We start from the raw sequence: 72,089 nt of genomic DNA on the forward strand, positions 1-72,089 counted from the left end.
ATTTTTATTTTATTTAGTTATTAATGAATAATCTTTTTTATTCTTTAGATTTAGTGTATAACAATTAAATAAAATGAAAATTAAGCATTTGTTTAAAATATCTGTTTTTATCTTGATGTTTTGATAACAACAAAATTCCAATTATATTTTCACTATAGTCGCGCCTGAAGTATGGTAAAAAATCGGTTTCAATATTAAAAGTCCTTTACTTAAAAAAGAAACTAAAGTTAAAGATGACTCAAGTGAGGATATGAACATTTTAAAAGTACTTTGACATAATTTATTATTTCAGTTCCAGAAGAACTAATCAAGTACTTGAAATATGAAATAAACAGATATCGATAAATTATGTCATGAATGAAATGCGATGGAATCAAAATTAAGATAACCAAAATAAAGTCAATATTAACATTGTCTTTGGATAAAATATAACGCTAAATATGATAAATGATAACGAGGATCATGAATCAAAGTCTACCAAAGATTGTAGACAAAGTGATAATTGGCCAAAATGAATATATTCACTTGAAGGAGATTTAAACTCACTTTACAAGTGACTCGATTTTGGACCTGTAGTCTGAACACCTCAATGTAACATCCCTAATTCTCTAAACATGAAAAAAAGTGAAGTGAGACCTAATTCTATCTTAAGAATTCTTAAGATAGGGAGGTTAAGTGGATTGTTGGAATCCAAAGATATTGGTTAGAATTGAACCAAATGGAAATTTAGTGATTATTGCATATTTGGAGGATATTATGGTCAATTCACCCATTAAATGAGAAATAAGGATTTGTTTGGTTACACATTATTTTTCCTTTTGATAAGAAAACCAGAATTTGGAGGAGAAATAGAGAGAAATGTGAAAGGAAAGAAAGAAGGAAGGAGCTCAAGAATCTTTCATCAAGAATTTTGCATGTGTAAGGTTTCAGCAAAGTTTGGAGGAAGAACTATGATCAAGAGCATCATCATCACCCCTTTCACCATTAAAGTCAGAACTTATCTTCATCATCATCTTCATCAAATTCAGAATCATCTCTTCATCTCAGAATTCTTGATCAAGGTGAGTTCCATTAGTTAGGAACTTGGGGTAGGAATTGGGATTTATGCATGATTAAGGGTTTAGATAGTGATCAATACCTTGCATGTTGATTTAATCGGTCAAATATATGTTCTTTTGATGCAATTGTATGATATGGACTGTTAATATATGATGGGATTCGTATTTGAATTGTTGGGGAACCTATGGATGAGTTAGAACTCTTTTGGGACTGGTTTTATGCAAGAAAAATGTGATTTTTGCTTTTGGTTCAGTAGGCAATCGATTGCAGGGGTCAAGCAATTGATTGCACTATGAAAAATTGGCATTCTGCGCTTCTGGTTCAGTGAGCAATTGATTGCACACCAGTGCAAATCGATTGCACCTGACAGAAAATCATCTCTTTACTGTTTCGACCATAATTGAAGTTCCGTAACTCGGAATTGGGCGCCGTGGGAGACATTGGAAAGCTAATGGAAATGCTATGAGATGCATAAGCTTCCACAATATTATCATACACTTGAGTATCAACCAAATCCATTTGAAAGTTCTTGTACCTTGATTAGTAAAGATAAGGCTTGGATAATTAACTTGTTAATCATTCTAAAGGCCTTCGTGATCAAATGTTCCTTTAAGTGGTTTTGTAGGCATCATAAAATGAGCGGTGATGGAAATCAAAGCTAGCCATGTTCACCAAAATGTTGAGGTTTTATAGCTTGTGAAGCTAACCATGTGAACCAAGAGGCGAGGATGTCCTACAACTTGGTATAACTTGTGTACATCGATCAACAAAGTATGATTATGGTAAATTGGACCTTAGGATACCTAGACTAAGAATCATGGTCGGATGCTAGCCTAATATTCCTTTTCCTATCAAGAGACTACTTTCGAAATCCTAAAATCTAATGGTGTAGTAAGTATGGGACGAGGGGTTAGAGAACAGACATAAGGATAGTAACTGCGAATAGGCATGTTACATATATGTTGGCTATTTCTTGTGAAGTAATTCCAAGGATGCCCCTGGGCCACATATATTGCAGGCATTCCTCGAGTGTGTGATCTCAGGAATGGGCCGTGCTCCGTAGTTCAGGAGCTATTCTTCGGGGATAAACTCCCAGAGATGTGGGCCACACCTTCTCCTTTTCTCATCTCCTTAAGGGTGAATTTCTATGTGAGATTCGGGCCCTAGGATATTGGAGGAGTTGAATCGTGAGATGCGATTCAATGTCGATTCCATGGTTCTCTATAGTCACATGATTTACTTACCATGTAGATTGAAAAGGTATGATTTGGGGTCTTTTTTCGAGAGCAGATAGACAGGTAAACCCGGAAGACCAGACCTTGAGGGTAGCTCTCGACAGAAGGTTGGCAGGTAAATCCGGAAGACCTATTCTGGAGGAAACACCTAATATCCGAACATGTGATATGTTCTCAGAATATCTAATCGGGTGGTCAGTGGACATTCAATCGTGGTGCTACGAGTTGGCATGCTTTCCTGTACTGGATAATGAGGAAACCTTAGGAACTGACATTGATCTGTAGTTGATGTATGTACCATGTAGAGCCGAGAGGACCCATAAGATAGGGGAACTCACTGAGATTTAGTAATCTCACCCCATTCATCTTATTATTTTTTCAGGTATCGTGCAAGATCAAGTTTTGCTAGATGCATGGATCAAGAGCTTTTGATCGGATGCCGTGAAGACTGTGCCTGATCTTTTCTTCTGCTGTGTATTATTATCATTGTGTAGATATATTCATTGTATCCATCTTCAAGATGATTTTGAAATGTATACATCTTATGTTATTATTCCTGACTTTTGTATGTACTCAGTACCAGTTATTAGTATTCTGCTGATATGATTCTAGACACATATTGGTAGGGAATTACACTCAAGGTATGAAATCAATGGGATATAAATGAGTTTTTGTGAAAAAGCAAAATATAAGAATAGTGTAAAGTTTGATTTGTTGCTCCATAACTTTCACAAAGACCTAAGATTGGTTTTGATGAAACATATACAACTGTAGTGGATTCAATTAATTTTTTAATATTTTATTAGCCTTGTAGTACATAAAGGGCTTAACATGAACATGATGTATCATCTTATTTATACGGCTCACTTGATAGTGACATTTACATGAAACTCCCTAAAGGGTTTAATATATCAGAAACACATAATTCCGAATCTCGAAAAAACTACTTCATAAAATTGAACAAATCTCTCTATGGGTTGAAAAATTCTAGACGCATGTGGTATAATTGTCTTAGTGAATATTTGCTTAGAGAAGGATATACAAATAACTCCATTTGTTCTTGTATTAGTTGGTGAAGCAAGATTAAACACTTTCATCATATTTTAAAAAATATATAAACTCTTTCTTTACATTTTTCATTTTTTTAATTTCTTTTGATAGTTTTAGGTGATTTGAACTTCAACCTGGCAAAGCATAGGAATATTGTCCAAGAGAAGGAATATTCTTTTATTGAATTTTGCAGATGAATGCAGAAGCTGAAAAAGGGTCCATTTAAATTGGTTTTGGGACATATTATTTGTGCTAAAGCTGCAGACAAGCTAGAAGAACCATCTTCAATATTATGTTGACATCTTTTCTTATGTTTAAGATAGATGACAATACCTATATCAATCATCTTATACTATAGATTGTAGCTAAGTTTCCTAATACTTTAAACCCCAAATGTTTTGGTGATCACGAGTGCCACATTAAAATATATGTCCCTAAACTTAGACCGAACTAAACTAACATCACTTAGCTTCATCGAACACCCTTATGGAAGCTTATGAATGCATTGCTTCTTTTGTTCTAGTTTTGACAATTTTAAGCTCTTAACAGTAACTCTAGAGAATATTTGGATCACTTGTTATTTGAATTAAAGGAGGAGAAATGACAAGAGTTCAAATTTTATGTTGTTCATTAAGATTCTTAGAGAAAATTTGACATTGGAAAAGCAGACAACAATAGCTTGTTTATTGTTTTTCAAGATCTGTAGCATTATCGTTAGAAGTTTTATTCAGCTTCGAATTTTGAATGGCTTTGTTTTTGAATTGGCATGTGAAAAAAGCAACGAAGATATTAGTGAAAGAAAAAGCATTTGTCCAGAACTTGTTACTCTATCATTTTCATTTTCATTTTCTACATTTCCATTCCATTTTATCTCCTTCCATTTATCTATATGCAACATAAAAATTGATCAAAGCAAGTGTTGTTCAGACACTTACTGTCGTTTCATTCTTTTGTTTTTCTACTGATGGTTTATAAAGGTTGTTAGCGCAACAATCGGGGGAGGGTCGAGCGAGGAGCATTGTTATTTTCTAGGACATTCCACTTGAACAACACACCTCAACAATCGAGAGAGGGTTGTCCACCTAAAACCTTAAGATGATAGGTGTGTGAGTTCTTTTCTAACTTCTACACTTGTATCCGTTGACTCTCTTTAACTACAAGTAAACCGGTCCCTTTCTCGAACCATAGGCTCACGATACCATTTGTTAGCACAACAATCAAGAGAGAGTTGAGCGAGGAGCATTGTTATTTTCCGGGACATTCCGCTTGAGCAACACACCTTTGTGGGAGACACATCACTTCTCCACCTAAAACCTTAAGGTGATATAGGTATGTGGATTCTCTCACTTATAAAGTGTTCATTCTTCCATTTTCTAACTAATGTAAGACTTCTTCTTACTTGATTTTCGACAAAGGTAATAGTATATAATACTATCTAACATGTTTCTTTTGCTACTAGCCAACATTAACATGCTAATCTCATGAGAAATTTGGATTTGTTTTATTCATTTTATTAGTAGAGTCTATAATGAAGCTGCGAAGCTATTCATATTTTTTCTTAGGCTGCAAACACTATTGGGTCATTTTCCTAGGTGGAATTCCCCTACCTTGTGGTTCGGCCCTTATTTTCGGTTGGATTGCTCTCTTATTAGAAAATATCAATTAAAATTTTTTTTTTTATAATTTAAAAAATTCCTTTCTTAGATAACTAAGTTCTATAGACAATTTGTTATGATGAAGAAACAAAGTTTGTTAGTAGCATGGTTTTAGGATTGACATAATTTTGCTAAAATATGGTTTATTACAAAGACGTTATGAAAGATATTCTAACATGTTGCTCAGGTTCATTGAAGAAAGATGTTCTGACAGATGTTGTAACATATTGTATTAGAACATCAGCACAGACTGTTTTAAATCTTGACTGATTTGATTTGATTATGTGATAATTTCTTTTGGATATATCTTAATAATTTTCGCATGGCCAAGAAGATTTAATCTGAAAAAAGTTTTATATCTCCAGCTGTATACAAATTGCCAAAATTGGATGATAAGACAATTTAGAAAAGTTGATATTGTTGTTCCAATATTTAAGGAGATTTATATGCACAATTGGTGCATCACATAACTTATGGATCAAGAAATATCTGGATGCAGATTTTGAAGCCCATGGAATGCAGAGGTGTATTTAAAGAGAAGATCAAACCTAATGTAATAATAACTTTCAATAATTTGTCAGTCACTCATAGATCTTTTGATACTATGTGGTAGACTGATTGTTACTCGACTGTTAGCCAAGTTATTATTCTCACTCTTGAAGTTTTTAAACAAGAGAGTTGAGTCTTTGTATTAGTTGTGTAATCTTCTTGTTTGGTTGCTCTTGATACAGTCACTAGAATTGGGACTGTTAGATATCACGGCGGTGATTGGAATTGAGATGTCGATTTCTCATATCTAGATGTCGATTTCTAGGTAGAAGTTGCACGGGATAGTGATTAGGAGAGAAGTTTTAAATTGGGACTGCTTAAGCTTTGAACTATTACTATTATAGTGGATTTCCTTCCTGACCCCCAAAGTAGGTGATATTGCACCCAACAGGGTTAACAATTCTCTGTGTTATTTATCTTTCTGTAATTTTAATTAAGTATCAATCACAGCTTGATAAATTTGTTCAGTTGGTCAATAGATGTTGTAACATTTTTCTGGACATTCTTATGATGTTAGCATATCAGTATTAACATGTTTTACCTGTACCTGAAATTTCAAAATTGATAACGAAAATGAAATTTCTTAGTGCACGCCAATTGATTGATGAAATGGTTGTGAGAGAAATGTATAAATAAGAAGAAAAGGAAGAACATGATTAATATGAAGAAAATCGATAAATTTATGGAGGTTTAAAACCCCCGCAATCTAAATTGTTTTTCTGCCTTTGAGTAATGTGGCTTGAAACTTGGTGTGCCACGTAAGTCTCCGTTAATAGAAACTAATGGGAGGGACTAATTTTAAGGACGGAAAAGTTGGCAAGGACCAATATTTAAAGAATTTTTTTTAGAGAAATTAAAATGAAAAGTTCGAATAAAGACCTATGATATATTTAACAATTATACTAAATATATTTGGAATCTGAAAACACTTCATTTTTTTTATTGAAAAACACTTCCTTTTTTACTATACAGAATATCTTCATAAATATATATATTTACAATCATTTGGATGTGATAAATATTGAATTTAAATCTAGTTTTACTCATTTGATTGTTTATTTTGAATTGAAAAGGTTTCACAATTAAGTCATTTTTTTATTTAAATATAAATTTTGAATATATATATATATATATATATATATATATATATATATATATATATATATATATATATATATATATATATATATATATATATATATATATATATATATATATATATATATATATATATATATATATATATATATATATATATATATATAAAAGACCTACATTTATGGTTAGTGGCTTGTAAGTTTAAGACTCACCCTGTTTATTTTTCTAAAATGTCTAATAATTTTGGTTTAGTTGGTTGATACAAAGTTGTAAATGTAACATATGTTGTCTAAATTTGATTTAATCAAAATATAAAATTATATAACGTGCAATTGTTCGTGCAAACTGTTATGGTCGGTTAAAAGGAATACATAGTTTGGCACAACAATTATATACTTATGATGGTTAATGTATAGTAATTAATAAGTATATTAATGTGGGCAATGATTGATGTCAAAGACGTTTATTATCTGATTGGACTTATTATCAGTATTTGATCATTGCGTGAGAGTACAACTTACAGTTAATTTTTGCAATCAAACATTGAGAATTAATGGTTGTTTGATATCTTGTTTGAATATTTTATTTTACAAGTAAAGATGTATGTCTATATAATAATGTATTGACATGTTAGGAATGATGTAGTATGAGTGTAAATTTTTCAAGTTTTTATTTGATTGCACTCAGATAAACATTTGACGAATGTAAGAATTTATCGTTTATAAACATTAATTCTCAAGGTTTGATTATTGAAAATAAATACTACTAATAATTGATCTTGTTGTCTAAAGACTTAATATCAGTTATGCATTCGGTATTTGGGTGAGTGAATTTTTCTCCATTCTATTGTTCTCTTTTAAGGTAACTCTAACTTACAATCATAAAGTATGACATTTCTAATATTTTTGTATCATTTAAGATGACATAAATTTTGTCATATATTTTTTGTTTAATCTAAAGTGTTTTTAATTTTTTTTTCAATAAGCAATGGAATTAAAGGGAGCAAAAGGGATGCTCCACCCCAATACAAAGGAGGTTACACAATAAAGCACAAAAGAGGTTGGATATTCCAATCATAAAAATTACATAAAGGCAACTTCTTATAAAAAGAATTAAGCCAACTCCACGAAACAAAAACCATCTCCGACATGCACTCTATGAAGCTAAAGGAATCATTTCTAAAGATGATAGCGTTGCGCTTAATCCACACGGTCCAAATCGTAGCTAACCAAACCACCGCTATAGTGACTCTTCTTGAAGGGCATCTAATCCTTGCACAATTGTAGAAGAACTCTATGAAGTCCTCTAAAGATAAAAACTCCCCAACTCCAAGCCACATAAACACTCTACGCCAAATTCTAAAAGTCACTTCACAATCCGAAAAGAGATACACTAGATTTTTCTCCTCCGAAGAACAAAAAACACATATAGAGTCTCCTACGTCATTCAATATTCCCCGACTCACTAAATTATCTTTAGTTGCAATTCTATTGTGAATAAATCTCCAACAAAAAAACTGAATTTTGGAAGGCACTTTTAAATTCCAAAGATGAGCAAGAGCCCTAACCTTATCAACATTCAACGGCGGACCCGAGAGCTTTCCTTTGAAGAAATCGTAACAAGACTTAACCGAGAAAATACCTTCCGCATCCAACCTCCAATTGAAAGAATCTACCTCATCCTTGATTAGGAGTTTACAGTTAAGATCAACACGGAACGCTTGGAAAGCTCGCTGCACCTCAATGCTGACAGGTACAGCCGCTGCCAGATGGGAGTCACCCATGTCCTGCACAGCCAAGGTGATCCTTATACCCGCATCACCAAGAATGACATTCTCCAAACCGGGACCAATATCTTCCACTGCCACTGCTAAGACAGCGCTGCCAGATGCGAAGAGATCGGAAACATTCCACTGCCAGCGGTCAAAAATGAAAAAACCTGCAGAAGAAACTGTTTGCAAATGATTGAAGGCCATGGAAAATAGACTAGGATAGCATTTAATTAGAGATTGCTTCCCAATCCAGTCCGCATACCACATAGGAGTTGAATCTCCATTACCCACTTTGACTTGAATAGCACTAGTGAAATTTTCCAAAAGGAGATTTTCATAGTTATCCGACATAATTAAATCTCTCCACCACATAGAGTCTTTTTTATCCACCACCGATAGATCTCCTTCCAAAACCTTAAGCTTAATGTTACCATAACGCGCTACTAAAAGATCTCGCCAAACCGCGCCTTTATCCGTAAGAATACGCCATTTCCATTTACTTAACAAAGCCACATTCAAGATTTCCATATTTTTGACACCCAAACCACCCTCTTCCCGGGATTTACAAATGGTATCCCAACACACCCAATTAATGGGTCGTTTTAGCTCACCTCCTCCCCAAAGGAACTTGCGTTGAATAGGGCACACCTCGTTTAAAATCTTCTTAGGAGCCTTGTAAAAAGAAAGAGTATAAATCTGGAGCGCATTAATAACCGAGTTAATGAGAACAACCCTCCCCGCCATACTAAGATTTGCACCTTTCCAAACTGATAATCTCTTTTTAAACGTTAAGATGAAATCCCTCCACATAGATAGCTTCCTAGGATTATCGCCAACCCTCACACCGAGAAATTTGAAAGGTAAAGACCATACTTTACAAGAAAGGAAGCATGTTGTGGCTTCCATGAACCAATCACCCGCATGAACCCGAAACAAATTACTCTTATGAAAATTGATCCATCTGTAAACCGGACATCATCTCAAAGCCTCTAAAAATAGCCTTTAAGCTCCACAAATTTGCCAAATCACACTCGGCAAAAATCAAAGTGTCATCCGCGAATTGTAACAAATCCACCTCCTTCACATCATTGACTTTAAAACCACGGAACTCTCCTACTTCTTTACTTTTATTCATTAAGGCCGTGAAGACTTCCATCACAAGAACAAACACAAAGGGAGACAAAGTGTTTTTAATGCAATAACAAAACAAACAAACTCTCATTGAAGATATAATATTTCAATAAAAATAAATAAATAAATAATAAAATATCTTTATTTTTTTGTAATAATTTACTTTTGTTAAGGTGTTGTGATTTTTTTAACTATTGGGGAATTTTTTCGAAAATTCAATGTCTAATATTCTCTTAGCACATTTAAGTTAAAGTCGAAAATCCTTATTTAATAATATTATTTTATAAAGCATGCAATAAAGAAAAGACCAAAGCAAGAGAAAAATATTTAATATTTTTAAAAGTTAAGAAACAAAATTATGAAAATACTATATAGATTGATAAATATTCTATAATGTTGAAATACACATTAGTATATAGTGAACAAATTCGGTAAATATTAATATATTTGATGGTTTTTGTTACTGGCTTATATATTTACATAAAAGACAACTTGGTGAATCATTGTTAGGATTATTTTTTTTAATTTTTAATTTTATTTTAAAACAATATAATTTTTTATGAGTTACTTTTATGAAACTCAAGGTCCTTACCACCATGATGGTCACCTTATTAAACCTTGCGAGGTAATCTTGCAAGGACATAAAATGAACCTGGCGCCCATGGAATATATAGGATGGTCGTCGAGACCTTTCAACGTTTTCTCTCTAAGAGTCGGTGGATCATCTTTCTTGACAGGTGTTGTTAGGTAGTCATCGATTGTTTAGGGAGGTTCGTTTACCACATAAGCCCAGTGTCATTGAACTTTGTAGAAAAGATCTTACATTTCAAGGAATCACTATCACATATAAACACCATCTGAGTGTTGATGGTTGCGATATGCTCTTGTGGGCCGGTCTTTCTATCAAAACTCTTCTACAACGACCTACATCTCTGTTATGGGTTCATCATCCTAATGCTCATGGTGGTGTTGCCCTGTCTCACCATTGTGGAAGGGTTATTTGGGCAACTGGAGTTTCAAATGAATACGTTGTTTGAGTAATTTTTATCGGTCCTCTTGGTGAGTGACAATTGTAATTGTGGTAAGTACAATAGTTTAAACTCTACTAACAATATGGAGAGCAAAAGAGATTTTTTGGATTCTTATTATGTAGAAAGTAATGCGTTTTCCAACCATGTAGTTGGGATATTTACAGGCATGTCCATTTGGTAAAGAACTTGCTAAGTAATTGGTTCTAGTAGCCACCTACTTGGCTAGATCATGAGAATAAAAGAAACCAGACTCCCCCTCATTAGGGGTCATGGTTTTATTCCTGGACATGTGGTGTTGCAATTACCTTTTGTTGCACATATGTTAACACCTATTTATGTGCTTGGGTTGAACCAATCGATCCATATCCAAGGCGCATTAAGCTGAATTAGGTGGGCTCACATACTCGCCATGTGATGCCCGCTTTTGAACTAAACCTTTGTTGTTGTTAGTCCAAGACTCGGCATGTTATGGGCCAGCCTCTTCGATACCAAGCATGGTTATTCGAGTTGTGTGATGCCTTACTTCTAAAGATAACACCTCTAAGTTTTACAAGTTTAACATTTTAGTCTAAGAATGAAAATATGAGTGATAGTTGTACTAACAAGAAGTGATAATTATACTAGCAAGAGGACGATAGCACAAATTTTTTATTTCAACAAAAGAAATATCACTCTGTTAAAAACAAACAAAAAACAACAACAATAACAACATTAACAACAACAGTATGACAACAACAACAACAACAATATGACAATAACAACAAAAACAACCAACTCTTATTCCACTAGGGTACATGGATCAATTTCTGCTATAAAAAACAAACAAAAAACAGAAGGAAAAATACCACATGCAACAAGCAGGTACACATGCATGCATGTTTTTATTATTCAAACTTAAAGACAAGAAGACTAAAACATTAAAGCTCAAATTGGAACTGGATCCACAAGCACAATTTTGATGCATGACTTCATCAATCCTTCTGAATGTGTGTAGTTATCTTTATCTTTGTAAAAAACATCCATAAAACGTGAAAGGTTGATAGCACGAGTCAAAAAAGGCATTGGAACTTCAGTTGGCTTAAGACATTCCTTATTTATATCTTTCCAAGTATTTGCAATTCTCTCTCTACATTCTTCAATAGCATCTTCCCTAGACATCTCATTTTGCTTCATAATGCAATCCAACAATGAACAAACATGTCCTCTTTTTTGTTCAAACTGAAAAACCAACATGAAAAAAATGTAATGCAACTACTTATTATATGAAAAAAAACTGTTGTTACCCTTTATTTATTTATTTGAATATAAGATACCTCACTAGATACAATTTCATCCATTATCCTACAGAGAGTAGCAACATCATCCACCATTTTTGGCTTATTTGATACCCATTTGAAGATGTTCTCTGTGGCTATGTCACCCATGCCAATATAAGAACATGTTACTAGTAATGATTGACCGGATGATATTTTTGAAATGTTTAAGTACTCCTCTATTGGTGGCACATAGTTATTGTTGAACCATCTTGCTTCAGTCATAAATGCACTAACTACTGTTTAGAACTGCCATAAGCACACAATATCATAAAATTATATTTTACACCATACTTAAAAATTGGATGTTAAAATTAGAAATAATTTGTTCAAGATTTATTATTAACAAGTATATAAAAGAAATCACATATTCATACTTCTTTTACGTAATATTTGAGGGTAAAGAATCTCCCTTCTTTAGTCATGTCTTGTTTTATTTCTTCAAAAGTCTTCAAGACAGTTGTATAAATTAATTTCATATAGTCCGGAAGATCATCCAAACTCTTGATATCCCACCTGAAAAACTCTTTTCTTTAATACTCAAGAAATATATTTTTCTTATTCATGGAAAGAAAATGTGATGACCGATGAAAATAAGTTTGTATTAATAAACCTCTCAATTGCCTTCGAAAAAACTTCTAGTTCATCAATAGTTCCATATGCATCATAAATATCATCAATTATTGATATTATGGCAATTAATTTCGTCGTCATTTTCCTTGCTTGAGAATATTGGGGTTCATAATATACTGTTAAAATCCAAAAGCAACATTCAACAATCCTATCTCGTGCAAAAGAGAATTTTTTGGAAACATCCATTTCAATCCACCACCTGTTTAAAATATTTAAAAAAAAAAAAAAGCAATAATTAATATTAAGTACAGGGACTAGTCTTTAATTTTTTATTTTTTATTTACAAAAAGAGTGTATGATCGAAGTCCTTACTTGCAAATGTTACCAAATTCTTTTTGATGTAAGGTTTGAAGCATATTAAAATCTAGTTTTGCCAAAGTGAGTAAAATTTCACTATGTAAAGGATTTTGTTCATAGATGGAAATGTAGCGCCGTGCCTCTAGTCTAGGCAAATTCTTGTGGAGAGCCTGCTTTAAGGTATATTTGACTTGTGATGCAAGAGAAGGGTTTAGTTGGGTAACAATGGACTCTAAATTGGTGGAAGTGAAATTCAGTGCTTCTTCTAAAATATCCTCTCCATGAATCATCATATGTGATGCTTCATATAAACTTAACAACCCTTCAACATCGGTAACAAGTTTTTTACTAAAATTTCCTTCTTCGTCCTTGAGCTTGATGAACACATCTGGCGTGATTATAGAAAATAATTAACGACAATTAGAATCAATAGATAAAAATCATAAATAAATTTGAGTCATACATACTTGATGAAACACGAAATCCTTGTTGCCTCATTATTAAGTTTTCATAAGAGAACCCATGTCCTTCGTTGCGCTCTGTCAGGCGGCGGCCTCCGTGTAGTCTCGGTGGTTTCCCAAGTAATCTTGGTTAGGGTTCGACTTCTCTTTTCCGTCTTCGGTTTAAATTCCTTATCTTAGGGTAAGGGACCTTGTCGGAAAGGGATTTTGTTCGCGCTCTAATCTAGGGTTTTCTCGGTGAAACCCCGTGACTAGCTTCTTCAAATTCTTTTCTTCAGTTTTACTGGGTTCTCTGGGGTTTCTTTTCGTTTTTCCTTGATTTTTCTGGGTTGTGCGGTAAATAGATAGTGGATGCAGTCAGGTGGGTGGACAAGGGTTTCTCACGTCAAGCATTCAACACTGAGATGGGATACTTTCCCATTTGGAGGGAGGAATCGGAACAGGGAGGCAATGAACAAGGAAGTTACTTCGATGTACTTTTCAGAGTTTCCAGAATCGGCATCTGCGAAAGACATTTTTGAACTGTTTGGATGCAATGGGAGAGTGGTGGAGGTCACTATATCTCCAAGGAGAAACAGTTTAGGTAAGAGATTTGGATTTGCGAGGTTTATTGATGTATTGGATGGTAGGTTGTTAGCTGTTCGTTTAGACAACATAGTTATGGCTGGGAAGAAAATCCATGTGAACTTGCCAAGATATCAGAAGGGGAAGCCTAAAACAGGGTATCAGGCAGGAGGATTGGAACACAGATGGCTGAATAAGAAAAAAGACGGGAAGGAAGGTGCAGGGGGAGTTAGTGTTAGACCTGGGGAGTGCAGGGACGGCTGTTCGTATGCGGAAGTGGTGGGGAAGGCCATGGGGAGTGCTGGGATGGAGGTGGAGAAACGCAGTGAGTTATTCTATCAACCTCAAGAGAGCAGGAGGGATAGGCTTGCGAAGGCGTACGTGGGTAAAGTCTGTATCCCGGGCTCGGCTTATAACATTCAAAACCAATTTGACATGGAGGGCGTATTTGCGGTTAAAGTATCCCCGTTAGGTGGTAATCTGTGTTTGCTCGAGGAGATGGATGAGGGTTTTATTGAAGATTTAATCGCAGATGGTGAAAGCTGGTGGAGAACCTGGTTTTCGGAGGTGAAGAAATGGGAGGAAGGTATGGTGGATGGTAATAGAAATATGTGGATCAGAATCTATGGGCTTCCGGTTATTGTCTGGCATTCTGAGTTTTTTGTAGCGCTGGCTGAAAAATGGGGAAGCTTCATATGCATAGACGAGAACACGGCTAAAGGAGATAAGTTCGACGTAACAAGGATGTTAATCAACGTCCCTATTTCGTTTAAGGTTCCTGATTCCATGGTGATTAATGTAGGGGGAAGTCGGTTCAGCATCTTTCTTCGTGAAGACGCGATGGGACAGATTATGATTAACTCAAAATCTTCGAGGGCAGAATCGTCTAGCTGTGAATCTACTGTACCAGATGGAAGATGGATGGAAGACGACGATTCTGATCAATTGCAATCAGAAGATAATATAGCCATCTTAAGCACTTCGGAAGCGAGCAAATTGAACGGAGGTGTGGTCACAAAGTCAGATAGTGATGGTGCCACTGAGGAGAAGCTGATACGTAGGCGAAACGATGTGGCTGTTTCTGGGAGGACAGGGGAGGGAGTATCATTGGAAAACGGAATTTTCGAAACGTCTGTCGCGGGGAAAAATCGTTGTCTTTTTTGTGATGAGACACCTGATGCCTTCTTTGGGCTCGAGTGCTCAAAAAATGATTTTTCTTTTGTACGGACCAAACTTTTTATTGTTTCCAAAAGAGGAAAAGGAAAAAAGTTGCAATAACCTAAAAAGTGGGGGAGAGATCTTGGGTAAGAGGGTTGGTTATACGAAGGGAAGGTATTAGCACCCAACGTATCTATAGTACTCTATAGGTTTCTTTGCTTTTTTCATTCCATGTTATGGTGAGGTTCTTGTGAAATAGGTGGGACCTAAGGTGTTTGTTTGATTATGCTCGCAAAGATCATCGCGATCCTCTGCATACATATCCCTTAGAGGGAATCAGAGCATCTGTAGCTCGGGGTCTACGGGTGCTAAGGTTTGAATGGTTTTTTTTTTGTTTTATTTTGCTCGCCAAGGATCGACCTTGTGCCTACGTATTCTCAAAGGGATGTTGAGAAAGTCAGAGCAATCGTAGTTCCCACTTATGCTAGTGGAAGCAAAGGATAAGAGACAAATGTCATCTAAATGTTCGATGTATCTAATCTATATCATCACATACATCTGTTTGATTTTTGTTTGAAAATCTTTTCATTATAAGCCCTGGGCCATGCCACTTAGGGTGCTTAGAATGACAAAGATGTTTTTGTTGTTTAACCAGCCTTGTGGCGAAAACTTTTAATGAAGTCAGCCTTGTGACAAAAAGTTTTAATTAATCAGCCAGCCTCGTGGCAAAAGTTTCAATGAAGTCAGCCTTGTGACAAAAACTTTGATTAATCAGCCAGTATGGTGGCAAAACGGTTTGATTGATTAGCCAGCCTTGTGGCAAAAAAAAGTTTGATTTGATTGATTGATTGTTTGTGATGATATAGAAGAGATACTCCTATCATAGAGATGATAAATGTCTAATCTCCTAGGTTTTTGATTTGGATATTGGGGATGCTTATAAGAAGCCCGTGGGTCCTTGTACGAAGCCCAAGAGGAGGCTATCCGAGGGTCCTTGCATTGTAAGCCCAAGAGGAGGCTATGGGAGGGACAATCCAGGGTCCTTGCATTGTAAGCCCAAGAGGAGGCTATGGGAGGGACACTCGTTTGTACAAAGCCCAAGGGGAGGCATGGTATAGTTGGTCTGAGCTCTTAGAGCGATTTCACCGGGAAACCATACTCTATGTCCTAACCTAAACTAGTGGAGATTCTTTACACGAAGCCCAATAGGAGGCTATGGGGAACCTAGTGTTATACTAAGTTGAACAAGCATATATATAACACAATCACAAATATGAACAAGTACGAACAAACATGAACAAGTACATGAACAGATATGAACAGTTATACATATATATGACAGAGTGTGTGTGTATATAATGGAGTTTATGAAGGAAATATACCTGTAAGCATGATCCATTTGTATACACAGGGCTCGGGACTCACACTCGGGAAGAGGTCCATTTGAATTTATTCAAAGCTATGTAAACAGGTATTCACAAAAGGGCTTGGGACTTATACCTACATGGAGGCCCATGGTATATTTTTGGGAAGATTTAAAGAAACCTTCATTTTTGGTTTGTTATTCAAAGTTAAAAATCAAACTGATTGAGATATGTACAAAAAGGTGTATGTACAATGAAATACCTAATTTCATGTACTGGAATGGGTATGTACAAAAGGGGCTTGGGACTTATACCTACGTGGAGGCCCGTGTTTTATTTACAAAACATGGTTGATTGTTTATTTACAGGACGCGAGGTTTCGCTTTTGAAAAACTGTTTGAAGATTTGTTTGAAAAGTTTATTCTGTTTGAAGAAAAACTGTACAAAAAAGAAAAGAAATGGGACTTACACTCTCTAATATTCGAGAGGCCCCTGTTTTATTTTCATAAAACAGGGTGGGTGGTTTTGAAAAAAAGATGTGAGATTTATTGTTTTGAAAAAAAAACAGTTTGAAAAAGTATTGTTTTGAAAAAGTTTTCTGTACAAAGAAAAACTGTAAAAGGAAAAAAGAGTGGGTCTTATACTCTCTAATATTCGAGAGGCCCCACTTCATTTTGAAAATCATTTGATCAATTAAAAGAGTTTAATCAAAAGTTTCAAAAAGAAATGGTTTATCGTTTTTTGAGAAGAAATGCGATCGCTCGTTTTAAAACGATTTGAATTTTGAAAGGAGTCAAATTAATCAAGATAAACAAAAAGATCGTCTTCAATTAACACTTAGATGATTAGGGTTTATTAAAAAAAATATTTACAAGTGATTAACTTTGAAAATCAAATGAAAAACAATATTTTAAAGTATTAAAAAACACTTAAAACATGTCATTTTAAACCTATATAAAAATGTATTAAATAAATCTTTTTTGATGATTTTTTTTGGTATTCATAAAATATGTATATTAAACAAAGAGTATGCAAAAAATGAAGTGAAAATAATGAATTTTGATTGGTTAAATTAATTGGTGAAGTTGTGAAGAAAATGAAGAAAAATAGTGATAAAAAATTGGTTTTGTCTTCCAAAGGGCTTGAACCCACGCACCCTTGCTCACTAACCAAAACAACAACCAACTGAGCTGCGCGTGCAGCTTGTTTATGATACGCGTTCAACACATTATATTTTAAAACAATTATTTGAATTCTTTGAACGAAAATCTGGCGCCAAGAACACACCCTAACTGAAATTCAAAAATCTTCAAAACTGTGTTGTTTTGATTGATCAAAGGGTCTATCTCACTCGGTTTTGGACGAGGATCATGATGATGCCCTTCAATTTCATTTATTTTTGCTCTAAGGTTAATAATTTTCACATGAACATGAAGAACCCTAAAACTGAATTTGATCGTGAAATGATGTATGTGCAAGTTATGATGCAATTGATTGAGGGTTAATGATCCCCATGTGTGCAGAAACAAGATGGTATATCAATATTTCATTTATGATGCGTGCATGATAGAGTTTGAAGTTCATGAGACTTACCTTCAAAAACGGCTAAAGTGGAGATTGAATTCTTCAGTAGAGGTGTTACAGAAGTTGTTGCTCAATCTGAACAGCTTCAATGATGATTATAGAACATGTCTGGATGCTTGGAACCATCTGAATTCATCTGTGCTAAGCTGTGGTACCCGATCTGCATAACCTTGGAGTGTGAATCGAATTTGAAGATTATGAGGTTACAGATCATATGTGAGTGCTTGGATAGCTCATATGTGATGTATATGAGGTGTTGGAAGTGTTAGTTTGGACAGATATAGCTTGGTATGGATTTTGGCATGATAAGGCTCTCTTTATGCAAACATGGGGGTTGAAGAGTGATTATGAGATTTAGGTGTTTTTGGGGTGTGTGAGTGGATCAAACACATCATATATGACATTTAGAAGTTGTGGGAAGCATCACTTTGTTCAGAACTTGCAAGGTTTGGAGGTTGAGTTTTCTACCTCACTTTGAAACACATGACTTGTAATTCAAGAAAGAAGAGAGAAAACCTATAATTGTGAGGTTTTGGTGTGAATTGAAGAGTGATTTGAACCTCTATTTATAGGCCAAAGTTTCTGAATGAAGAGCTCTTGCAAGTTGATCAAGAATGATGACTTGGCTTAAGAGATAAAATGGCATCTTTTGCATTTAATGCATATGGTTAAAAGTAACTAAACCATGGTTATTTTCCAAGCTTCTTATCTCTTTCCATTCTGATCTCAAACCAGAAAATATCTATCAATTATTGCATTGGTGTGTCATCACTTGGATCATTGGCCATATAGTTAGGGGTGGCAAAACGGGCCGGGGCCCGCCGGGCCGCCCGCGCACCCGCCAAAAATTGGCGGGTTGGGTTGGGATTTTAGACTCGCCGCTCGCCAAAGCCCGCCCCGCAAAAACCCGCCGCCCGCCATACCCGCCCCGCCAAAGCCCGTCGCTCGCCAAAACCCGCTCCTCCTCCAAAACTCACTCTTTTTTTAGTTAATTCTAGTAATTGCAATTCTTGATGGTTTATTTTATACATTTATTTATAAATATATGTAATATTTTTTAGAGTAAATTTGTTAAAAAATTACTTTTATAAAAAATTGTTTTAAAAAATAAGTGAAAAGTTTAATTAAAAGGTAAAAAAAGTATATTAATTTATTAAAAAAATATAAATAAAAATAGGCGGGTAAGCCCGCCGCCCGCCATCTTGGCGGGGCGGGCATGATTTTGATGCCCATTTTACTTGGCGAGCATGCCCTCCCCGCTCGTTTTTTGGCGGGCATAAGGCGGGGCGGGCGGCGGGCGGGGCGGGCGGCCCGTTTTGCCACCCCTACATATAGTATAGAAACTTAGTGAAAATGGCTTGAAATTTCAAGTGAAAAGTTCACTAATGTCAAAATTCAAAACCATAGCTATGCTCCATATTTTTTCATGCTCTTGGACATTTTGGAAAGCTCATGTTACACACTTCAAAACCCTAGTTGAAAGTTTCTTCAAGACCTTTAAGGAAATGGGTGAAAAAGATCCATGAACTTTGGAGAAAATGAAGTTTTAAGTGAAATTTTCAAAAAGTACCAACTTTGAAGCACCATATCTCTTAAATGGTTGATCTTATGGAAAAAATTTATATGTGTCAAAGTTGTTTATTGGATCAAAATCTACAACTTTCATGTTGGAAGTTTTTTTCAGTTTGTAGGTGAAATTTTGAGTTATTCCCTTCCAAAGTTTGGAAAAAACCATGAAAAACACTTAGAAAAATTTTCTAAGTATGAAAGTCAAACTTTTGACTTTTTGATTCTTGATTGATTTTCTTGATTTTCCTTGATCAAATGACTTCTCATATCATATATTGATGATTCAAAACTTCAAAAGTCATGGTTGACCAAAATTCCCCAAAAGTCAATGGTGATCTTGTACAGTTGACTTTTTCAGACGAATCGCGTTTCTGGAGATTTCAAATGAAACAGGCTATCCTCACCAAATGAATAGTATGAATGGACCATATTGAAGCATTAGAGGATATTGAGCCATGGTTTGAGTTGTGGCACCATGTCCTGATTAAAAAATCAGTGGTTCAGTGAATTAGGTCAAAAACCCTAATTGTCGACCTGATGAAATTGATGCCTGTAGGTCTTGGATTGAGATGTAATTTCCATTGTATATTGTCATAGGGATTATTTGAAGATGATTGAAACCTTTGATTGACTCCCTGGGGATTTTTAGGGTTTCCCAAATGTGATCCCTGATTTCAGTCCCTGATAGTTCAAAAACCCTGATCTGAGGATTTGTCTGATCAATCTTTGTGTAGGAGATGTTCTGAGCCAATGGATTAGGTTAAAATAATGCACTTGAGGTCTTGAGGTCATGTCCCAAGTCATTAGGTCAAATTCTGAGCAAAAGTCAGGAGTATGCTATCTTCAGTCAAAACCCTAATTCAGTCGATTCAAAGCTGTTGAGTTTGTTGAAATGAATCTCTGAGGACCAAATGTTGATTGTTGATGAAGATGATTCATTTGAAATTAAGGGAGAACAAAACCCTAATTGATTGTTACTTGTATTGATGAGTGATTTCTTGATTAAATCCTGCTGAGTCACAAGTAACAAACACAAGCTATGCAATTTGTTAGAGATGCAAATGATGCATATGCAAATGATATGAGGTGGTATCTTAGGTCAAAAATTGGGGTATGACAGATGCCCCTATTTAAGTTTCTTCAACCTGAGATATGAAGATTGAAAATCTTCGTTTTGATAGGGTGGAAGAGACTTAAATATCAGAAGACGCGAATTTTGGACCTAAGATACCAAAATTGCGAGTGATGCAAGGATATCTCTACCGAGGGAATATCAAGAACTGACTCCACTGGGGAAAAGAGATCGGGAAGGATGTCTCAATCCGTTTTAGGAAGAGAATCCGTTTTTGTTCTTTTTGGGAAAGCAAGTGTATGCTTCACCGGGGAATGATAGCTTTGTAAGAAAAGCTTACCTATCGGCATTATCGACTATCAGCATGGGGATAGACTTGTTTAATAATGCGAAGGTGAAAGGTATGAAACTGTGTTACCGACTACCAGCATGGTGATAGACTTGACAAGGTAAAAAGAGTTTCAAAGGTTTGGTTAATATTACCGACTATCAGCCTTGTGATAGACATGTTGAATAATATAACCAGAACAAAAGGATTACCGACTACCAGCCTTGTGATAGTGGTTTTGAAGACATGATCAATTATCAGCCAAGTGATAAAATGATTCTGGAGACTTTGCTAGGGAAATTACTGGTTATTCAGCCTTGTGAACAGTAATAAGACCCTGATTGTCAAATGGTCTTCATGATTGATTTCCTAGAGAGGAAAAATATTTTGAAAGAGACATAAGCTGCTCAGAAGATGAGGCTATTGCTTATTGTCTGTTTTTCACGACTCTGTTTGAGGAATCGGAATTTGAATCTTTGGTAAAGACAGGGTTCTAACCAAGAATGAATTGGAAAGAAATAGTCAAACAAGACTTTGTACCCATGAGGAATGAACTCAACTGGGGATTCCCTCCTTTATTTTAAGAGGAGAAACTGAAGCAACCTTCTTCCACGAGGAATGATCTCAGTGGGGAACTGGAGAAAGAAGATGTTCTTTCTGCTTATGGGTGACAACCTACTTGGAGAGATGACACGCCCATATTTGTTTTTCTTTCTTTTTTTCTTTTTTTTCTCTTTCTTCTTTTTTCTCTTTTTTTTTTCGAGGATAGATATATCCTGAACAAGTGATTTTAAAGCAATCATTGAAAAATGCAAGAATGCATAAATGATGCAAATATGATGAATGTCATGAATGTAGCATGCATGCTGACGATACTGACAGACAAAGAAGTATATACTGGAGATGGACCAACGTCGCAATACAACCAGATACTTGGCAAATGTTCTTCAAACACGGTGTAGATAACACGGGTGATGAATGGTGTTGCATGTTTTAAACTTCTCTGGGGAAGATAAGCATCTTTACTGAGATGGAAGAGCTTCTTCACTGGAGATTGAAAATCTTCGTCACTAGGGATAAATGACCTTCTTCACTGGGGATAGAAGAGCTTCTTCACTGGGGATAGAAGAGCTTCTTTACTGGGGATAGAAGAGCTTCTTTACCTCGAGGGGTAATTGCTTCAAGAATTCTTTTATGGGACAAGAATACCGTTGTCTCAACAATTTTTCAGGGAGAATCCTTTTGTTCATCCTATGGAGACGACTGTTGATGTTCCTTCCGTTGTTCACAACTCAAAGGAAAGTTTCGCTTTTATTTTGAAAAAGAAAAGTAAAGTAAATTCATTTAAAACTTGTTTTTCTCTTTTTTCAAAAGTGAATAACACAATTAAAGCGTCATTTTGAAAGCTGAAAGAAATTAAAGATTGCAAACAAATGGGCACAAGGCTCAAATTTATTTAATAGGATGGAAATCAGCTAAAGGCGTGATTCCATGGAGTATTTACAAAAGTTGGAAAATGGTAATTATGCGGAAAAGGCTACATTGAAAGCAATAACCACTATTCCCTCTAATAACTTTGAGTTCCAACTGTGCTTGTTGCTTCAGATTGGCGATGATTTGATCGTAGATCCTTTGATGAAAAGACTCCTCAAGTGACGCAGTACGGACTGATGCAGTTACTTTGTCATAAATCCCTAATTTTTGCCTAGATTGCCCTTTCAGGTTTTCAATCTACCAGGATGAATTTTTTTCTGTTTATTGTCTCTAATTTTTGCCTGGACCGCCCTTTCGGGTTTTCAGTCCACCGAGACGCTCATTTTTGCCTAAGTCGCCCTTTGCGGGTTTTCAACTTACCGAGCTGTTCTTTTGTATTTTTTTAGACAAAGTATTTCTTGACTGCATCAGCATTCACAGGATATGGGAGTTCATCACCATCCATTGTTGCAAGAGTCATGGCGCCGCCAGAAAATGTTCTTTTGACAACATACGGGCCTTCGTAATTAGGAGACCATTTGCCCCTAGAATCCGGTTGAAAAGACAAGATCTTTTTAAGCACGAGGTCGCCTTCTCGAAATTCACGAGGTCGAACCTTTTTGTTGAAGGCTTGTTTCATCCTTGCTTGGTACAACTGTCCGTGGCATAGAGCAGTCATACGTTTTTCTTCGATTAAGTTCAACTGATCGTATCTGCTTTGACACCATTCAGCCTCTGATAACTTAGTCTCCATGAGGACTCTCATTGATGGTATTTCAACTTCTACGGGGAGCACAACTTCCATGCCGTATACTAGAGAAAAGGGAGTTGCCCCTGTTGAAGTACGCACTGAAGTACGGTACCCATGTAAAGCAAATGGTAGCATTTCATGCCAGTCTTTGTAAGTGACGACCATTTTCTGGACGATCTTCTTAATGTTCTTGTTAGCGGCTTCAACGGCGCCGTTCATTTTTGGTCTGTAAGGAGAAGAATTATGATGCTCAATCTTGAATTCCTCACACAATTCTTTCATCATTTTATTGTTCAAGTTTGAACCATTGTCAGTAATGATCTTGCTGGGAATACCATATCGGCAAATGATGTTATTCTTGATAAATCTCACAACCACTTGTCTTGTAACATTGGCGTAAGATGCTGCTTCGACCCATTTGGTGAAGTAATCAATTGCTACCAAGATGAAACGATGACCGTTTGAAGCTTTCGGTTCGATCATTCCAATCATGTCGATACCCCACATGGAAAAAGGCCACGGAGATGAGAGAACGTTGAGTAGAGTCGGTGGCACATGGATCTTATCTGCGTAGATCTGGAACTTGTGACATCTCTTCACGTGTTTGTAACAGTCAGATTCCATTGTCAACCAATAGTATCCTGCTCTTAAGATCTTTTTGGACATCGCATGCCCATTTGAATGTGTTCCAAAGGACCCTTCATGCACTTCATGCATTAACATGTCTGCTTCGTGTCTGTCCACGCATCTGAGCAAAACCATGTCGAAGTTTCTTTTGTATAGCACATCTCCGTTCAGGAAGAAACTGCCAGAAAGCCTCCTTAGAGTTTTCTTGTCTTTGTTTGATGCCCCAAGTGGGTACTCTTGAGTTTGAAGGAAGCGTTTGATGTCGTGGAACCACGGTTTATCATCGATGACTGCTTCAGTTGCAAACACATAGGCGGGCCTTTCAAGGCGCGTAATTCTGACTTTAGGCACATCATTCCAGTGATTGACTTTGAACATGGAAGATAGAGTAGCCAAGGCGTCTGCCATTCGATTCTGATCTCGAGGTATATGATGCAATTCAACCTTGTTGAAGAAAGTCAACAGACGTCTTGCATAATCTCTGTAAGGAATTAAGCCAGGGTGGTAAGTTTCCCACTTGTCTTTGATTTGGTTGATCACGAGGGCTGAATCTCCATATATGTCGAGGATCTTAATCCTTAAGTCAATGGCTTCTTCGAGACCCATGATACAAGCTTCATATTCTGCGACGTTGTTGGTGCAATCAAAGAGCAATCTGGCGGAGAACGGGATATGAGTACCCTTGGGAGTGATGATGATTGCCCCAATTCCATTGCCAAAAGCGTTTACTGCTCCATCAAAAATTAGGCCCCATCTTGATCCAGGATCAGGACCTTCTTCAGGTAATGGTTCGTCACAATCTTTCATCTTCAAGTACATGACATCTTCGTCAGGAAAGTCAAACTTGAGAGATTGATATTCCTTAATTGGTTGATGCGCCAAATGATCGGCGAGAATGCTTCCTTTGACCGCTTTTTGAGCACGGTACTCAATGTCATACTCAGATAACAGCATTTGCCATCGGGCAATCCTTCCTGTTAAGGCAGGCTTTTCAAAGACATACTTGATCGGATCCATTTTGGAGATTAACCAAGTAGTATTGTTGATCATGTATTGGCGGAGACGTTTTGAAGCCCAAGCCAAAGCACAACACGTTTTTTCGAGCATGGAGTAACGAGACTCACAGTCTGTGAATTTCTTACTCAAGTAATAGATGGCATGCTCCTTCTTACCGGTTTCATCTTGTTGCCCAAGCATACAACCCATGGATTCTTCCAACACGGTAAGGTACATGATTAGTGGTCTTCCTTCAACCGGAGGAATCAATATTGGTGGTTCTAACAGGTACTCTTTGATACTGTCGAACGCTTTCTGGCAATCTTCAGTCCATACAACCCCTTGATCTTTGCGGAGAAGCTTGAAAATCGGCCCACAAGTAGCAGTCATTTGAGAAATAAATCTGGAGATATAGTTCAATCGTCCGAGAAATCCTCTTACTTGCTTTTCAGTTTTTGGTACAGGCATCTCTTGAATAGCTCTGACTTTGTCGGGATCTACTTCAATACCTCTTTGGCTGACAATGAAACCTAAGAGTTTTCCAGATCTAACCCCGAAAGTACATTTGTTAGGATTCAAGCGAAGCTGATATTTCCTTAGTCGTTGAAACAACTTAAGAAGGTATTCAATATGTTCTTCTTCTGTGCTGGACTTGGCTATCATGTCGTCCACATAAACTTCAATTTCTTTATGCATCATGTCATGAAAGAGAGTAGTCATTGCCCTTTGGTAAGTTGCGCCTGCATTCTTTAATCCAAATGGCATCACTTTGTAGCAAAAGGTACCCCATGGGGTGATGAAAGATGTCTTCTCCATGTCTTCAGGAGCCATCTTGATCTGATTATAACCGGAGAACCCGTCCATAAAGGAAAAGACGTTGAACTTAGCGGTGTTATCAACCAGCATGTCGATATGTGGTAATGGAAAGTCATCTTTTGGACTGGCCTTGTTCAAATCACGGTAGTCAACACACATTCTGACTTTGCCATCTTTTTTCGGAACTGGCACTATGTTGGCCAACCATTGAGGATACTCGGAGGTGACAAGAAAACCTGCGTCGAGTTGCTTTTGAACTTCCACTTTGATCTTGTTAGCCATGTCAGGGTGAGTCCTTCGCAATTTCTGCTTAACCGGCGGACATTCTGGCTTTAATGGCAAGTAATGCTGAACAATATTGGTATCCAACCCGGGCATGTCTTGGTAGGACCAGGCAAACACGTCAACATATTCTTTGAGAAGGTCTGTCAACTTACTCTTGACATCAGTATGAAGCAGCGATCCAATGGTCACTTCTTTTTTGTCTTCTTCAGAACCCAAGTTAATCTTTTCTAAAGGCTCTTTGTGAGGCAGAATGGCTCTTTCCTCGTGCTTAAGTAATCGAGAGATCTCGTCCGGGATCTTCTCTTCTTCCTCTTCTTCGGCTTCGAACACAGGAAACTCAAAGTTGGGAGAGGGCATAGGGTTATTGCATTCAATGGGTTTATCAATAGTTAATCTGCACATGTGATTTATATTTATTTCAGAAAATTTATGAATGCAAGAGTGTATGCAGATTTTTTTGAAAAGTTTTTTTTCTTTATTTTGGTTTTTTAGGATTACCATTTCCAGAAAAAGCAAAAATAAAACATATAATGTAGGGAATTCAAAATGACACTTTATTTATGATTCATTTTTGAAACAAAGCCCTAAACACAAACTCATTTGTCTTGGGCAGGACAAAGAGGGAAACTTTTAAAACAAAGCCCTATACACAAAGTTATTTGGGCGGAATATTTAAAAACAAAGCCCTATAAAACATCTCTCTGCTTTGGGCAAGGCAGGAGGTCAAAATAACAGCGAGGTGATTACTTTGAGCGGCGAACAACATTCGGAACGTTGACAGCTTTCCAGTAGCAACGAACTCCTCTGTGTATTATGTATTCAGGAAAATTCTCCCCAGAATTATCTTCAGCATTGACATTGACCGCTGGTCGAGCAGGATTTGAAGGTCCTGGTTTGTCAACCTTGTTCTTTGTAGAGTTGAAACGGTCTTCTTCTACTTCTTGAAGAGCATAAGATGAGTCACAATCTTCAGAATTTTCAGGATGTATTTCCCATTCTTCAGGATGAAGAGACTCATTGTCAGCGACACTTTTCTAAGTCAGCTGTGGGATCATCTTCCCCTTCATCTTCAAAAATGGCATTTATGTGATAATAACCATCATCAGGATTATCAATCTTGGCAGATGCATTGAATCCGAAATCTTCAGCAGTTTCAGGTTGCTGAGAAAATTGACAGGGCTGATAAACCTCTTCTGGTTGACTATTATATTCAAAGGAATCTCCCCATCCAGTTGGTTGGATATCCTCCATCGCAATCTTGTAACTTTCAGGTGCAGTGTATTTCACCATGTAATCAAATTTTCCACTTGGTTGTCCCAATGTGTCCCAGATTTCTGTAGGAACAGGTTCAGTTTCATCGCCTTTGGATTTCTCTGAAGGAGGATGTGGTTCTTCCTGAGATATGTATCCCGAGTCATTGAGATAACATTTCCATTCTTCTTCAGGATTAGGTAGACCTTCTTCGATACATTCTTCGATAAGGACATTAACCTCTTGAGGAACTGGGTCAAGGAACCCTCCACTAATGAATGTTTCTTTGATCGGACGAAGGGTTTCATCCTTCTTAGTGCAGTTTGAGAATGTTGGTGAACATCCGAGACCCGTTCTAGTTTCATTTTTGGTAGGGATCACAACTTGCCCCCAGCCAGTGGTAGTTCCATCTTTCACTACTTTTACCGCCTCTTTGTAAGAAGAGATCGATGCTTTCTTCTTGGAAGATTCGTTTTCTAAAGAGAGACCTTGTAACTGAGTTCCTTCCACATCATCAGCACTGATAAAAGAGAAATTGGATAAATGGCTCACCATCAAGGCTTGTTCTCCACTTATTGTTACCAATTTTCCATTTGTTACAAACTTTAACTTTTGATGGAGCGTAGAAGTCACTGCCCCTGCTTCATGGATCCATGGTCGTCCTAACAGACAGCTATAAGCAGCCTGAATGTCCATGACCTGGAAAGTGATTTGAAATGTATGTGGACCAATTGTCATGGGAAGGTTGACTTCGCCGATAACAGATTTTCGCGATCCATCAAATGCTTTGACAACTACACCACTGAACTTCATAGGCATTCCTTGGTAAGACAAGCGAGCAAGAGTCGTCTTTGGCATAACATTTAAGGAAGATCCAGTGTCTACCAATACATTGGACAAAGAGTCTGACTGACAGTTCATAGAAATGTGCAGAGCAAGATTGTGATTTCTACCCTCCTCGGGGAGTTCTTCATCACAGAAGCTTAAATTGTTACAAGCTGTTATGTTGGCTATTATCCCATCAAAGTGATCAACAGTCACATCATGATCTACAAAAGCTTGATCCAAAACTCTCATCAGGGCTTCCCTGTGGGCTTCTGAATTCAACAGCAATGAAAGTATTGAGATTTTTGAAGGAGTCTGCATAAGCTGATCCACAATCTTGTATTCACTTCTTTTGATAAGCTTCAAAATTTCATCAAAGTCAGGATTCACATTGGTTCCACTGGATTGACCAACATCAGTGTTTGTATTACTGACAGGAGTTTCCACAGGATTTCCCACCGGAACATTGACAGGATTTTGCCCGGTTGCAGGAGCAACAGGCTGCTTTGAAGGTAGTGGAGTATACACACGTCCACTTCTTGTTACTCGACTCACATCAGCGATGTTCACAACAGATGAAAGAGTAGGTAAAGGAACTTCTTGTCCATTCTTTATCATGGTAGCATTGTAGTTGTATGGAACTGCCTTGTCAGAGTCATAAGGAACGGGTCCAGGTAGACAAATGATCAAAGGAGTAATAGGAACCTTCGGCTTGTTATAAGTAACTTCCATGCGCTCAGGCATGTTGAAATGAGGAACGATGACGTTAACTGTAGGCATTTCCGAGTTGATATCTGAGACTAAAAGCTCATGCGGATAGCATCCTATCATGTTAACTTCATTTTCATTCCTATTTCTGTAGATCTGAATAGTACCATTATCCAACAGTACTTGGAGATCTCTTCTCACAATCGAACATCCATGAGGATCTATACAACATATGCTACAGGAACCATAGTGATGCTGGCGAAAATTCTGCCCTCGACAGAGAGTAGCGTGCATTTGTACCAAATCGGCTCTTGAGTGATTGATATTATAGACTCGATATGGACCAGGACATCCATACACCATGTTTACAACATGCCCTCCATGATTGGGTAGCGGATTTGCTTGCACATTAGGATTCAAATTTCTGAAAGAGAGGAGATTAGATCTTACCAACCTCTGAACTTCATGTTTCAAAGCTATGCAATGCTCGAGATCATGGCCAGGTGCTCCTTGATGATAAGGGCATGAGACCTCAGCTTTGTACCACCATGGGAGTTTCTCCGGTACGGGTGGTGGTGCTTTAGTTTGAACAAGACCTCTTTCAATCAAAGCAGGATACAATTCTGTGTAGGTCATTGGAATCGGATCAAATTGTGGAGCTCTTTGTACACGGTTCTGATTATTGTTAAATTGTTGAACCTGTGGTCGAGGCTGTTGCTGAAACTGCGGAGTAAATCCCGGATTCGGTGTTGTATTAACGGCTGGTGCGATAGCAGCTACCTGTCGTTGACGATTGACATTTCCTCTTGGCTTTCCTTGGGATACCATGTCAACACTTTGTTCTTTCTTCTTTGGGAAACCACTTCCGAACTTTTTGGTTCCGCTTGAAGATCCACCTTCTTTAGTTAGACGTCCAGTTCGGACTCCTTCTTCTAGACGCATCCCCATGTTTACCATTTCGGTGAAATCACTTGGAGCACTAGCAATCATGCGTTCATAGTAAAACGGACTGAGAGTATTCAGGAAGATCTTTGTCATCTCTTTCTCTTTTAACGGTGGATTAATCTGAGCAGCAGTTTCTCTCCATCGTTGGGCATATTCTTTGAAAGCTTCATGATCTTTCTGAGCCATGGATCGAAGCTGATCTCTGTCCGGAGCCATATCCGAGTTATACTTGTATTGTCGGACAAAGGCCTCACCTAGGTCATTGAATGTTCGAATATTAGTGCTATCCAAGCCTGTGTACCACTTCAGTGCGGCACCAGTCAAACTGTCTTGAAAGTAATGGATAAGCAACTGATGATTATCTGCATAAGTAGACATCTTTCTGGCATACATCACAAGATGGCTTTGTGGACAAGAACTTCCTTTGTATTTCTCAAAGTCTGGGACCTTGAATTTAGCTGGTATCTGTACACTGGGAACTAAACATAGCTCTTGGGCATTCTTTCCAAACAAATCTTTGCCGCGAATAGCTTTGACTTCCAACTGAATCTTGTTGAATTGTTCTTGGAGATCTCCCACAAGATTACGCTGATTTGTGATATCACCCTGATCATGATAAATCTCATTATCTCCGTAAGGAACAATGTGAACCATAGGAGTCGGAACCGTCATAGTGGGTTGAGAAAGTGCCATAGTGACTTGAGAAAAAGTTACCCCCTGATTTGGAGTAAACTGTGAACTTTGTGCAGCAGGCGCTTCAGTCGTGGATGTTTGAACCCCAGAGAAATTATGGCGAAATCCTGTACCAAAACTGAAAGGCGTGCCCCAACCTTCTGGCATGGAGAAAGATGGAATACCGAACGCAACTGTAGAAACTGGAGTAGTGACTTCAGATGTTACCATCGCTTGGCTGTTGGGTGGCGGCGGCTGATTTTGTGCGGCCATCAAGGAGTCAACCAGAGTAGTGAGACTTTCCAACTTTTCCTGAAGAGTGGTTACCGTACCACGGAGCTCAATATTCTCTTGTTCAGAGTGTTCCATTACTCTTCTTCTATTCGAACGAGTATCGTATCTGTGATCTGATTGCGAGCGCGGTCGAGAAATTTTGAGACGCGACAGCTTGACGATCTATTGGAGAAAGATCCAAAAGATGAGACTCTATACAACAGGCTCGATATGCAGAATGATGCATGTAAAAAGAAGTTTTATGATTTTTCCAAATATTTTAAAGATTACTTCTTTGCAAACATTTGAACACAAACAAATCCTTTTATTCATCATTTTTTTTATTTATTTTTTATTACAACAATGGGAAATGTTACAACATTGGAGCGTAGCTCCTTACAAAAGCAAATGATAAATAAAATAAAAAGCTAAACAAATCCTAAGCATCTTCATCAGACGAAGAACCAAATGCATTGTGCAGCTTGAGCTTCATGATTTCTTTCCCATAGTGAGCTTTCAATTCGGCCTTTTCAGTCCTCAGCTTGTCAACAATATTCTTCCAATCATCAGGAGTCGGAGCGTTGCTAGTTGAGCCTTCAAGATTCTTCTTGCTTTCTTTGATGTATCTTCTGATTGCGGCATCTTTCTGACGAATCTTCTCATCTTTACTCATGAGCCATCCATCTTGATAATAGAGAGTTTCTTCGTGATCTTTCACTCTTTTCTTCAACTTTCTATTTTCCACATCAATTCTACGAAACTTTTCTTCCCAAGCGTCTTTTTCTACCCTCATCTTGGTCAAAGTGTCTTGGTATTCCTCCATAGCGGGAATGTTGGGTCGTTGAGATACTGCAGGAAACATGGGTTTTTCATAAGCATAAGGCATTTGGAACTCTTTTGCTCTTTTCTTTACCCAGCAAGTGTAGGTGTCCATGGCAATGCAATTTCTTTCCTCACCTTTTTCTTTCCATCGGACGTCGTACCAAGCTCTCGCCATTCTTGCTTTCAACCTTTTAGGATTATCCCCTTCTCGGTAGAAGTAACCTTCCACTGTAGGACCAATGGGTTTAGCTGAATTTGCATACCCGAATTGTCGTCGGGCTAGGACCGGATTGTAGTTAATTCCTCCTTGTGTACCAATGAGGGGTACGTTGGCGAACTCTCCACAACTATCAATGGTTTCTGTACCACAGCGAGCCAAGGTGTACCAACGGATATCATTATTAGTAAGAGACATAAGTCTTCGAGGCCAACGCAAGCCTTCTCGGTTTTCTGTGAAAATAGGAGACTGAGGTAAGTGTGAAACAATCCATTTGAACAACAGAGGTGCACAACAAACAATGATTCCACCGCCTTGGCGATTCCTATGATGGATAGAGAAATACATGTCACCAAGCAAAGTCGGAACAGGATTTCCAATAAGAAAAATCTTTATGGCATTGATATCAACAAAGTTGTCGATATTGGGAAACAGAACTAACCCATAGATGAGCAAGGCTAGTGTAGCTTCAAAAGCTATCATGCTACCAGTTTCGATGAAATCAAAGGCTTTCTTTACCAGGAAGTGTGAAGTTAAACCCGGGAGGTTTCCTTTGGTAGTCCAATTACTTTCTACTTCAGACTTTTTCATGTGAATACTTGCTGCAATGACGTGTGACTTAGGAATGGCTTCCAAACCATTGAAGGGTATCTTGTCAGACACAGGAATACCTAAAAGATTGGCATATTCTTCCAAGGTCGGTACCAACTGGTAGTCTGGAAAGGTAAAACAACGGTAGACGGGATCATAGAACTGAACCAGAGTCTTGAGAAGTCCTTCATCAACATGAGTGTTCAAAATAGGCAAAAGTTTTCCATAACTTTTCCTAAAACTACAAGGATCTTGTACAGAAGATGCTAACTCTATCAGTCTTTCCACATCAGGCGCTTTGAAACCGTACTTTTTGGTATACCTTTTTTCCATAACTTAATCCTATAATGTTTGCAAAGAAAATTCTCTAAATTTTTTTGGAAAAAATCATGTTTTTTTTTTTGGAAAAAGATGGGTTTTTTAATGAATGTATGAATGCATGGATGCATGGATGCCACATATTCAAACATGGTAAAGCAAACATGGTAGTTCAAACATGGTAACACTAACATGGTACTACAAACATGGTACACAAACATGGTAACGCAAACATGGTACGCAAACATGGTACGCATAGGCTCAAAGGTCCAAAGTCACGAGCATGAGGTCAGAGAACCAAAAATGGGATAGTTCTAGTTAATCACCTGCACAACATGTTCTACTGATACGTCAGAGTCTACATTTTTCTTTCGGATATTACCAGCCTTCCACAATTAAACTCATGAGCCAGTAATATTCTCAAGAAAAACTCGTCTGAGTGTGGTTCTCCGCATGACAACTAATCCAAGTCTTCACCTGAATAGTTTCTGCACCACAACCTAATAAGGCCAGGATGGGTTGGGGTTCTACGGTCTCTCAGCTTCTACAGTTCAATGAAAGTAACAATGTCTTCGCTACGAAACATGCTAAACATATATTACCAACAAGGAACCTCCACTGAGCGGAAGGATTCTCAAGTGCGCCTGCACATGACTATACCCTCCACCTAATTTCTTATGTGTACTTAATCCGGGTTAGGATTTGTCCATAATGTATCACTTGTAACAGAACCACGCAAGTAACAGAACCAGAACCACACATATAACAAAAAAATAAAATAGAATTAACCCTTCCTTTGGAAACAATGAAAAGATGGTCCCCAGTGAAGTCGCCATTTTTTCTGTCGCGGGGAAAAATCGTTGTCTTTTTTGTGATGAGACACCTGATGCCTTCTTTGGGCTCGAGTGCTCAAAAAATGATTTTTCTTTTGTACGGACCAAACTTTTTATTGTTTCCAAAAGAGGAAAAGGAAAAAAGTTGCAATAACCTAAAAAGTGGGGGAGAGATCTTGGGTAAGAGGGTTGGTTATACGAAGGGAAGGTATTAGCACCCAACGTATCTATAGTACTCTATAGGTTTCTTTGCTTTTTTCATTCCATGTTATGGTGAGGTTCTTGTGAAATAGGTGGGACCTAAGGTGTTTGTTTGATTATGCTCGCAAAGATCATCGCGGTCCTCTGCATACATATCCCTTAGAGGGAATCAGAGCATCTGTAGCTCGGGGTCTACGGGTGCTAAGGTTTGAATGGTTTTTTTTTTTGTTTTATTTTGCTCGCCAAGGATCGACCTTGTGCCTACGTATTCTCAAAGGGATGTTGAGAAAGTCAGAGCAATCGTAGTTCCCACTTATGCTAGTGGAAGCAAAGGATAAGAGACAAATGTCATCTAAATGTTCGATGTATCTAATCTATATCATCACATACATCTGTTTGATTTTTGTTTGAAAATCTTTTCATTATAAGCCCTGGGCCATGCCACTTAGGGTGCTTAGAATGACAAAGATGTTTTTGTTGTTTAACCAGCCTTGTGGCGAAAACTTTTAATGAAGTCAGCCTTGTGACAAAAAGTTTTAATTAATCAGCCAGCCTCGTGGCAAAAGTTTCAATGAAGTCAGCCTTGTGACAAAAACTTTGATTAATCAGCCAGTATGGTGGCAAAACGGTTTGATTGATTAGCCAGCCTTGTGGCAAAAAAAAGTTTGATTTGATTGATTGATTGTTTGTGATGATATAGAAGAGATACTCCTATCATAGAGATGATAAATGTCTAATCTCCTAGGTTTTTGATTTGGATATTGGGGATGCTTATAAGAAGCCCGTGGGTCCTTGTACGAAGCCCAAGAGGAGGCTATCCGAGGGTCCTTGCATTGTAAGCCCAAGAGGAGGCTATGGGAGGGACAATCCAGGGTCCTTGCATTGTAAGCCCAAGAGGAGGCTATGGGAGGGACACTCGTTTGTACAAAGCCCAAGGGGAGGCATGGTATAGTTGGTCTGAGCTCTTAGAGCGATTTCACCGGGAAACCATACTCTATGTCCTAACCTAAACTAGTGGAGATTCTTTACACGAAGCCCAATAGGAGGCTATGGGGAACCTAGTGTTATACTAAGTTGAACAAGCATATATATAACACAATCACAAATATGAACAAGTACGAACAAACATGAACAAGTACATGAACAGATATGAACAGTTATACATATATATGACAGAGTGTGTGTATATAATGGAGTTTATGAAGGAAATATACCTGTAAGCATGATCCATTTGTATACACAGGGCTCGGGACTCACACTCGGGAAGAGGTCCATTTGAATTTATTCAAAGCTATGTAAACAGGTATTCACAAAAGGGCTTGGGACTTATACCTACATGGAGGCCCATGGTATATTTTTGGGAAGATTTAAAGAAACCTTCATTTTTGGTTTGTTATTCAAAGTTAAAAATCAAACTGATTGAGATATGTACAAAAAGGTGTATGTACAATGAAATACCTAATTTCATGTACTGGAATGGGTATGTACAAAAGGGGCTTGGGACTTATACCTACGTGGAGGCCCGTGTTTTATTTACAAAACATGGTTGATTGTTTATTTACAGGACGCGAGGTTTCGCTTTTGAAAAACTGTTTGAAGATTTGTTTGAAAAGTTTATTCTGTTTGAAGAAAAACTGTACAAAAAAGAAAAGAAATGGGACTTACACTCTCTAATATTCGAGAGGCCCCTGTTTTATTTTCATAAAACAGGGTGGGTGGTTTTGAAAAAAAGATGTGAGATTTATTGTTTTGAAAAAAAAACAGTTTGAAAAAGTATTGTTTTGAAAAAGTTTTCTGTACAAAGAAAAACTGTAAAAGGAAAAAAGAGTGGGTCTTATACTCTCTAATATTCGAGAGGCCCCACTTCATTTTGAAAATCATTTGATCAATTAAAAGAGTTTAATCAAAAGTTTCAAAAAGAAATGGTTTATCGTTTTTTGAGAAGAAATGCGATCGCTCGTTTTAAAACGATTTGAATTTTGAAAGGAGTCAAATTAATCAAGATAAACAAAAAGATCGTCTTCAATTAACACTTAGATGATTAGGGTTTATTCAAAAAAATATTTACAAGTGATTAACTTTGAAAATCAAATGAAAAACAATATTTTAAAGTATTAAAAAACACTTAAAACATGTCATTTTAAACCTATATAAAAATGTATTAAATAAATCTTTTTTGATGATTTTTTTTGGTATTCATAAAATATGTATATTAAACAAAGAGTATGCAAAAAATGAAGTGAAAATAATGAATTTTGATTGGTTAAATTAATTGGTGAAGTTGTGAAGAAAATGAAGAAAAATAGTGATAAAAAATTGGTTTTGTCTTCCAAAGGGCTTGAACCCACGCACCCTTGCTCACTAACCAAAACAACAACCAACTGAGCTGCGCGTGCAGCTTGTTTATGATACGCGTTCAACACATTATATTTTAAAACAATTATTTGAATTCTTTGAACGAAAATCTGGCGCCAAGAACACACCCTAACTGAAATTCAAAAATCTTCAAAACTGTGTTGTTTTGATTGATCAAAGGGTCTATCTCACTCGGTTTTGGACGAGGATCATGATGATGCCCTTCAATTTCATTTATTTTTGCTCTAAGGTTATTAATTTTCACATGAACATGAAGAACCCTAAAACTGAATTTGATCGTGAAATGATGTATGTGCAAGTTATGATGCAATTGATTGAGGGTTAATGATCCCCATGTGTGCAGAAACAAGATGGTATATCAATATTTCATTTATGATGCGTGCATGATAGAGTTTGAAGTTCATGATACTTACCTTCAAAAACGGCTAAAGTGGAGATTGAATTCTTCAGTAGAGGTGTTACAGAAGTTGTTGCTCAATCTGAACAGCTTCAATGATGATTATAGAACATGTCTGGATGCTTGGAACCATCTGAATTCATCTGTGCTAAGTTGTGGTACCCGATCTGCATAACCTTGGAGTGTGAATCGAATTTGAAGATTATGAGGTTACAGATCATATGTGAGTGCTTGGATAGCTCATATGTGATGTATATGAGGTGTTGGAAGTGTTAGTTTGGACAGATATAGCTTGGTATGGATTTTGGCATGATAAGGCTCTCTTTATGCAAACATGGGGGTTGAAGAGTGATTATGAGATTTAGGTGTTTTTGGGGTGTGTGAGTGGATCAAACACATCATATATGACATTTAGAAGTTGTGGGAAGCATCACTTTGTTCAGAACTTGCAAGGTTTGGAGGTTGAGTTTTCTACCTCACTTTGAAACACATGACTTGTAATTCAAGAAAGAAGAGAGAAAACCTATAATTGTGAGGTTTTGGTGTGAATTGAAGAGTGATTTGAACCTCTATTTATAGGCCAAAGTTTCTGAATGAAGAGCTCTTGCAAGTTGATCAAGAATGATGACTTGGCTTAAGAGATAAAATGGCATCTTTTGCATTTAATGCATATGGTTAAAAGTAACTAAACCATGGTTATTTTCCAAGCTTCTTATCTCTTTCCATTCTGATCTCAAACCAGAAAATATCTATCAATTATTGCATTGGTGTGTCATCACTTGGATCATTGGCCATATAGTATAGAAACTTAGTGAAAATGGCTTGAAATTTCAAGTGAAAAGTTCACTAATGTCAAAATTCAAAACCATAGCTATGCTCCATATTTTTTCATGCTCTTGGACATTTTGGAAAGCTCATGTTACACACTTCAAAACCCTAGTTGAAAGTTTCTTCAAGACCTTTAAGGAAATGGGTGAAAAAGATCCATGAACTTTGGAGAAAATGAAGTTTTAAGTGAAATTTTCAAAAAGTACCAACTTTGAAGCACCATATCTCTTAAATGGTTGATCTTATGGAAAAAAATTTATATGTGTCAAAGTTGTTTATTGGATCAAAATCTACAACTTTCATGTTGGAAGTTTTTTTCAGTTTGTAGGTGAAATTTTGAGTTATTCCCTTCCAAAGTTTGGAAAAAACCATGAAAAACACTTAGAAAAATTTTCTAAGTATGAAAGTCAAACTTTTGACTTTTTGATTCTTGATTGATTTTCTTGATTTTCCTTGATCAAATGACTTCTCATATCATATATTGATGATTCAAAACTTCAAAAGTCATGGTTGACCAAGATTCCCCAAAAGTCAATGGTGATCTTGTACAGTTGACTTTTTCAGACGAATCGCGTTTCTGGAGATTTCAAATGAAACAGGCTATCCTCACCAAATGAATAGTATGAATGGACCATATTGAAGCATTAGAGGATATTGAGCCATGGTTTGAGTTGTGGCACCATGTCCTGATTAAAAAATCAGTGGTTCAGTGAATTAGGTCAAAAACCCTAATTGTCGACCTGATGAAATTGATACCTGTAGGTCTTGGATTGAGATGTAATTTCCATTGTATATTGTCATAGGGATTATTTGAAGATGATTGAAACCTTTGATTGACTCCCTGGGGATTTTTAGGGTTTCCCAAATGTGATCCCTGATTTCAGTCCCTGATAGTTCAAAAACCCTGATCTGAGGATTTGTCTGATCAATCTTTGTGTAGGAGATGTTCTGAGCCAATGGATTAGGTTAAAATAATGCACTTGAGGTCTTGAGGTCATGTCCCAAGTCATTAGGTCAAATTCTGAGCAAAAGTCAGGAGTATGCTATCTTTAGTCAAAACCCTAATTCAGTCGATTCAAAGCTGTTGAGTTTGTTGAAATGAATCTCTGAGGACCAAATGTTGATTGTTGATGAAGATGATTCATTTGAAATGAAGGGAGAACAAAACCCTAATTGATTGTTACTTGTATTGATGAGTGATTTCTTGATTAAATCCTGCTGAGTCACAAGTAACAAACACAAGCTATGCAATTTGTTAGAGATGCAAATGATGCATATGCAAATGATATGAGGTGGTATCTTAGGTCAAAAATTGGGGTATGACAACGTCTTTAGCGTTAATTCGGAACAATTCTGAAGTGGGGGGAGGACGTTGTTGGAAGAATAGAACCGGGGACGAAGGGGAGGATTTGACACAGAAGTTATGTTCTTCGACTCACAATGAAGAATTATTTTCTGTTAATAAGGCTGATGAGACTGAGTTTCCTACTGTTGGGTGGTATAGGAGTTTCAATGAAATTAATGGAAGCTTGCTGGGTATTAAAGATAAGGACGCAGGTGATACTCAGGGACACGGCAAAGATACTGCTGGCGGTAACAAATTTAAGGGGGCGGGTGGTTTTGTGCACAGTGAGTCAGTTGGAGTTGATTTTCAGCATGCTGCTGCCGGAAAAGTTTTACGGAGTGGTTCTGTTAATACCCTGTTAACAGGGACCAGAAATGATGTTCTAATTCCGGAGGCTGCAGTCATGAAATCACATAGTGGTGTAGAGAAAATTATTCTCAGTTCTATTAGCAAGAAAGTGAAATTCAAATCTTTACGGGAGTTGGGTTGTAGAAAGAACAAAGGAAGAGGAGGGCGCGGTAATGGAGGAAAGGGAGTTAGCAAGGGTTCTCTTGGAGATTTTACAGTGCCGAAGGTAATAGAAGGAGGGAGCACATCCTTATGTTATGGTTACCAAAATGAGGAATCGGACATTATCAGAAGCAATGTGAGACAATGGAATTTTGTAGATCTAAATGTAGGGGAGAAATTGTGGGAGGCAATAGTGGCGTTGGGGGTGGTCGATGTGGAGGGTCGGAACAAGTTGATTAGTAGGATAGTGAGTTTGGAAAACGGCGGAATTTCTCAACTTCAACAAGGCTTGGATAGGAAGGAAGTAAACAAGGTTACTCGATGATTATTGGATCGTTAAACATTAGAGGGGGAGTGAATGCACTCAAAAGGAGAAGGATTAATGCTTTAATCTCGAGAGGTAAAGCGGACATTTTCTTTGTACAAGAAACTAAAATTTCTATTATGAATGATGAGTTGGCTAAGAGTTTTTGGAGCTCTTCGAAGGTGGAATATTCTTTTTCTAATTCCGTGGGAAGATCGGGGGGGATTATTACTCTATGGAAGAAAGACAGTATGGAGGTGTTAAGTAGCTTTAGAGGAGAGGGATTCTTGGGGATTCATATTATTTGGAAGGGAGACCGTTATTATGTAATTAATGTGTATTCTTCATGTGATTTGAACAAGAAGAAAGAGTTGTGGAAAGCCTTATTGGACTTGAAGGACTCCTTCAAGGACGGTGAATGGATTATAGGTGGTGACTTCAACTCGACGAAGAAAAGTAGTGAAAGGAAAGGGAGGGTTCTTTCGGCTAGTAATAGAGACTCGGAACTTTTTTCGGAATTTATTGATAAAAGTGGGTTGGTGGACATCCCTTGCAAGGGGAAGAGGTTTTCTTGGTTTAGTGGAGACGGAAAATCGATGAGTAGGCTAGATAGGTTTCTCCTATCAAACAAGGTGGTTGAAAGGTGGGGAGTGGTTGGTCAATTGATTGGGGATAGAGATATTTCGGATCATTGTCCGATATGGTTATGTAGAGACAATTGCAATTGGGGCCCTAAACCATTTAGATTCAACAATGAGTGGTTTTCCTTTGATACTTTTATTCCGTTTGTCGAAAAGGAATGGTCTAGTTTGAAGGTGGAAGGAAGAGGTGATTTTGTCTTAAAAGAGAAACTTAGGCTCTTAAAAGACAAGCTTAGAAGGTGGAATAAGGAAGTTTTCGGGAAGTTTGATCTAGATATGGAAGAAGGCGTCAGTGTTTTGAACAAGGTTGACGAAAGGTTGGTATCTTTTTCTAATTTCTCATCTCCATCTTTCGAAGAGAATCTTTTTTTGAGAAAGGAAGCTTGTAGTAGTTTTTGGAGAAATTTGAGGATTAGGGAGAACATGCTCCTTCAAAAGTCTAGATTGTTATGGCTTAAAGAGGGAGATTCGAATAGCGGTTTTTTCCATAATGTCATGAAACAAAGAAGAAGGAGTAATCATCTTGGACCCATCCGAACTCCGGGAGGTATGGTAGACTCGGTTGAAGAAATTAAAGAAGCGGTCTTTAATCACTTTGGGAAAAAGTTTGTGGAGACCGAGGAGGATAGACCGTTGTTGGAAGGTATTCCTTTCAAGTCTATTAGTAGAGAGGAGGCGGAGGGGATCGAAAGACCTTTTATCGAATCGGAGATAAAAGAAGCGGTTTGGGCTTGTGGTAGTAATAAAAGTCCGGGCCCGGATGGGTATTCTTTTCTCTTTTTAAAAAAGTGTTGGCATATTATTAAAGTTGATTTCATCCGGTTTTTGAATTACTTGTTTGAGGGAAGGGGTGTTTCAAAGACGGTCACTTCCTCTTTTTTGACGCTTGTCCCTAAGTCTTCTAGCCCGATCGGGTTGGACGACTATAGACCTATTTGCTTGGTGGGATGTATGTACAAAATGGCGGCGAAGCTTCTAGCGGGAAGGTTGAAAGTTGTCCTAAACTCGATCATTTCTACTTGCCAAAGTGCTTTTGTACCCGGAAGACAACTTCTCGATGGTGTTCTAGTAGCGAACGAGGTGGTGGATTTTGCTAGAAAAGAAGGTAAAAGATGTATGCTTTTCAAAGTGGACTTTGAAAAGGCATATGACAAAGTTAGTTGGCGTTTTTTAAAATATATGCTTAAAAAGATGGGATTCGGGGAGAGGTGGATGAGGTGGATGGACTCTTTGGTGTTCACTAGTAGTATGTCGGTGTTGGTTAACGGGAGTCCCACGAAGGAATTTAGTGTTTCAAGAGGATTGAGGCAAGGAGATCCTCTATCTCCATTCCTTTATGTAATAGTGGCGGAAGGTCTTACGGGATTGATTAGAAAATCTTTTGAAGTGGGAGAGTTTCAAAGATTTGTCTTAAAGGAGTCTTGCTCGGTAGATTTATTACAATTTGCGGACGACACTCTAATAATAGGAGAAGGTAATTGGAAACAAGTTTGGGCTATAAAAGCGACTCTAAGAGCTTTTGAGATTGTTTCGGGTCTTGGTATTAACTATCAAAAAAGTAAATTGATAGGCATTAATACTAATGTGGGGTTTTTTGGAAGCGGCTTCTTTGGTTCTTTCTTGTAAAGTGGAGGAGAGTAATTTCTATTTTCTTGGAATGCCGGTGGGTTACAATCCAAGAAGGGAAGAAACTTGGAAACCGCTTTTGTCTAAGGTGAGGAAAAGGTTGGAAGGGTGGACAAATCGCTTCTTGAATTTGGGAGGTAGAATAACTCTTCTAAAATCTATTCTTAGTTCTTTGGCAATTTTTACTATGTCTTTTTACAAAATGCCAAAAAAGTGGTGAGGAGTTTTAATTCTATTCAAAGCAAATTCTTATGGGGTGGGGTGGAGGAAAAGAGGAGAATTCATTGGGTGAGGTGGAAGGAGGTCACGGTACCGGTAGAAAAAGGAGGTTTAGGAGTTAAAGATATTTATTCTTTTAATATGGCTCTCTTAAACAAATGGAGATGGCGTATTCTTCAAGGGAAAGATTCTTTGTGGTTGGATATCTTGAAGGCTCGGTACGGAGATTTATCTTCTAAGGTTTTTTGCGTTGACAAGGAGGCAAAAGTATCTTCCTCGTGTTCCTTTTGGTGGAAGGATATAATTAAGGTTAGTTCTTCTTTTATAGTGGATCCTATTGTTGAAAATACTAGCTATATTGTTCATGATGGTTTTAAGACACCCTTTTGGGATTCTAAGTGGCTTGGTGGTGTTTCTTTGAGAGATAACTTTCCGGTGTTATATGAGTATTCCCGGTTGAAAAAAGTATCGGTAGCGGCTATGGGAGGGTGGATGGAGGGAAATTGGAAATGGAGTAATTTTGGTATTTCCGATGACATTTTGGAAGCGGAAGATGACGTAGAAGAGGCGGTTAGAATGAAAAATAAAGTGGAGGAGTTTAGCGGTTGGAAAGTGGGCAAAGATTTGGTGGAGTGGAATGGCAACCCGGACAAGACTTTTTCGGTAGCTTCATGCTACGAGTTTTTGGATTTGATTCGGATTCCTTATGGTCCTCCGAATATCCATGATGGAGTTTTTGGTTTGATTTGGAAGTTGGATGTTCCTTTCAAGATCAAAGCTTTCGGTTGGAGATTATTCCGGAATAGACTTCCTACAAAAGACCAATTGGCTCTTAGAGGTATTGCTTTTTCTCTAGATAATTCGTTATGTTCTTTTTGTGGTGCTTGCTCGGAAAATTTGAATCATCTCTTTTTTGAATGTGGGGTGGCGATGAAGATTTGGCGCGATATAGAGGTTTGGGTTGGTAAAGGGGATAGTTACTTTGTAGAGTGCCTTGCTTTTTATATGGATTGGCATTCTTTTTTTAATGTGCATATGGTGAAAGATAGAAAATTGGGTGTAGTTTGGTTAGCTATTACATGGGCTATATGGTTAGTTAGAAATGGTGTTTGTTTCCGGAATGAACCTTGGAACGTCGACAATACGGTGTGGAACATCAAACTTTTGGTGTGGAAGTGGTCCTATTGTGGGAAGATTACTCACCCCAAATATACCGTTTATGAGTTTTGTAAGGATCCGGTGTTTTTCCTCTCATAAGGTAATTTGGTTTGTAATTTTCTTTATCGTTTTGGTTGGGATCCGGTGTATACGGGTTGGAGAACCCCCTTTGTTCTCCCGTTAATATAATTTCTTGCTTTCTAAAAAAAAAAAAAATCCTTGTTGCCTCAAGACCCTAAATAGCACAGCAATAGAGTAGAGGTTGTCTTCAAGAATTATTTCTTCATTTTCAACACAACTCTTGTAAATATTTTGCAAAACTTCATCAATCTCATGTTTAAAATGATAGCTCACACCCAAACGACATATTGAATCAATTAAATTGACTTTTAGCAAGTGATTTTCAGTTTTTGAAAGAAGCATCTTTCTCATTTCATCTTTTAATGTTTCAATTTGTACTCCAGTATTCTTATCAAGTTCCTGCATACATGTGTTTTAGGACATTTATTACGTTTAAGAGTTTATATTAATATTAAATCGTTGTATAATTATTAGACAAAAGAAATATCATTGCTAAAGAATATAGAAGGAAATAAGTGGCAATATATGCATACAATGGATTCAGAAGCATATTGAAGAAAATATTCTCCCCAAACGTTAGGGTGAAAATCAGCAAGGTTTCTTTGCATGTCGGATTTAGAAACAGAAGACATCTTCAAATATTGATATGAATGGAATATGCTTTATCAATATCTAACTCCTTCTTCAACTCTAAGATTTTGGTTGAGAAAAATAAGGATTTTGTATACATATTTATACTAAACAAAAGTGATTTAAACAAAAAAATTATTTTTACTTTTTAAATTAATTTTTTTAAAAGTTAAACACAAATAAAATTAATTTTTTATAAGTATTAGACATCGATTATTTTAAAAATATACTTTTTCTACACACAATAAACTAAAACAATGAACACAAGATTTAGGTGGAAACTCTTAGCATGCAAAAAATAAATGAGTTCAATTAGAAGACATAAGTACTGTACTATTATTTTTTTGTGGCTAATTAATTTTGTCATGTGGAATATACCTATTGGCACTACTAGAAATTTGGCCTACGGCCACGCTAAAATTGTCCACAGCTCAGAAACTGTGACCACATACATGATTTAGCCATGATTATCAAAGCGTAGACGTATGTTACAGAAATATTAAATCCGGAGTGTAAAACTGTGGCCTGTATAGCGGTAGATATTTTAAGCCGCAACTAAGAAACCGAGGCCTATAATTTTCAGTTCAAACTGTGGCCAAAACCCCAAAAAAAAACCCTCCAAAAGTTCCCTCCTTTTTTTTTAGTTTCCCTCTATCTTTTAATATTTTCTTTTCTATTTTTTTAATTAAAAAAAAGAAAAAAAATGAAAGAACAAAGGCATTGAAACGAGCCATATGAACAAAAACACTCACACTATCTGAAAACCCCATCTCCCAAAACTATCTGAAAACTCGTCGCCGTTGCGCCGCTGCTGCCACCTCCATCGCTTACAGGTTAGTTTCTTCATCTTCATCTCACTAACCTCAATCATCTCACGAACCCTAACCCTCTTCATCTCACGAATCTTAACTCTCTTCATCTCACGAACCCTAACCCTCTTCATCTCACGATTCTCTGTTCGTGTTCCTCATCTTCTCTATCGTCTCCTCTGATTTTGTTTGGACCTAATATATATTTTGTTTTGCAGTTGAGGTACCAAAGCTTTTGGAGGCTTCCTCTATTCATCTGCGTACGATTATCTGGGTACGATTCTCTTCTCTGTTCGTGTTCCTCATCTTCCCTCGTCTCCTCTGTTTTGTTTTTTTACTCCATTTCTCTGTTTTAAGGTAACAATTTGTGTTCTTTTAGGCTTCACCACATAAATTTTAATACGTGGTAGTATATCTCATGGAATGTTTTGATTTATATGTATATGATTATATAATGCCGTTGCCGTCTAAAAATGAATTTTATTTTATAAATCAGTAATCATGTTAGTGCTTTTCTTACCTAATTAGTTGTATGTTAGGTATATAATGTATATACAATAATTATTGCAAAGATTCTGTCCCTAGCTTGTGTAGTTTAATTCCATTTATATACAATAATTCTGTCCCTGTCATTTTTTGGTTGCTCAGCACATGTTTTAGTACTGTTAGTGCATTTTTTTGTATGAATTCAGTTTTGAATGTGTTATGTGTTTTGAATGTGTTATGTGTTGTGTTTCAAATATATAGGTTATCAAGCGATGGACAAAGAGTGGACTAAATTACCGTGGTTTAGTCAAGAGTACATCAACGGTGTTACTCGATTTTTAGACTTTGCCTTCACTAATGGAAGACCTCAAGAAGGTGAACTTCTATGCCCTTGTGCTAAGTGTAAAAATATATTGGAAAACAAGGGATATTATTAGGGATCACCTAATAGCCAAAGGTTTTCTAGACGGTTATGACGTTTGGTTGCACCATGGGGAGAAACTACAAAGGTCTATGGAAATTGGTGATGGGATGGAAGATCAAGAGGGATCACATGATGACATTCATGGCTTATTGCATGACATATATGGAGATAGGGCAGAAGCACACGGAGTTCATGAAGAGTGCGGATCGTGAAGAGGTGGTCTTAGACGATGATGGAGAACCTATTGGACCCAATGATCGAACCGTGACAGATTTGAGTTGTTTCCTTGGCACTGTCGCAAGGAATTCAGACTTGTGCCCCTTAGTTTATACTAACTTTAAAGCTTTGAAGAAAGCAAACAAGGACCGTATATGGGAATTTGTCACTGTAAGTGGGAATTTGTCACTGTGTGAATCTAAATATAAGTTGTGTTCCTTATTTACTTGTCACTAATTACCTTTTTTATCGTAGGATAAATTCATTATCCCTGAATATGGAAGTAGAGCGGTTTTCTCTCGCATAAATGATGCTTGGAGGCGTTTCAAGAAAGATCTCAAAAAGAGTTGTTTTTTAAAGTACACTACTATGAGTGAAAGATTGAAGCATCGTCCCCAGACCGTACCTGAAGTTCATTTCAAGCAATTGATATCCTATTGGAAGAACAATAAAATCCAAGTAAGATAACAATTAGCAATTGATCAATGCTGTCCCTAATATTTAATTCTGTAATTTAACATTTGCTGTCCCTAATTTTGCTGTTTCTGAATGTAGAAAATTAGCAAAATCAATGCTGTGAACAAAGCTAAGCAAAAGTATATGCATCGGATGGGCCCAACAAACTTTGCGAGGATTCGTGCAAAACTGGTAGGGTGTTTATACATCCTTCAATTTACAATTATGTATTGGTTGAGTGATTCATATTTTGATGTGTTTATTATCAACCCATGTAGCGTGCTAAGAAAGAGGATGGAAAGGAAGTTAGCCAGGCAGAGATGTTCATTGAGACTCGACAAAGTCGAAAAGGAAAACAACTGGATGAGGAAACTTCAAGTGTAATTGTAAGCCAGGCAGATTATTCCTTTAATCAACATTTGCCTTTAATCATTTATTTTTCTAATGTGAATATTTTTTAATTAGTCTAAGCTTCAAGAATCAGTTCAGAATTCAACTGAATCTGAGACATTTAACTCCTTGTTTGGGAAAGAAAAATCTGGACGAGTTCGTTGCTATGGAAGAACAATAACACCTACCATGCTTAAAAGAAAATAAGAAATTCTGGTTATTAAAAGGCAGCATAATGATGAAGTGGCTGGCATGAAGAGGGAGATGGATGGTATGAAGGCTCTATTTAAGACAATGATGAAGCAACAAAACCCACATATGAGCGACGAGGAGATCTCTAATTTGATGGCAAGTGCTATGGGTTGTTCCATTAGTTCTACTGCTGCTCCTGCTGATCCACATTCGTCTGCATCAACTCATATTCCGCATTGCGAACAGGTATACTCTAAACTACAAAATTGCAGCATATGGCACTGTATAGAAACTGTATAGAAACTGTATAAGAAACTGTATCAAGTGTTTTCTAAAATTAGAAACAGTATTAGAAACTGTATAGGGCACTGAATTAGAAACTCGGTTATCAAGAATTAGTTAGAAACTGTATAGGGCACATTAAGTGCAGGGATCATGGTTGAACAAGCGCAGGGATCACATTAAGAAACTGAATTATCACTGAATTTCTGAAATTGTATGGTTATCATGGATGAACAAGTGCAGGGATCACATTAAGAAACTGAATTATCATTGAATTTCTGAACTGATACTTGAACTGATTCTTGAATTTCTGAACTGGTTATCATGGATGAACAATATGCAGGGATCACATCTTGTTACAGTTTTACTGTTGTACAAATTTTGTTATAGTGTTATTGGTTTTACAGATTTTAAGCATCTTGTTATAGTGTTATTGGTTGGTAAAATTTTTGTGAATGCTAGTAACATTGATGTAATTCATTTTCTGGTGCCAATTAAACTGAAGTTTTGAAGTATCATCATTGGTTTGTACTATGTGGCCCAAATGGCATAAGGGAATCACATTAATCATGTAAAGTTTCATGGATGATTAAAGATTCTATTTGGTTTGATTTTAAGCATCCTATTACTGTTTTACTGTTGTAGCTTATAGTGTTATTGGTTGGTACAAGTTGTGTGAATGCTACTAACATTGATTTGTTTGTTTCAAACACATGTTACTTCAGTAGCAGATTTGTATCATCATTGGTGTTATGCATGTTTATTGGTTAGTACACTTATGAATGTTGAATGATGTTATGTTTATTGTAGGGTGGAGAGGAAGCAGATTGTGATGAAGATATGGAAGAAGCTTGTGATGAACATGAAGATGTGGAAGAAGTTTGTGCTGAAGATGTTGATGAAGATGTTGAGGAAGATGTGGAAGAAGAGCAAGGAGAAGATCAAGAAGAATAGTTGTTTTATGTTATCTTTCTAGCCAGTTATTAGAACTTTTTTTTGGTTATTTTGGGATGACTCTTTTTTGAGCCAAACTTGTGTTTAATATGGTTGTGTTTAACATGGTTGTTTTGAATTTTGAATTTGGGATGACATCAAAACTTGTATCCAACTATTATTAGTGGCACTACAAAAAAAACATACTTTTGACCTTAATGTTAATTTTATTGTTAATTTTATATTGATAGATATATTTATATATATATATATATATATATATATATATATATATATATATATATATAATATATATATATAAAATGACATATTTATGTAATGATACAGAAATAAACCGTGGCTAGATAAATGGGTTAGAATGCATAACATATAACAACGGTTTTAAATAGGTGGTCATAACCAAACCGTGGCTATATCTTGAACTAATACTGTGTCGTAAACGTTAAAATGAAACCGTGGCTTTACAATATAGCCACAGTTATTAAGTCATGGCAAATACAAACCGTGGCCTTAATCAAGCTACCTAAACCGTTGCCTAAAAATGCCACGGTTGTAAAAATGGCGTGGTCTAAACCAAAAAACCGTGGACTTTACTTTTGGCCACGGCCGTATACTCCACCGTTGGATTTCCGTGGCCGAACCGTGGCCTCAGCGTTACGCCACGGTTATTTTGCATAAAGCCTCGGTTTTCTGGGCGTGGTAGGAGGCCTTTTTTTCTGTAGTGTGGTGTCCAGTTGGCATGCTATTTTGTTGAAAAAGAATAAATTTGTTTTTATTCTTGCAGTAAAAGAAACAAAATAAAAGTACAGTAGTTGCTAGTTTATTATAAAAATAAGAACCCTCTCAATAAGAAAATTTAAATAAAAATACTTTTTTTAATAGGCAACAAAATTCACTAACAGAGTATTAAGGATACTCAAATCCGATTATAATAATGAACTTCTTACATACAGTTAAAAGGTGAAGAAAACCACTAAAAAAAGTACAAGAGGATTTGTTATTATAAAAGGATAACCATCTCCAAGACATAAGTTTGATAGAGTTAAAACACTCTTCAAAACTAAAGACTCTCCCTTGAAACAAAATAGAGTTTCTGAATAGGCAAAGGTTCCACTTCGTTGCGAGCTAGATCAAACGAATACCGGCTTGGTAGGAAGCATTATTCACCGAAAGGATATAGCAGGATATTATAAAGATGGTGAATGTGTAAGGAAACCTTATTTCCAATCCAGCTTGCAACCTCTTTCCACATTCAAGAGGAGATGAAGCAAAGGTCGAATAAGTGAGAAACCGATTCATCATCTGTGAAACAAAAGACGCAGAACTTGTCAGATGCCGACACGACGACTCCTCTCTTTGCTTGTTGGTCCCAGGTAGGCAGCTTGTCGATGAGTAAACGCCATCCAAAAATAAGAATTCTTGATGGAGCCTTAATCTTCCACAAGGAAACAAGAGCCATTCTAGTATCGTTGGTCCAAAAGTGACGAGAATCTGCCTTAGAAACGAAATCGTAGCAAGACTTTACCGAGAAGAGGCCATCGATTGCATTCTCCTAAATAAACTCGTCGGAGTCCTCCTATAAATAAAAAGCGTAATTCACCTAAACAAAAAATTCCTCCAAAAGAGGCTAAAGCGCGATATCCATGGAAGCTTCCTCGCCAAAAACCTTTCACTTCCAGTTCTCCCCAGACCGCGACCTTCAAATTTTGAACTCCCACCCAACGGTTGAACCAGAAGGAAGTGGTTTTACCGTTGGGAATCCTGCAAGAAATAAGAGAAGAGAATGGAGAAAAATTGAGCCCGATCGAACTATCTACGAGAAGGAGATCTCTCCACCATATCGAATCTGTTGTGTTGATCGCGTCCGTTGAGCTAGTGAGCAATTGAACCTCTGGGTTATCATATCTGTGGCAAAGAATTCCGCTCCATAGTGCTTCTATATCCTTTAAAATTCTCCATTTCCATTTCAATAAGAGGGATATGTTAAGTAATTCAATGTTTTAGATATCGAGTCCTCCATTGTTCACCGGGCTGCAAATCGTATCCCAATTAACCCAGTGGATGGTTCGATTATTCTCGTTTTCCCTTCATAGAAAATTACTTTGAATTCGTCAGAATTCCTTCAAAAATCTGAGCTGGAGCTTTGTAGAACAACAAGGAGTAGATTGGCAAGGCATTCAACACCACATTTATCATCACGACTCTGCCTCCAATTGAGATATTTTTGTTGTTCCAATTCGACAACATGTTCTGCATTTTTATACCAAACCTTTCCACATAGAAAGTTTTATGGGGCTGTCTCCAATCATGACGCCTAGGAAGTTGCAGGGAAAGTAGTCAATACTGCACGACAAAAAAGATAAAGCGTAAATCATACTCTACTCGCTTAAATTAATTCCGTAAATATTACTCTCTTGGAAGTTAACTCTCAGCCCTGACATTAGGTCAAATCCTCTAAAAATTGATTTCAAACTCCAAAGATTGTTGTTGTCTCCATTACCTAAGATAATGGTGTCGTTGGTGAATTGTAGGATGTGAACTTTTGCCTCATCAATAACATAGAATCCTGAGTAGTCATCATTCTCTGTCGCTCTTTTTACCAATCTGGTTAATCCCTCCATAGCCAAAAACAAAAAAGAAATGGAGATAAGGGATCTCCCTGTCTGAGCCATTTTTCCACCGAGAAGTCCGTCGTGACACCACCGTTTACCCGCACCGACATAGAGCTAGTAAACACACAAGCCTCCATCCATTTGAGCCACCTAACTCCAAACCCCATTTTACGCATAAAAAACCTTGATTAGTTATAGCTAACATAGTCGAACGCCTTTTCAAAGTCAACCTTCAGAGCTAAACAACTACGATTCTCTCTTTTAGCCATTTCAATTATCTCGTTCACCGTCAACACCCCTTCAAAGATATTTCTCTCAGCTATAAATGTTGATTGCTTAATCGAAACTAATAAACCTATCACTTTCTTCAACCTAGAAGCCAATTATTTAGCCAAAATCTTACGTAGACACTCAACAAGACAAATGAGCCGATATTCCGAAAGAGAAAGCGGGTTGCTAACTTTCGGAATAAGAGCTAGAAAAGAAGTCGTTCATCCTTTAATCAATTTGGCCCTAGCATGGAAATCATTGACAAAATGCACCACGTCACCTTTAATGAATTCCCAGCAATTCTGGAGAAAATCAAAATAAAAGCCATCTGGTCCCGCACTCTTTCCTTTGTCGCAACTCCAAACTGCTGCTTTTACCTCACTTTCAAAAAATGGAACTTCCAGCATATCTCTGTCCTGTTCCTTGAGGAAGTTGAAAGGAAAATCTTCGAACAGACCTTGAAAAATTGCTTTCCATGAAGAAATTACCAAAATGCTCTTGAATAGCTTTCTTGATATCCTCCACTGCTTCCACAACTCCGTTAGAAGTTTCAACGGAATTGATGAATTTATGTCTATTTCGAACTTTCATCGCGTTGTGGAAATACGAAGTGTTACGATCGCCCTCCTTCAACCATGTTTTCCTTGAATTTTTCCTCAAGAAACTCTCCTTGATGTCCATATGCTTCCAAAATTCTGAAACTACCTTATGCCTCTCATATGTTAACAAGCCTATGTTGCCTATAATGTTATCAAATAACAGATTATCCATAGCATTCAGATATTCTACACAACCTTCCACTTTCAAGTCAATCCATCCAAACACCTCTTTGTTCCAAATCCTAAGACTTGTTTTAAGAGATTTAAGCTTTTCACTAAGGATGAAATCCTTTATGCCATTAACCACACACTTCTGCCATTCCGTTTTAGCGAACAATAAGAAGTTATCGTGTTTTAACCAACAATTGTTGAAACAAAACAGTTTAGGATCCCATTCAATATTATTGTTACACTTCAGCCAGATAGGGAAATGGTCCGAGATGTCTCTTTTCTTGATCCATTGTCCAAAGATGTTCCAATTACGCACCAAGTTCTCTGATAGTAAGAATCTATCGAGATGACTCATTTTCGTTCCTCCTCCGTTATACCAAGAGAACCTCGACCCAATGGTAGGCATATCAATAAGAACTATCTCTTCAATGAAGCAACTAAAAGCCTCTATTTTGCTATTTCTGGCTACCTACCCCAGACCAATTCTCTCTTCCTTAAGACTAATAGCATTGAAGTCACCACCTACACACCAATCTTCTCCCAAGCATATCTTTCTCGACCATCAGCTCTCTCCAAGTAAACTTCCTTTTTGCAAAAGAGCACAAAGCATACACATTAACGAAATTGTAGCAAACACCATTCCAACAAGCATTCAGACCCACAAAACCTTCTCTTGTGAAACTATGGTTCAGAGGAAGAATATATTTTCCCCAAAGAATTACCATGCCACCTGAAGCTCCTAACGCCCCCTTGAACGACCATTCAACATCTCTATTACCCTATAATTCCACTGCTAAAACTCTATCGAAAAACAATTAATTTAACCTCTTTCAGAAATCATAAATCAAAATTTTCCGGTTGGAATAAGAAGCTAATCCTCTTCCTCTTGATTCTGCTACCGTCCCCACTGATATTTAGACAAAGAATATTCATAAAAACCTATTGGATATCTCCTCCCTCCGCACTTTGCCCTCTTTTTCTCTAAGTTCCATCTCCTCAATCAACTTAATTGAATTTTCCTGGTTATCCTTGCTCACGATCCCTAGACTAGAAAAACATTCCCAAACCAATTTTCCCACTTCCGAATCTATGTTTCCCCAGAACCTCTTGTTGCATTGGAGGAGGTCCGAATCTAAAATAGAATCACAACACATAAATTCTCCGCCTGAGAATCTAACACTATCCGCAGAATTAGTGGAGGAAGAGGGAATGCAATTAGCTGTAGCCACAAGAGGTTTTTTCTTTCTCTGTAAACAGTCAAAGTAAGAAACCCGAGATTCTATCCTTTCTCCCAAATCTTGAACCACTCTCACTTTTTTCCTTCTTTGTTTAGGCCCTTTGATAACTGTAATACGGTGAACTGACTTTTATAATCGATCGAAATGTCGCGGTTAAGCATGAGTCGCCACCGACTTTTATTTTATCCAAACTAAGTCAGAAAGGCAAAAAGAAACAGAAAAAAACCTTTTAAAGAAATCTAATTTCGGGGGGTAATTTATGCAAAGGGAAGGTGTAAAGCACCCTTTGCATCCATGGTTTGCCATGGGCTCTTAATTGCTTTGCTTGCTCGTTTTCAGAAAATGTAGATGAAAGAGGAAAAATGGACTTTAGCTCGTAAATGAGCGTAGCCACCTTTTTTGAAGAATTTTGAGAAAGAATATAGAAAATAGAGCATGGCAAGGCAATTAGGGGCAATTACCTTAAACTCAGATGATAGGTCTCTTTTTAGCCTTTCAGAATGAAAGGGTCTATCCTTGCCATAAGAGGGCAGGAAGCCTTTCGTTTGGAGGTTGAAGGGTCGTCGAAGCATCCTTTGCCATAAGACTGTCCCATGCCATAGAAGGGCAGGTAGTCTAAGGGGAAAGATCAGAATAGGCTTTCGTAGGCAACCAGAAGATACCTCAGCCTTATTCGTGGGCAACTTTCGAGGGTCGAGGTCATGTTAGTGTATTGAAGGCAGCATCATTTTTAGGGTCTCATGACCTTTTATCGAGGCAACATGACTGAGGTATCCTCATATTCGAGGGACTGGCTATTCTGCAAAAACACAAGGCAATCAAGGCAACAGGTAACAGGCAACAAGGCAACAGAGAGGGTTACCCAAAAGCGTGCGTGTGTGCACCAATCACGTGATTATATTCAATTATATTATCTTGTAAATTAGTGAGGCTAATTCAATTTAATGGTTGTCACTCCCTATTTTACTAACCACGCAGATAATATAAGACAAGAACAACAGTAATATGGGGGAGGGAAATTGTAACCAGCGGATCCCTTAATAGGGTTTGACATAAGTAATAATTAAAAACAGAAGAATAAAAGGTTAGAGTTTAGGGTTACCAAAAACGTAGCTTTGGCGGTCGACAAACCCTGAAAAGGCAAGCAAACAAAAATAGGGTGAGTGTATTATCAGTTCAAAAGCAGGTATGGTTAACCCTAATCAAGATAAAATAGTGATAAAGAAAAAGGAAAATGTATAAAGAACTTAGCTTCGATTGATGAAGGTTGACAGTCGGAGGTTGCCTTGAGCATTGACTCTGATCATCTGAGAATTGACAGGGAAATAAAAAGAAGGAATTGAGTGTATGGAAGTTCTTTTAAATTAACAAGGCAAAATAAATGATTAAAAGAATAAAATGAAAAATAACATTATATTAAATATAAAAGAAAAGAAAAAGAAATAATAGAGGAAATTTAATCGGGACTTAGCTTTGTGAAAGGCGTGGCGCGTAGTCGGAGGAAACCCTGTTGCTAACCCTGAAAAAATGCACAAAAAAATATTTTTTCAGTGTAGGAATGATCTCGTAAACCCTGATTAGGCACAAGTTAACCGTGATTAATAGAATAAATAAAATTAGAGTAATTAATTATTGGTTTATAATTAATTAAGTAATTAAACCATTTAAATTAATTAAAACATTTATATCAAATAAAATTATTTAATAATTAAATTAAATAAATGTTTTTTTTTATTTTTAATGTTTTTGAAGAAGTTTTGTTTTAAAAAGATATTAAAAAGAATTATATTAAAATCAAATAAATAAACAATATATGAATAAAAAAAATAAAACAAACAAGTTATATGATTAAAAGTAAAAGAAATTATGAAAAACTCGGTTTTTGATTCAGTGCTGCTGGATTCCGAGAGTCCATGGTGTGCTTGTAGGATCAGGTGCGTTGGATCCGGCATAGGGAAGATCCAATGGCTCTCGCGCGACGACTCATCGTAGTCATTCAGGGCGCTGCAACGCTGAATCTTATGAAAAATCCTTGTAAAAATAAACTGTCATTGAGAGGGTTCGAACCCAGAACATCCTGGTTGCCTAGGAAATGCCTTGCCATCTGTGCCACATGCTTATGTTGTTTATGAAATCTTTCCATTAGTATATAACAAAAAAACAGAGCAAATAAACAACAACAAAAAATTGAAACGCAAACTCAGCGTTCCCAGCCTTCTTCTTCGTCGAAGCAAAACCCATGGCCATGGAAATTCCACCACGAAAACTGCAACAATCAGACAAGAAACACGAGATAATAGCCCCGATTACTTATTTGATGCGTCACGATTCCGATAGAACCCTTGGCTGCGGCCAATTTTGTGTATATTACGAGTTCCCAATTTCAAGTTGACTCTTCAACTCTTTCAACATCATAAGCAAACATCCTATATGGAGCCCTCGATACAAGACTAGTTCCAGAAACTAAATCGATCGGAAACTCAACTTTTCTTTCTGACGGTAAATCACTTACATCTTCAGGAAACACTTATGCAAATGCGCCAACTATCGATAATCCCCCAATCGTTATTTCCTCATGAACATCCAAAGTTGCAAACAACCTAAACAACATCGCACCATCTTGCACAGACTTATTCACTTCCAATATTATCAAGATGGTAAGACAAGTCTATCTCATTCCAATACGATTCCGTCTACTATCAACAAGAGATTAAGGGTGATCAGTTCCTCAATTTGTCAATAGATAGCCGACAACCATAATGGTAGCGTAAACCATCGTTACTTAACTGCAATAGAATCCTTTACGTCACCAAAAGTACCATACTTCATTAACTCCCAAAATCATCTGAACATGCTAACACACACCTTGTGATAACATTAGAGGCAATTCCTTTACACCACTATCAACACTTTTTATTCTTGGAATCATACTCGTCCCTTCGCATTTCTAACTCCGACTTGAACGTTCCAACAACTTCGACAACTTTTCCAATCTCTTGCCAAGGATCCCTTGACAAGGTCTACCGTAATTCGTCGCTTAATAATTATTCTTACGTCAACATCCTACGCAACGGTTACTTAAATTGATAACTTCACAGTCCACTAATAATGCTGAATATGGCAACTTCCTAAATTCCATCTTATAACAATTATCCTTATTCCAAGATGATCCGACTTGTTAAACAAACAAAATCTTAAATCCATGTTACCTTCGAATTCGGAACCAACAAACTTCTACATTGATTGTTCTGTCTCCTTAAGCAATATATTACACCCATAACTTACAACTGAAACATATCCGAGAAGCACAGCTTCTCCCCCACTTCGCTTAAACTAACCCTGCAACAAAACGAACAAGTACCAACAGTGTTTCACACACATGTCGCGTACTAAGGAATAAAACACTGACAGCATTCAACTATCACACAACTCAACTGACTTGACAACTTGGCCGGACGGACCGACCTGCTCTGATACCACTAATGTAACACCCCAAATTCTACCCGAAAATATCATGCGTGAAATCAGAGTATTTTAAAAACTATCAACAAGTATTTGGGACATCACATTTACTTCATATTAACAACTCATAAACAGATACATAGCACTTTAATCTCAGATAAGCACAGAACAACTTATAACAGCTCTTAGACAAACCAACTTCATTTTAATATGCAGCGGAATCATAACATTCAGCTTTATAAACAAATCATCTTATTTAATCGGAAACAAATTCAAACATCATAGTACTTCTCAATATCCAATTTGGAACTCAACAACTAAAACATGAACAACATAGAAACAACAATATAGACAACCCCCCGAGTGCTACGTATCAGAGCGACACACCAACTGGATACGATGAACCTACAAACTTCCATAGTTATACTTGAGTACCTGCCCATTTCCCATGGTAGGGGAAACATCAGCAGAAGGGGTAAGATATCAAACATTATAAAGGAAAGTAGGATAATACATATAGCAAAGATAAAATCATACACAATTCACCACTTCTCAATATAAGCAATTTGCATCACAACAATAATGTTAACTATCAACTATAACAATGTATTCAAGTTTACAAGTATGTCATTCAAGCACATAATAACATATACTTCATAATCACAACGTAAATTAATACAACTATCAACAATGACAAAACATGGTTAATATATTCCACATATATACATATATCATTAATACATATATATATATATATATATATATATATATATATATATATATATATATATATATATATATATATTTGCATTCTCATCATATACGTTTCATTTACATATATCACCAAAATCATGTATCAAACATCACCAAATTTAATTATCACATCTCATGCACACATAACAATCACCTAATCACATAATTACATATATTCAAACATCACATAACTCCAATGTAACTCAATGCAAGACATGTGACTCTATGCATGTGGTACCCAATATGGACCCAAAGTTCCACCGCTTCCGATTCATATAGAATCTAGCCACGCTTCAGATCCGGACAAGACCAAAGCCACCAAATGTAAACATATAGTTTACCGCTTTCCGATTCACTCTAGAATCCAAGCCACGCTTGTGTTTCAAAGCAATTCCACCTATGTTTCAAGGCACACTATGATATGAATGTATGTACAATCTCACAAATATATGCAATTAAGATCATCTCTACCATCTTAACTTTCCACATATCACAATAATTCAACTCTATGAATTATCCACCAATTGTACACAACATTCACAACACACACACATCATTCACATATGAGAGGCCAATTAATCAATTACGACTCACACAATCCAATTAACACTAGTGATCATACTATCTCATGTTAATTCTCATTTTTGTCAATTATACATGAACACGCATTTTCAACATCAAGCAATTAATCATTAGAATTAATGCTAATCAACTAACCATAAAGAATCAATATCAAAACAACATCATTGGCATGACAATATATATTTCTCAACATACATATTCAAGCCAAAACACAATTACAAACAATTTCTCAAAATACCGTAATTTACCGATAAACCGAATAATTGGTCCAAGTCCAAGTATATTCCAATCACATAGACTTATTGGAATCAATTCAACTAATAATTTAACTATCCAATTAATAATTAAACTATATTAATTTCAATTCAACTATTATATTTCTATTCCATTATTTTCCAATTCTATAACAAAACCCATTATTTCACTATCAATGGTTTACTCACAACAAACATAACAATCTAATACACATAGATTATCAATTGCACACAACTTATCACATTTATATCATCACATTCCAACAAATCATCAAATACCCAAAATTGCAACATAGAAGAACATGGATATCAAAGTATAGAATTAAACCCACTATAACATACTATCATACAACCCTTTAGCATGAAAGAACCCCACCCTTACCTTGGCAAATATGAACTCTTTCACCATAGCTCTAAGCTTTTCTCCAAAATAAATCCTTCAAACATAATTTGGAGACACACCTAAAAACCAGTTCGGAAATTAGCTTATCAGACAAACTTAAAACCCTCAAAATCAAAATCGCTCCGGTCAGAACTTACCTCTATGAGTCAGGAACGTTGTGTCAAAACCATGCGACGATCCAACGGTTGGATTGAGAGATACATCCATTTTGCTAAGGTGACTCAATGCTGAAACTTGCTGCGAAAATGAGGTTTCTTCTAGCTTTTCTCTTCCACCATTGTTCTCTTCCCTTTTGCCTCTTTTCTCTTCTTCCTATCTTTTCCCCCAAATGAAAATATTAACCTCTAAAACCCTAACCTTCTCTTACTATCTCACTTATGTCAATTGGGCTTAACCCACCAATCCATCCATTATGTTTCTATCACTTAGACCCATTTAGTTATATCTCTCTAATAACTCAATTAAGTCAAACAACACAAACACTCACATAATTAAATACTTAAATAATTATTATATCACATAATAACTAAATAAATAAGTTATTATTAAAAACACCAAACAATATAATTACTAATATAACTAATAAAAATATTAATAAAAATCAGGATGTTACACTTGTAGGATCAGGTGCGTTGGATCCGGCATAGGGAAGATCCAATGGCTCTCGCGCGACGACTCATCGTAGTCATTCAGGGCGCTGCAACGCTGAATCTTATGAAAAATCCTTGTAAAAATAAACTGTCATTGAGAGGGTTCGAACCCAGAACATCCTGGTTGCCTAGGAAATGCCTTGCCATCTGTGCCACATGCTTATGTTATTTATGAAATCTTTCCATTAGTATATAACAAAAAAACAGAGCAAATAAACAACAACAAAAAATTGAAACGCAAACTCAGCGTTCCCAGCCTTCTTCTTCGTCGAAGCAAAACCCATGGCCATGGAAATTCCACCACGAAAACTGCAACAATCAGACAAGAAACACGAGATAATAGCCCCGATTACTTATTTGATGCGTCACGATTCCGATAGAACCCTTGGCTGCGGCCAATTTTGTGTATATTACGAGTTCCCAATTTCAAACTCGAAGAACCTAACCATGGCACACTCTGCAATCCGAAGCTAAACACAAATCAAACGATACCGATCGCTTATAAACATCATCACGATTCCAAACATATATTCATGTGTGATTTATGATGAGTGTATGAGCAGAATTAAATGGAAATAAATACGTGCAAACCGTGAATGCAGAGAAGATTTTGACGCGTCTGGATCGGAAGAGATGATGCAATTGCGTCCAGAAAATTTTGAGGAATCAATTACTAGACTTTGTTTGGCTCGAATTCGTCTTCGAATCTCGTCTTCTCACCTTCTTGATTTCACGTAAAAAGAAATTCGTTTTTTTTGCTGCGGCAAAGTCCTTCTTTTCTTTTTTTTTTGTGAGTGTAAAAAATGTTAGTATATATAACAAAATGTTAGGTTAAATAAAAATAGGAAAATTAATTTAAATCAAATTATAGTAATAGAAAACTCAAAATTAACATGAATATATTTTCTTGATTCTTTCTAAAAGTAGAAGAAATCGAATCAAATATTTAGATGCTAATTGATTTGGTTTTAAAAGAATAAAAACTACTATTATATTTTTTTATTGATTTTTTACTTAGAAGTGCATAAAAATAAATAAAAGTGGAAAATAAATAGTTTTTTTTTTTAAAAACATAATTAATAAATACGAAAATAAAAAATAAAAAAAAATAAAAATAAAAAGGCAATTTTGTGATTTAACTTTTAAAAAAAAAAAAATTTAAAACACAAATAAAGTGAAAATGTCAGACGCTAGATTTGAACCCGGGACCTTCCACTTGCAAACCTTACTTCCTTACCGATCGGGCTATGTCAATTATTTGAAATAAAATGACATATGAAAATATATGTGGGCAAATTTTGGGGTATGACAATAACCAAGCAAGCTTCATCAAAAGTCAATAAGCCCTTAGGAATATGATCCTCAAAAACTGGCCCACTAAGGACCACTTTATCAATATCCACTAAGTGGGTCCCCTCAACCCCTTCCCTAGAAGCACCCTTCATATCCTCGGGACTGACCAGACCGTCAACCAAGTTATGTTGACACAATTCCTCAGAGCTGCTGCCAGCTACCCTACCCGCAGTCCTATCCATAATGTTACTTTTCAAAAGGACAGTTCCAAATCATGCTTAATCTGTGGCAGAAAGTGAATTTTTGGTCTTTAGCAAGAAATGATCATTAACCTTGAGAGTCACCAATGCCTTGTCAACATTGACCTCTGGGCAAGACAAAATCGGTTTGATGATTGTGTCCTCTACAACCTCGTGGTTAGAGACTGGAACAAAAATGCCATCGTCATCCTCCCAAAAACTCGAATTGACATTGGAGCCATTCTCATCTGAATCAAACTCCACGGGCTTACCCTTGTTAGTTCCATACAACACACCTGAAGGGCCTTGTGCTTCCTCCCTGATCTTAATTCTGAAAACGTCTTCATTTATCTTTATATTGAGCACTTCATTGATCACTGAAACATATCTAGTATGAATCATCAATCTTGCCACATCCAATCTAAGAAGGTTACCATTGTTATCATCACAACAAATGATAACACCTAAGGTTGTAGAGAGAAACTCAAAAAATCTTGGATTCCATACTTGACATGGAAGACCAAAGCATCTTATCCAGGTGACTCTTTTAGGGTCCATGTTCGTTGCTTTCTATTTCCTCACTGATTTGAATCATTGGTAGAGCCAGTCCGACCCTTCTCCTGTGAGGGCTTCCATTTCTCATTCTTCAATATCTTCAAGAAGGCACATATTTTCCCCCAAAGGTGTAACTTTGATAGAGAAGAAACCCTTGGAATGGAAGATTTCTCGCATTCTATAAGTTAAACTCAGGTTCTCCGTAATGCCCATGAAAGCCTTTTGAACCTGGTTAATTCATCATCCCTCACCTGGAAAGATAACTGATCCGAAGACGCGTTTTGAGCATAAGGATGTTTAGCTCTGACGCCATGATGTTTCGTAGCCTCCTCATAAGACATATTAGTTGCACCCTCATTGAGATTATAAGAAAAACTATTCCTTGGTCTGTATTCGACGCAAACTCCTTCATGTTTCTCACTGTGAGTTTTCCTACCTTACCTGTCCTCCTTGAATCTAACATGTTTCCCCAAATCTTCCTTCCACAAAGGTTGAGACGCACTCCTTTGGAACTTAGGCACATTAGCATACAACTTCCTTCCTTCAATGAACAAGTTATCAAGTTTGTTCGCCGTTAATCCAGTATCTATGACGTCGAAGTAACTGACAAAGCCAAAATTCTTCCCTCTATTGTCCCTCCCGGCTGGTATAATCACCTCGTCGATGTCCCCAAGTGCAACAAAGTGCATATACAGATCTTTTGCCCTCAAACCATAATTGAACTCCGTAAAAAATAAGGTGGATGTAAGACAGACTCCTTTGTGAGCAACCTTCCTCTTAGCGCCTAATCTTCCTAATGGCTTCCGATAATGGGTTTTATGAGAAACCCTAGCCCAAACTTCATGCTCCTTCATGATGTCGCAAATAAAAATACTTTTAATACATAAATTTAAATTTATGATAAAATTTAAATACGAAAAATATTCAGTATAAAATAATTAATTAAGATTAATATTTTTTGAATATCAACAACATAGAATGTTAATTGTCATATTTTATCAAAATGAAGAGCATCACGTTTCATTTTTGTATTTGCGTAAATTTCATATAGACGTTGGTATTTTTTGTATATGTGACCAAAGTTAAAACACAGTTTGAGTTACGGGTGTTCGCGGGTTAGGTTGGATCTAATTTGATTAAATCCAATACCGACCCAATCAATTGTCTTTCGTTTGAGTTCAGTGTTCAACCCGTACTTCTAAGATTAAACCCAAACCAAATCAACCCGCTCATCAATGAGTTTAGTTGAGTTGGGTTCGTGGGTCACCTACTAAATATAGTTTTTAAATTTTAAATAAAATATCAATTTAATTAACACATTTATTTTACAAAAACATTAAAAAAAATCACAAAATTTTGTATTTAATTTGAATAAAATTTATCATTTAATACTTAAAAGTTCTTTTACGATTCAGATCAAGTCAAAAAATATATACAAATGATGTAAAATATAATTTAAAAGGTAAGATATATCTCTCTACGAATAAATAAATTTAATCTCTCAAATTTAATTTAGACTTAGACTTTTAAAATTAATAAAGCTATAATTATATTTAAAAAAATATATGCGTTGTTAGACTTATGCTAGATAATTTATAAATAGAATAAACTAAAAATGAAGTGACATGTCAATGGATTGGGTTCGTGGGATTAACTTCAAACCCGTAACCCAAACCAAATACTAATGGGTAATTTGGATGAGTTAATTCGAATTGAACCCGTACATAATTGGGTTGGATAAAAATAAAGATTAAGTTGGATTGGATGAATGGGTTCACGGGTTGCCTCGTACCCATTAACACCCGTAGTTTGAGTGATAACATTGTGTGGTCTTGTTTACAAATTTATTAAAATATAATTTAATTTCGGTTAAGATTTTCATTTACAGTTCTGAAGACATTCTAGCAAGTATGAAAGAATATTTGTGACATACCTCCAATTGAAGGATAACTATATTGGTGATCTTGATAACTGAAAAAGTTTAATTGAAGGATAATATATATTGAAGAAAGGTGTATCTTCTCCAACAATTGATACACCACAAGAAAAATTATTTTTGAAATGTTCTAGACAAATGGTCGTGGTCATTGTTTCCAGTTATCTTTTTCTTTTACATATTCATTTGGGCATTCGACTTCAATTTCAATTTGATTAAAAATATGAATGTGAAGTGTTGTAGTTATTTAAAAAAAAATATTATTATTATTATTATTATTATTATTATTATTATAATTTAAAATATTTTTTGACTAATATTCAACAAAATCAAAGTTTCATTTATTCCGTTTAATAATTCTTAATGATAAATTAAAAATAAATTGAAATTACTTTAAATGATTAAATATTTTTTTTAGTTTATTAAGTTACAACGTTTAACTTGATTACTACCATATAAGAGAAAGTGATAAAAAGTTTTGAAGGACAAAAACATAGAAATGTGAAGCACGTACAGTAAAGGAGAGAACACAAAAAATGGGTCATTTTACATCATAACTCTTCACAAAGAATGGGTCATTTTATCGAGAAGAATATGTTAAATCCTGGAGGATTAGCGTATTACTCGAAAAATCCTTGAAGACAACGCGATCAACGCATCCCATAATATCAAGGATTTTATGGCTATCGAAGACAATTACAATGATGGCTCCAATCGTCAACCTCAAATCAACGATGTTGAAATTGTTCAACAACAACCGACTCCCATTGCGTCGACGATCAATTAGGCTAAATCGTTCCCTGATGTGTCTAAAATTAAAGTTTTTGACGGTCAAAATTTTCGCAGATGGTATGAGCATGTTCACTCCATCCTTGACATGCATGGTGTTGCCTTTGCTGTCTCAGAACTGAAACCAGCGTCATCTGCAACTCAAAATTTATCTATCAATGGACTCATGCAAATAAGGTATGTCGACACACACTATTAAGTACTAATTTTAATTATTTTTCGGTGTCTATTGCTCTTACAAGGAAGCAAAGAAGATATGAGATTCGATGAATCTAAAGTATACCGCTAAAGATGGTGGAAAACAAAAATTTGTGATTGGCAATTACTACCATTGAAAAATATCTGAAGATAAATATTTCAAGATGAAGATCAATGAGTACCATAAGTTGTTGGAAGAACCGAAAGCTAAAAACATTACTTTGCCACAGCAATTTGTTGCTGGAATTCTCATTGAGAAGTTTCCAGAATCATGGAAGGATTACAAGAATCAACTCAAACACAAGCAAAAGCAATTACCTTTGGGATATTTGATCACACACATCATTATCGAGGATACAAAACAGTAACGAGAGCAATGTTTCAAAGGAAAAAACTTTTGTTTCTCGAGAAAATCTAGTCCAGAATAACAGTCAGAATAAGTTTCACAAAAAGAGGTACGATCATAAACCCGATCATAAACCTGGTCATAATAATCAAAATAATTTTATCCCCCATGTTACTAATCCCACTTTTAAAAAAGTGGAGAATGTTATGTTTGTGGTAAGCCAGGTCACCATGCACCTCAGTGCACACATCACAAGAGAAATGACTATCCTCATAAAGCTAACTTGACTTAAGTAGATGACATTATTGCTGCTATCGTTGCCCAAGCAAATATTGTAAGTGATGTGAACAAATATGTAGTAAACTCTGGAGCTAATAGGCACATTTGTTATGATAAAGATGCCTTTACCTCCTACACTATTGTGGGGGTCCTACACTACTGTGGGGGATTGAGAAGAACAAGTTTATCTTAGTGATTCTCGAACTATTGCAGTTTCAAGAAAAGGCAAAGTTTTGTTAAAACTCACATCAGGAAACACCTCGGCTTTAAGTGAAGTATTGCATGTTCCTAATATTATGACTAATTTAATTTTTATGTGGCTATTTTGAGCAAGGGTGGGGTTAAAGTGTCATTTGAATCTGACAATATTGTAATGAAAATGAATAATGTATTTGTGGGAAAAGGTTATTGTGACCAGGGACTCTTTGTGCTGAGCATTATGAAGTTATGAATAATAATGTTTCTTCTTCTACTTACTTGGTTGATTCTTATGATATATGGCATGCTATATTAGGTCATGTTAATTCTTCTTATATTAATAGAATGAAAAGTTTTGATATGATTACTTTAAATAACAAGAAATCTAGTAAAAGTGATATTTGTTTAGAATTGAAATTAACAAAGAAAAAATGTTTATATGTGCAACTTGAATCTGATCTTCTTAGTCTAATTCAGATCAATCTATGTAGAGGAGGAAATAACTATTATATAATTTTTATAGATGATTTTTCACGATTCACTAAAGTTTGTTTGTTAAAACATAAAGATGAAGTGTTCAATAAGTTTATTTTATACAAAGCTGAGATAAAAAATCAATTAAATAGAAAAATAAAAAGAGTTAGATCTGATAGGGGAGGAAATTATATTTCTTTAAATGACTTTTGTGAAAAAGAAGGAATCATTCATGAAATGACTCTCCCTTATTATCCTCAATTAAATGGAGTAGTTGAAAGAAAAAATTGGACTTTAAAAGAAATGATGAATGATATGCTTGTTAGTTCACATGCACTAGACAACCTTTGGGGTGAAGCTTTGTTAACCACATTTTTTTTGCAAAATATAATTCCACAGAGTTACCGGTAAAATACCGTATGAGTTATGGAAAGGTTATAAGTCAACTTTGAAATATTTAAATGTGTTGGGGTGTTTAGCAAAAGTTATGTTGCATGATCCCAAGAAAAGAAAAATAGATTTTAAGACATCTGATTGTTTGTTTATTGGTTATGCTGAACATATTGTTGCATATAGATTTCTTGTTCTTAAAAGTGATATGCTTTCTAATAACACTATTGTTAAAACTAAAAATGTTGAATTTTTGGAAAATATTTTTCCTCTTAAAATTGAAAATATTGTTGATAAACCTTCTTTAGATATTTCAAATGAAAATTCAACTGATGATTTAAGAAGAGGTAAAAGGTAAAGAAAAGAGACATCCTTCGAAATTGATTTTTTACATATCTTGTTGAAAATGAATCTCAAACATTTTATGAAGCAATTACTTCTCCTAATGCAAATTTTTGAAAAAAAACTATTAAAATTGAAATGGACTCAATTTCAAAAAAAACATACTTGGATTTTGGTTGATTTACTAAAAGGAGCAAAACCAAATGGTTGTAAATGAATTTTTTTTAAAAATATTTTTCTAATGGTTATATTAAAAATATAAAGCTATATTAGTTGCAAAAGGTTTTACTCAAAAACAAAATATTGATTATTTTGATACTTTTGCTCTTTTAACCCGAATTTCTGTGATTCGTGTTTTAATAGCTCTTGCTTCTATTTATAAACTGGTTATTCATCATATGGATGTAAAAGTAGTGTTTTTAGAAGGAGATTTAGAAGAAAAATTTTACATGTCACAACCCGAAGGATGTGTAGTTTCTGATAAAAAAATAAAGTTTGCAAGTTTCTTAAATTATTATATGGTTTAAAACAAGCACCAAAACAATGACATGAAAAATTTAATCAAGTTTTGATTAGTGATGGATTTTCATCAATAAAAGATGATAAATGTATGTACATTAAATTTGTGAATACTGAGTGTGTGATTATATGTTTGTATGTTGACGACATGCTCATCTTTGGTACTTGTAAAAAATGTATTTATCTCACGGGTCACTAACAAGAAAATATTTATTTTAGTTAATCAATCATTATTTTAATTCAAGAGACAAAATCTTTATTTTTAAATATTAATTTTTTCTCCATCTCACACTACAAGAATTTTTTTTTGCGACATATAGGTTGCGACATAATTTTAAAAAAATCGGAAACATTGTACGACGGTTGTAGGCCCAACTGCCCTTAAAAGAAAATTGCGACAGTTCAACAACGCTCGCCCCCAAATATATTTATGGTTATTATTTGAAGATTCTAAATTACTACATTTTTTTTTTAATTATTTACACAATATCATAATTAAATTACCCATACTCAAAATATATGTTGTTGAAATTAATTTTTTTTAATGGTTAATTTCTATTTTAAATATACAATTTGGTCAAATTTTTTATTTCATATTTTTTTTATATAATTCAAAAAATACTACACCATAAATAATGCACCCGTGCGACAGCACGGGTCGCTGACTAGTTTCTGATAAAAAAATAAAGTTTGCAAGTTTCTTAAATTATTATATGGTTTAAAACAAGCACCAAAACAATGACATGAAAAATTTAATCAAGTTTTGATTAGTGATGGATTTTCATCAATAAAAGATGATAAATGTATGTACATTAAATTTGTGAATACTGAGTGTGTGATTATATGTTTGTATGTTGACGACATGCTCATCTTTGGTACTTGTATTAATATTGTGTTTAGAATTAAAAAATTTCTTGCTTCCCAATTTTAAATGAAAGATATGGGTGAAACAAGTGTATTATTGGGAGTTAAAATCTTAAGGAAGGCTGATATTATAATACTATTTCAAGAATGTTATGTTGAGAAACTTCGAGAGAAGTTTGGTTATTCTGATTCAAAGTAGGTGAGCACCCCTTATGATGCTAACTCTCAATTAAAGACGAATAAAGGTGATCCTATTGGTCAAACTCAATATGCTCAAATTATTGGGACCTTACTGCATTTAAAGAACTTTTCTCGACCAGATATTGCATATGCAATATGTAGATTGAGTAGATATATAACCCCAATCAGGATCACTAGGAGGCTCTTGCTAGAGTTTTCAAATATTTGAGAGGTACCATGAATTATGGTATTGAGTATAGTGGATTTCTCATTGTATTATAAGGATATTGTGATGTTAATTCGATATTTGGCTCAGATAAGACAAAATTTACTACTGTTATGTGTTTGCACTCGGTGGAGGTGCAATTGTATGGAGACCAGTCTATTATTGATAGATCAAATATGGAATGAGAGTTCATTGATCTAGAATTAGATTGTAGTGAAGCTAAGTGGTTAAGAAACCTCTTTAGCGAACATTCCTTTAGGAATAAAACCAAACTCCATCAGTGTTGTTGCATTGTGATTGTCAATCAGCAATAACCATGGCAAAGAAAAAGGCATTCAATTCTAAAAACAAACATATTCAATTGAGACATAATGTAGTAAAGAAATTGTAAAAAGATGGAATGATATTGATTGATTATGTGAAGTCAGAAGTCAAGTTAGCTGGACATCTGACAAAGCCACTAGGGAGAAAAGTAAATTGAAACACATCAAGGGGAACAAGACTTAAACTAATTAAAACTAATAAATGATGGGAACCCAACCTTTGTGATTGGAGATCCCATGAAGAAGGTTCATATGGATAATAACAAGATACTTGTTAGTTCTGTTAGCACAAAAAAAATTAATTAATTAATTTTCCTTCGTCTCTTTCTTATGGTGGAAATGAGAAAGAGCTAGAAACTGCATTAAAGAGAGGATAAGCTTCTGTACCTTTTAATCAATTTTATATCCCTTCTGGGTGGTGTATGATTTGCAGCATACATTTGATGAAATCACCTACGTGAGTATCAAATGAGCCGCTTGTATGAGATCTTGACGAAATCTATAGAGCACTAATCATAAAAGCCAGGCACGCGCACGGCCTAATAGCGCACCACAATGTCAACAACATGAATTTTAGGGGTGTGATGCGAATGGTAGACCTCTAACATATACTAAGTGTGTTTGGATCATTTAACTTGCGACACCAATGTCAGTTTATCTTAAGTCTTATCATTCTAGGACTGGTTCATATAGTCTGCTACACTAGTTTTGATGCATTACATCTAAAATATTAACCCAAAGAAAATTGAAAAAGTTTTTCTAAAATTATTTTTTTTAGATGTGGTGGATTTTTGTAGTTATTATTTATTTAAAAAATTATTATTATTATTATTTAAAATATTTGGACAAATAAATTATTATTTATTTATTTATTCATTTCAAAATCGTATTAATTAATCATCATTAAAATATTGTTTTGACTAATATTCAACAAAATCAAAGTTTCATTCATTCTACTTAATAATTCTTAATAAAAAATTAAAAATCAATTGATTTTATTTTGAATAATTAAATTATTTTTAGTTCTGTATATACGTTAAAAGTTGAAATGGTGCCGTTGAAAACTTCAAAGCCAGTAATGAGAATTGATTGAAAGAGTGGAATGAATTATTATTTTTTATTTTATAAAGTTAACAACGTTTAACTTGATTACTATCATATAAGAGAAAGTGAGAAAAAAATTGAAGGACAGAAACATAGAAAGGTGCAGCACGTCCAGTAAAGGAAAGAAAACAAAAAAGGGCCATTTTGAAGGATAGAAAAACACTTAGAAAGGGGGGTTGAATAAGTGTAGCTTTAAAACTTGTAAGATAAAAACAATTTGCACAATGATTTTTATCCTGGTTCGTTGTTAACTAAACTACTCCAGTCCACCCCCTTGGAGTGATTTACCTCACCTGAGGATTTAATCCACTAATCACACGAGATTACAATGATTTTCCAGTTAGACAACTTCTAAGTCTTCTAGAGTATACTGATCACAACATGATCACTCTAGGAACAATCTGCTTAGATACCCTCTAAGACTTTCTAGAGTATACTGATCAACAACCTGATCACTCTAGTTCTTACAACTTAATGTAAACAAATTCTTTTAAGAGTTACAATGCTTCTAATAAAGCTATTATCACAACTGTGATTTTCTCTTAAGTTTAAGCTTAATCTCACTAATATATTACAACTGCAATGTAGTGAGTTTGAAGATGAAGTTTGAGAGCTTTTGAATTTGACAGCGTTTCTGTATATTTACGCAAGTGTTGTTGTATTCAGCTTCTCATCAGAACTTCTATTTATAGACGTTTGAGAAGATGACCGTTGGGAGCATTTAATGCTTTGCGTATTCCGTACAGCATTGCATTTAATGTTTCACTCTTTTGTCAACTACCTCGAGCCTTGCTTTCGCTGTGTCTACTGACGTTGCCTTTAATAGCTTTCAACGTTCCTTTTGTCAGTCAGCGTAGCTTGCCAGCTAGTACTTGCTTCTGATCTGATGTTTGTGTGAACAACGTTTGAATTTCATCAGAGTCAAACAGCTTGGTGCAGAGCATCTTCTTGTCTTCTGACCTTGAAGTGCTTCTGAGCGTGATACCATGAGAACTTCCGTGCTTCTGCTTCTGATCTCAAGTCCTTCTGATGCTTCCATAGACCATGTTCTGATTCTGCTTGACCATCTTCTGATGTCTTGCCAGACCATGTTCTGATGTTGCATGCTGAACCTTCTGAGTCAGTGCTTCTTGCGCTGATTTTGTGCATACTCTTTATATAATTCCTAAAATGGAAATTTCATAGTATTAGAGTACCACATTATCTCATACAAAATTCATATACATTGTTATCATCAAAACTAAGAATATTGATCAGAACAAATCTTGTTCTAACAATCTCCCCCTTTTTGATGATGACAAAAACATACATAAATGATATGAATTTGCGATCAGAATATCAGACGGCTAAAGACAATTACACAGCTATAGCATAAGCATATAAACATATTGTGTGAATATGTCTCCCCCTGAGATTAACAATCTCCCCCTGAGATAAATAATCTCCCCCTGAAATAAATACTAGAAGAATTTTATAAGTAAAGGACTTCCCTGAGTATTTTCCATTTCAGTTGAGACGATCACATATGCTTAGATCTTCAGAACATTCATAGCTTCTGATTCTTGCTTCCGTAGGACAGCTTCAGAGCTTGAATTTCTTCTTGAATCATTGCATGCTAGATTGTATCAGAACATTGTTGAATGTACCAGAGCATCATCAGAGCATCTCTACATCCTGAAATGTTACAGAACAAACTAAACGACAACAGTTAGAGCATGAATGAATCAGAACATAAAATATGTATCAGAACATATAATATGTATCAGAGCAAAAACAATAATGTTTCAGAGCATATTTAGAACTAAAACATGCATCAGAACATATAAGGAATAAGAATGAGTTAGAGCATATTCTATCATCAGAATATCATAGACATAGAACTTTGCTTCTCATGTTGAGCTTTAAAGAAGATCTTTACTTCCTGCAAAACACTCAAAGACATAGAACTTGCACATTCTTGTTAGAATTGTGGAGACTTTCTCCCAGCAACTGATAATATAAATCAGATCATTTATCACATTTTCTCCCCCTTTTGTCATAACATCAAAAAACATAAAAGATTCAGATGAAAAAACAAACAATATGAGAGAAGGAAGGATAATTTTCATTGATTAGCAGAAGGAGAATTGTCAGAAGTACAAGAAAATGCATAGAAGACAGATGCAAGAAACAAAGAGAAACTACTAAGACACAAAGACTAAGACGACCCTAGCTTAGACATAATCTTGGCTAGCATGTCATGAATCCCAGCATTGCTCTCAGTCTGCCTCTCCATGAAAGTGCGGAACTCAGCATTGGTAGTATCTTGCGCGTCCATGCGAGAAGATAGCTCAGCTTGGTTCTTCTGAATAACCTCTAGAGTCTTCACAAGAAGAGAGGGTTCACCAGAAGAAGCTTCACAACTTCTGTTCAGAGGGACATCATTCTGAACCGCAGCTTCCATAGTCAGATCATCACCTTTATTTTCCTCAACAGGAATAGTCCCAGCAGGATGATCTTCAGCATCAGCTTCTTCCATAGAAGCAATTCCTTCATATTCTGCAGCAGGAAGATCAGAATCTCTATTCTCAAGAGCTTGAAGAATGGCAGCAAGATTCCTTGGAGCAGAAGGACCTTCAACTTCTGGCGGGTCAACAACTTCTGGAATGACCAAATTGGGGTCTTCCTCAGAAGGATTTTCCCTCAGAAAGTCAAGCAAGGACTTGAAGTCTCCAGTCAGAACTGGATACTTAGGTCTCCATACCACAATCTCTCTGCAAGGATTGTCCAGCAGCTCATCAACAAACATATTCTCCTCAAGAACTCTCCTGTTTCTGATGGGATGATAATAGACACCATTATCAACTTCAAGAAGATAACCAGCATACCCTGGGGCAGCAGCCATTAGTCTCTTCTGAACAGCCATAGCTCCCACTTGAAAATCTTGGCGAAAGCTTCTCCAGAGGTTTCTAGTTGAAACATCATCAAGATCATTTAAGAAGGCATCCTTC

The 72,089-nt window shown here is 36.1% G+C and overlaps 3 protein-coding genes and 1 pseudogene across 3 annotated transcripts; 1 reads left to right on the forward strand and 3 right to left on the reverse strand.

Annotated features, from left to right (window-relative positions):
* Nucleotides 1-11,367: 11,367 nt before the first annotated feature.
* LOC131617330 (probable terpene synthase 2) lies at nucleotides 11,368-12,135 on the reverse strand. Its single transcript, XM_058888640.1, has 2 exons — nucleotides 11,893-12,135; nucleotides 11,368-11,797 (listed from the first exon to the last, which is right to left on the reverse strand). The coding sequence occupies exons 1-2, from the start codon at nucleotides 12,115-12,117 to the stop codon at nucleotides 11,504-11,506; spliced, it is 519 nt and encodes a 172-aa protein (XP_058744623.1). The 5' UTR covers nucleotides 12,118-12,135; the 3' UTR covers nucleotides 11,368-11,503.
* A 128-nt stretch (nucleotides 12,136-12,263) lies between these two features.
* Nucleotides 12,264-13,292, reverse strand: LOC131619229 ((-)-germacrene D synthase-like). Its single transcript, XM_058890351.1, has 3 exons — nucleotides 12,838-13,292; nucleotides 12,506-12,724; nucleotides 12,264-12,408 (listed from the first exon to the last, which is right to left on the reverse strand). Exons 1-3 carry the CDS (start codon nucleotides 13,113-13,115, stop codon nucleotides 12,264-12,266), a joined length of 642 nt encoding a protein of 213 aa, XP_058746334.1. The 5' UTR covers nucleotides 13,116-13,292.
* A 33,060-nt stretch (nucleotides 13,293-46,352) lies between these two features.
* LOC131617331 (uncharacterized) lies at nucleotides 46,353-48,048 on the forward strand (annotated as a pseudogene).
* A 3,068-nt stretch (nucleotides 48,049-51,116) lies between these two features.
* LOC131619230 (uncharacterized) lies at nucleotides 51,117-51,857 on the reverse strand. The gene has a single exon (XM_058890352.1). The coding sequence runs from the start codon at nucleotides 51,855-51,857 to the stop codon at nucleotides 51,117-51,119; it is 741 nt and encodes a 246-aa protein (XP_058746335.1).
* Between the last annotated feature and the right edge of the window lie 20,232 nt (nucleotides 51,858-72,089).

The sequence above is a fragment of the Vicia villosa genome, linkage group LG7 (assembly GCF_029867415.1).
Source record: "Vicia villosa cultivar HV-30 ecotype Madison, WI linkage group LG7, Vvil1.0, whole genome shotgun sequence".
Lineage (NCBI taxonomy): Eukaryota > Viridiplantae > Streptophyta > Magnoliopsida > Fabales > Fabaceae > Vicia > Vicia villosa.

Bases quoted from the DNA above. Each gene is read 5' to 3' on its own strand.
- LOC131617330 (XM_058888640.1), bottom strand. From the start codon at position 12,117: ATGACTGAAGCAAGATGGTTCAACAATAACTATGTGCCACCAATAGAG. The intron at 11,798-11,892 runs GTATCTTATATT...TTGGTTTTTCAG, and splicing joins ATGAAATTGTATCTAGTGAG to TTTGAACAAAAAAGAGGACA.
- LOC131619229 (XM_058890351.1), bottom strand. From the start codon at position 13,115: ATGATGATTCATGGAGAGGATATTTTAGAAGAAGCACTGAATTTCACT. The intron at 12,725-12,837 runs GTAAGGACTTCG...TATTTTAAACAG, and splicing joins GAATTTGGTAACATTTGCAA to GTGGTGGATTGAAATGGATG. The intron at 12,409-12,505 runs GTTTATTAATAC...AGAGTTTTTCAG, and splicing joins TTTTCGAAGGCAATTGAGAG to GTGGGATATCAAGAGTTTGG.
- LOC131619230 (XM_058890352.1), bottom strand. From the start codon at position 51,857: ATGAGTCATCTCGATAGATTCTTACTATCAGAGAACTTGGTGCGTAAT.